Source organism: Camellia sinensis, chromosome 2 (assembly GCF_055761805.1).
Source record: "Camellia sinensis isolate YWXY chromosome 2, ASM5576180v1, whole genome shotgun sequence".
Taxonomy (NCBI): domain Eukaryota; kingdom Viridiplantae; phylum Streptophyta; class Magnoliopsida; order Ericales; family Theaceae; genus Camellia; species Camellia sinensis.
The window spans coordinates 108,879,196-108,951,284 of NC_138962.1; the positions used below are offsets into that span (position 1 = coordinate 108,879,196).

The 72,089-nt window shown below is 36.4% G+C and overlaps 2 protein-coding genes across 2 annotated transcripts; one reads left to right on the forward strand and one right to left on the reverse strand.

Moving 5' to 3' along the window:
• Positions 1 to 25,738: 25,738 nt before the first annotated feature.
• On the forward strand, positions 25,739 to 30,721 carry DRT102 (DNA-damage-repair/toleration protein DRT102). The gene is made up of 2 exons (XM_082915418.1): positions 25,739 to 26,773; positions 30,444 to 30,721. The coding sequence occupies exon 1, from the start codon at positions 25,839 to 25,841 to the stop codon at positions 26,745 to 26,747; it is 909 nt and encodes a 302-aa protein (XP_082771544.1). The 5' UTR covers positions 25,739 to 25,838; the 3' UTR covers positions 26,748 to 26,773; positions 30,444 to 30,721.
• A 2,658-nt stretch (positions 30,722 to 33,379) lies between these two features.
• On the reverse strand, positions 33,380 to 49,330 carry ZDS (zeta-carotene desaturase). Its single transcript, XM_028266339.2, has 14 exons — positions 48,847 to 49,330; positions 44,977 to 45,101; positions 44,233 to 44,367; positions 43,003 to 43,075; positions 42,797 to 42,870; positions 41,051 to 41,155; positions 40,675 to 40,919; positions 40,478 to 40,565; positions 39,685 to 39,727; positions 39,443 to 39,599; positions 39,164 to 39,292; positions 38,355 to 38,427; positions 34,136 to 34,300; positions 33,380 to 33,731 (listed from the first exon to the last, which is right to left on the reverse strand). The coding sequence occupies exons 1-14, from the start codon at positions 49,022 to 49,024 to the stop codon at positions 33,573 to 33,575; spliced, it is 1,749 nt and encodes a 582-aa protein (XP_028122140.2). The 5' UTR covers positions 49,025 to 49,330; the 3' UTR covers positions 33,380 to 33,572.
• Positions 49,331 to 72,089: the final 22,759 nt, after the last annotated feature.

Consider the following 72,089-nt stretch of genomic DNA (forward strand, 5'->3'; position numbering starts at 1 on the left):
TAGAGTATTTGCGACGGCAGAGATTACTGTCGCAAAAAAAAATAGAGTATTTGCAACGCCACCCACTGCCGTTGCAAAAAAAAAAAAAAAAAGAAATTTTTTGCGACTGTAATAGGTACCATTGCAAAAAAAAATAAAAAATAAAAAATATATATATATATATTGTGGCTTTGAAACGGCTTCATATATATATAGTCACAAAATGGTTTAAATAAATGTAACGGTATTTTTCTGTCACTAAATTTTTTTTTAAAAAAACGACGTCGTCTTACTCTTTTGATATAACATTTCTCTTTTCACCCATTTTTTCATCTTCCTGCCTCTTTGTCTCTGTCTCTGTCTCTCTTCTTTTTCTCTGTTTCACTCATCACTCTTCTCTGTCTGTCTGTCTCTCTCTTTCTCTCTGTGTCTCTTCTTTGTCTCTGTCTCTCTTCTCTTTCTTTCTCTCACTCATCACTCTTCTCTGTCTGTCTGTCTGTCTCTCTCTCTCTCTCTCTCTCTCTCTTCTCTTTATCTCTTTCGCTCTCTCGTTCATCTCTCTCTGTCTCTCTCTTTCGTTTATCTCTTTTCGCTCTTTTTCTTTCTCTCTCTCTTTGTCTGTCTCTTTTCTCCCATTTTTTCATCTTCCTCTATCTCTTCTCTTTCTCTCTCTCACTCATCACTCTTCTCTGTCTGTCTATTTGTTTATCTCTCTCTCTGTGTCTCTCACTTATCTATCTCTTCTCTCATTACTTTTCTCTATCTGTCTCTTTCACTCATCTCTCTTCTCTCTATCTCTGTCACTCATCTCTCTTCTCTATATCTCTCTCATCTCTCTTCTTCCTCTGTCTCTCTCGCTCATCTCTCTTCTCTCTATCTATCTCTGTCTCTTTCGTTCATCTCTCTTCTCTCTATCTCTCTCTCTGCCTTTCTCGTTCATCTCTCTTCTCTCTCTGTCTCTTTTTCTGTCTCTCACTCTCTATCTCTTTCTCCCTTTGTCTCTCTCTCTCTCTCTCACACTCACTCATCACTCTTCTTTGTCTATCTGCCTTTGTCTCTGTCTCTGTCTCTGTCTTTCTCTCTTTGTCTCTCGATCATCTCTCTTCTCTTTATCTCTCTCATCGCTCTTCTTTCTCTATCTCTCTCGCTCATCTCTCTCTCTGTCTCTCTCGCTCTCTTTTTCTATGTCTTTTTCTCGATCATCTCTTTTCGCTCTCTTTCTCTCTTTCTTTGTCTTTCTCTCGCTCATCTCTTGTTTCTCTCTCTTTTTCTGTCTGTCTCTGTCTCTATCTCTTTCTTTCTTTGTCTCTCTCTCTATCTTTTTTTCTCTCTGTCTCTCTCCCTCATTGTGTTCACCTTGGTCACTCTCTTTCTCCCCTCTTCTCTATTTACCGAGCTCACCACTATAAGAAAATGCACTTTTAGCGACCACTCTGTCTCTCTCTCGCTCATCACTCTGTCTGTATCTCTGTCTCTCTCTTTATCTGTCTCTCACTTATCTCTCTCTCACCACCCATCTCCCCTGCCACATTCACCACTACTGCAAGTGTCATTCCACTACCACCATTATTATCACTGTTGCCACTCCACCTCTGCGACTACCATTACTACCACCATCGCTACCACTTCACTACCACTACCATCACTGTTATCACTACTGCTACTACTACTGTTACCTCTCCTCCACCGCCACTCCATCTCCTTTACCACTATCACAACTTCACCACTAATCTTCTTCGCCATCACCACCGCCACCATTACCTCTTACCACCACCTTCACCACTACTGCCGCTCCCTATCCTCTACCACAAAAAATTAGCTCTTGATTTTTAGTAACAAAAAAAAAATAGGCCACGAAAAATTTTTTTTCATTGACCATAAAAAAATTAACTTTATTTTAACGAAAAATATTTTTCATTAAAATATTACCCTTACTTTTATCAAATAAAAAAAAATCATTAAAATAAAAATGAAACAAATCTCCTCCATTTTTTCACTGACTCAGCCGACCTGCCGCCCAAACTTATTTCCCCCTTTTTCCCTCCTTTTTTTTTTTTTTCAAACGGCGTCGGTTTGGCACGAAACTTGGCACACACGACCGCCTAGGCATGAGAGACTTGTGAGAGGAGACAGGACTCCAATCAGGTTCCCGGTTTGGGAGTTAGAGCCGGATTTCACTTTAGGCAAACTAGTTCCTTAAGAAACTTAAATTTGAGGTGTTGACGCCCCAAAATCACCAAATGGCGTCGGTTTTGCACGAAACTTGGCACACACGACCGCCTAGGCACGAGAGACTTGTGGGAGAATACGGGGCTCGAATCAGGTTCCCAGTTTGGGAGTTAGAGTCAGATTTTGGTCTAGGCAAACTAGTTCCTTAAGAAACTTGAATTCAAGGTGTTGACGTCCCAAAATCACCAAATGGCATCGGTTTGGCACGAAACTTGCCACACACGACCGCCTAGGCATGAGAAACTTATGGTAGAAGACGGGATTCCAATCGAGTTCCCGGTTTGGGAGTTAGAGCCGAATTTCACTCTGGGCAAACTAGTTCCTTAAGAAACTTGAATTCGAGGTGTTGACACCCCAAAATCACCAAACGGTGTCAGTTTTGCACGAAACTTGGCACACACGACCGCCTAGGCACAAGAAACTTGTGGGAGAAGGCAAAACTCCAATCGGATTCCCAGTTTGAGAGTTAGAGCCGAATTTCACTCTAGGCAAACTAATTCCTTAAGAATTTTGAATTCGAGGTGTTGACATCCCAAAATCACCAAACGGTGTCGGATTAGCACGAAACTTGGCACACACGACTGCCTAGGCACGAGAGACTTACGGGAGAAGACGAGGCTCGAATCGGGTTCCCGGTTTGGGAGTTAGAGCCGGATTTCTGTCTAGCTAAAATTATTTATTTAATTATCTTTGTAATTATATAGTAGTTAATTTTTTTATGTTTTTTTGTAATTAAAATATTAACACATAATTATATTGTCATTAATTATTTTTATTTTTTGTTTTCAGATTTTTTTCCAGTAGCAGTTTGCTTCTTGTGGAATGTAGGCGTGTGAAGATTGCGATTAACTTTTGTTTTTGTTATCCACGGAAGAATCATGACGAAAACTTTTGTTTTTGATTTACGTTATTTTGAGTTGTGAACAACATTATGTATTTAAACATTGTATATGTATTATGCAACATTATGTAATGGGATAATTTTGCTGATGTATTGTTATGAATGGAAGACTATTTTTAGTATGGATGAATTGTTATTTTTATATTATTATGTAATTATCAATTTATTTTTCAGTTATTTTTCATTTAATACAGGTAATTTTCATATTTTTAATAATTTTATTGCAGTTTTTTTTTTTTTTCTGAGACAGCACCACACCGTCTTAAAAAACATTAGAACCATATTGCTTTTGCGACATAAGCAATGCCGTCGCAAAAGATATTGGCAACAATTGAAAAAAACCTTTCGCGACGGTATTATTTGCCGTCACAAATAACCTTTTAGAGACGGCGTTGTCGTGCTGTCTCAAATAAAGTTTTAGCAACGGTAGGTTACCCGTCGCAATAAAACACTTTCGCGACGGGATTTTTGCCGTCGCAAATAACACTTTTAACGACGGCAACACAGTGTCGTCTCAAAAAATCTCAAATTTTTACATATTAATGGCGACGGCAGAATTCCGTCGCAAAAAAAAGATGACGGCATCATCCCGTCGCCAAAACCTTTTAGCAACGCCCTTTGTTGCAACCCCTCACTTGCTGCCGCTAAAAGTCATCTGCCGTCACAAAAAAGCTTTTAAGACGGCATTTTGAGTATTTGTGACGGCATTTTGCTGTCGCAAAAAGTCAAATTTTTTGTAGTGAAATGAAAATAAAAAATTGAATTAAAAATAAATATTAGAATTGAGAGATTGATTGGGAAAAATTCCTAAGGAAATGTGTAACGCCCCTCTCTCCCTAAAAAAACAAAAGCAGATATTCACAAAATATTCAACAAAAATGTGGAAGCTAATAAGATTTCAATCTTTCATTGATTTTCTTGAAACATTATAAAAGATGCCACATGTATTTATACATTTATAAACCCTAGATCCTAAATCTATAGCATATGACATACATAAATATATAAAACTAAAAGGAGTACAGATAAGTCCATACTCAAATAGCTACATATTTCTAAGATAATGCCAGTTACAACAAAAGAGGGTCAAGCCCAATACAGATAAAAGTCCTAAGTTTGTACAAAACAATATTTGCAAAAGATAAAACAAATAAAGCCCTCAACTCCAAGGTCCTCCCCAACTATTTCCTTAGCGGAAGCATATCATCAGTACGTGAAAATTGGTGTCCACATAGAGTGAGCTAAAAGCTTAGTAGAGATTTATTTAACATTCTGCATGATGTTTGACGATACCATATGGTGAATGCAAATGCATGCCATTTACCAAAATGCTATCTCATTTCCTTCCAAATAATGTGATGCAATTCTATTAATTCAATGGATAACTTTTACTTTCAAAAATAGAAAACAATGCAATGGATACACAACAATGGGAATCTCTAGATACTTGTCTACCAGTAGGCTATATAAGTACTACCAAAGCCATTTTACTGGTACTAACCGGAAGGATTGACACATAACCGCACGACTTTCTAGACTTTCACCAAGGACACACAGGCTAACATAATATAAACCACAACCACATTTCCTAACCAAACTCACCAAGGTATCCACTTTTTTCTTTTTTCATTTGTAAATATGAAAACAATGTTCAAATACAAGATGTAAGAGCGACGTAGTTTTAATCAACCTAGTCCTCATACAATTTCTACAACAATCAAAACTGTCCTCCACCGATAGTCCAAAACAGATATCTTTATTCAAAAGATAAATTTCAAAAAAACTGATATAATCTTATAATTCCAACATGGGAGTAACAATTCATGTTCAACTCCACTTTCAAAACCAACAGATATAGTCATAATATCATTTCAAAACCCAACAATTTCTTCATCCTTTGTTCAAATCATAAATAACCAAGAATTTCAAATGTTCTTAATAGATATTCTTTCGTGACTTTATACTTTAAGAGTAATTTGTCAAGATTTTCAATACCAAACCATTTCCATAACATTTCAAAGAAAACCCCTATTTTAAACCCCAAATCCAAACTCAATTTCAAACCAAAATCCACCCCTAAATCAAATCCACAATCCCAAAACATCATTCTATTCCTAGAACACATAACAAGGCTAAATACCTTACAAAATACTAAAGAAACCCTTACCTCAAAATAGGAGGAGAAGGGAGAACAAGTCGCAAAATCAACAAGAACGAACCACGAACTTTCTCCGATCAAAAGGACCACCTCCTCACAATCTACCTTTTTCCCAAAAGCACCACGATGGTGAGATTGGTAGATTTACTTGTATGGGAAGATTTATGCAAGAACTAGAGAGTGAAAGTAAAGAAATATAGTTTGGAGAACTTTTAAAAAGAGAGAGAGAGAGAAATCAAAAAGTAAAAGAAAAGATCTTTTTTCCCACAACTTCACTGCTTGAGAGTTAGACACAAAACACCACTCAAGCGAAAAAATCGAACTGCCAAAACATTTCCCCTACAAAACAAATTGCTCGAGTGAACAAAACTTCGCTCGAGCGCATAATGACCCCCTCTCAGAAGTTCAGACCATAAAAGACTATTCGAGCGAAGAGCACACCACTCTTAGAAGTTCAGACTGCAAACACATATACTAGGAGAAACAAAAGATTGCTTAAGTGAAGGAAAGACCATTCGAGCGAACTCAAGAACAAACAAACAGAATTTTCTTTTGAAAAATTACTTCCAACCTGTTACAAAATAACCTCACAACCAAATTCTAACTCCCAAGCAACAATGTAAGAACATAATGGACATAAACAAAAACAATGGACACCAGATTCCATATCAAAGGGTATAAAGGGTTGGATCTTAACCCGATCCACTATAAAATGAATCTACCGCTAGCTACATAAATAGGGTTTGAAGTCAGAAATTGATTGTTATACGGTTTTAACTACCCAATGTTTCATAACTACAAGTTTGAAATATTGATCAAGAGGATTGTCGCGTTCAACATATAGACATGAATCATCTCGAATAGTAGGAGTCGTTTGCTCTATACTATAATAGCAACATGACTCATCCCTTGTAGTATGACTCATCTCATACTTTGAACACAAACTCAAAGAATCGTTTGTATGAAAAGCATTCAATAATTATAGAACGAAGAACACTAAAGAGAAAAATAAAAATGTAATAAAAAAATTTTTCAAACATCCATACAAATTGTTCAAACCATTACAACAATTAAGAAAACATCCTATTTATTTGGCTAGGGTTTTATCAAAACCCTAGAATAATGGGGCCTAGCCACTTATGGAGAAGAAAGAAAAGGAAATGGAAGATGAAATTGCCATAAGTGCATGTAACACCCCGAATAATGCCATTAACAATAATTAATATTAAGCACCTTAAAATACCTTAAATCAAAATCAAGCTATTTGGTTATGCAGAATAATTAAAAATATAGTAAATAAGTTGTGTGCACATAAATTCCTTTGTCAAATAATCATTAACATATATAAAAATATTTAATTAAGGAAGGTTAATGTAAATTAGTGAATAGAATGTAATTGGAAATGGATACAATTGATTAGGAATGTGAAAAAAATACATGTGTCAAAAATTATAAGACTCAATAAAATTAGATCAATTTCAAAGCATTTGTATAAATTTTGATGGATTGAATTAAGCTAAGGAATAACTTCGGGATTGAAATTGAAACGTTTATACACCTTAGCAAGATTATTTGAAAAGCTTAATAGCATTAATTTAATGTGTAGAGTATTTGGGGTATTTTATAAGAAAATCAATCAGAATTAGCGAAATTATGTAAAATTAAATTAGCTTAATTGAGATTAATCTAATAATAAAAATCAAGAATTAATTCTAACTGAGTGGAGCTAGACATGATTACTTAATTGGAATTCATGTATATGGTGATTCGTTTAATAGGGGATTCATTTTGAATGAAATTGAAAGCCGAGATTATTTAAGAAACCATAAGTAACAAATTTAATTGAATCAGTTTAATATGTAGAGTTTTATGAGAGTTTAATTAAAAAATTTGATCTAGACTAATAAAATTAAGAATGATTAATTAAGCCTTAATTGAGATTAATTGGATTAGTCAAGTTATGTGGTAATTATGATTAATTAAGACTAAGTGATATTTAATTTAAACTAATATGTAATTAATGTATTAAGCTAATCCTAGTCAATTTATAATATAAGATGAGGTGATGGAGTGTAACGCCCTCAAATTTAATCCATTATATATCATTGACATGCATTATTTAAAGAAGACATTTTATTAATTCATTCATCAGAGTATTACTAAATAATCGAATAAAATGCCCTACAGGCTTACATCTTTCCAAACCAACACTTGGATACAAAAATACGAGTTCTAACTCAATACAAGAAAAGCCCTAGGCTTGAGTGTTTACATGTACTAACAAATAAAAGCAAACAACAGAAAAAAATAGTCTTCAGAATCCAAGTCCTTCCAAGCTAAGTCCTTGGAGGTAGCTTATCCCCTGAACCTGAAAATGATGTTCCCATAAAGGGTGAGCCACAACCCAGTAGAAATATACTAAACCACATATAAGTAATGAATAAAGCAATAGCATTCAACAGATGGTTAACCAGGATAATCAATTACTTCAATTTACAGTCTCGTGACACTATTGTCTAAGATACGTTTTACTTCCCAGTTTTATCAACATGGCTCAGAACCTGGCCAAACTTACAACAGTGAATTACATATATTGTATTCACATCCTTCCAATATCAACAAACAAATGAGACTCAAGCTCAAATAAATCAAAACACTTCATACTTCCAGATTGATACACATTTTAGTGCTGTATCAATAAAACACTTCTATATAAATAAGCACACATAAAAGTGATGCTAATGGAGTCCATCCCCTATCTCCTCCCAAACAAAATCCGGTTTAGAGGTCCATCCCCTATCTTCCCCTAAACCGTGGAGTACATCCCCTATCTCCTCCCACACACAAAACAATGTATGCAAATGCAATGCTCAATCAATACACGTATTTTCTATCAATGCAACAGTCAAAATTTATGACTTAACCAATGTGATTAGTTTCAGTTATTCCTAATCCACATGCAATGTCTACAACAATCACGACTATCCTCCACCGATAGCCCAAAACAGTTATTTCTAAACTGAAAATAACTATGTAAACAATTCAATAGACAAATGATATCAATTACCCAATTACGCCATTTAATCAATGAATTCCCCAATTCCATGAATTTAACCCTCTTTTCCCAATTCCATGAATTACTTATACAAATTAATTCAATAATACAACTAGGGTTTTTCCTAAAATTTACCAAAGTATCCCCAACATATTAAAATACCAAAACTTAGAACAAAACCTATAAAATGGAGTAGGAAATCCCTACCTCAGAGAAAACAACCCAAATGGTGAAGACAGAGATGAGTGCCCAAAGACCAAAATGCTCCAAATTGCCAAATGTTCAGATTAAATGAAAGCTCTCGACTCCCTCTATCTTTTTAATAAAGCAACTAGGGTTGAAACACTCTCTAAACAGATCAAACCTAAGAGAGAAGGTGAGTAGGGAAAGAGAGAGGTCGAACCTAGGGTTTGGAATCAAAAGAATATGAAAAAGACTGATCAAATCCCGCTGCTGTGTATTTAAACTGGACAGGCTCGCTCGAGCGAAGACTTGGTCGCTCGAGCGACCAGACATAGAGAATCTACGCTCGAGCCAAGGAAGCCTTGCTCGAGCCAACAACCCAAAAGCTCGCTCGAGCGAAAGAAAGCTCGATCGAGCGAAGAACTCAAACCCTCAGGTCTGAAACCAGACTCACGCTCGAGCGAAGGAACTATTGCTCGAGCGAAGAACAAACTAACTCGCTCGAGCGAAGAAAAGCTTGCTCGAGCCAAGAATGCAAAGCTACAGGTCCAACCCAGACGCAAACTCTCGCTCGAGCTACCAAACCCCGGCTCGAGCGAAGAACCAAAACAACATCTCGCTCGAGCGACAAACTCCTCGCTCGAGCGAATAACCAAAATTCTGGACAGCAACACTTGGTTTCTAAACCCAACCAACCTGAACAAGCCTGCCCAACACATCCTATAATTCCAAATGAGAAAATAAGGAACAACAACAACAACAATTATACAATGACAGAATCTACAGAACAGTTCGGATACAATAATCAAATGGGAAAAGACCGGGGTCGCTATATGGAGTGTTTTCTAGAACTATTGAGACTACAAAAGGTGTATGTGTGTTCATAAGTTTGCTGGAGGAAGGAGCTAAAGAAGAACACACACACACACACACACACACACACACACACACAGCTCAATTCCTTTGAAGAAGAATACCTCTTTTTGCTGGAAATTTGTAAGAAGATTCAAGGAATTCAACAATTGAAGAATCTAGGAAAGAAATTGAAGCTTGAATCTTGTAGATAAGTCACCTAAAAGCTGAAATTAAGAAGTAATTAAGTTCAATTTCACGTAATTAAAAAGAAATTAGCAAGAAGATGAAGAAAATTGAGTTATGTTTAAGATTATGGAAAAAAATTTAAAATTAATTATTTTGGATTTGATTTTTGTAGTCTTTCATGAATTTGAGTTTCATTTTTACATGCATGTGTTAATCCTACAAATTTTGAGTTTCAATTACATATGCATCATGGATTTCTAAAAGATTTGAAAGATTGATTTCATGTTTTGAAAAATGAAGAGTTAGGTTTTGGAAAATTATGAGTTTATGAACAAATGAGCTTAATCTTTAAATTAAAGGAGTTTTAATGTAAATGGTTTGAAATTGGGTTTGATATGAAGAAAATTAATTGAATAGAAAATTTGGACAAATCAAAAAATAAATCATGATTTGAGTTTAACAATCCAGAATTGGTTTGATTTTGATTTGAATTTCATATATGCAAATGTTTATTATACAATTTCAATTACAAGTTTTGACATGTAAATATTTTTCTAAGAGCTTATAGCTTTAATTTCATGTTTTGTAAGAAAATGAAGAAAAGTATTGAAATCACTATATTCATGAAGTTTTGGTTTTAATCTTGACAAATCAAAGAGGTTTTTGTATTAGAATTTGAAAATTAGTCATGATTCATGTTTATTAATAAAATTACATATTTAAATTGAGTCATGCATGAGTCTAAGTTTTGAAAATGTGTTTGGAAACTATTTTTACTGATTTTCGAAACCCAAGAATTTGTAGATCGCTCGAGCGGTCAAGTTACCGCTCAAGTGAACATTGAGGCCATCCGTAATCTATTTTTGCAGACCAAAGTACTGAGAACCAGTGGTCACCACTCGAGCGACCAAAGGTTCGCCCAAGTAAACTACTCTGTTTCGGCATATTTTGGAAAATTGTTTTAAGTTCATATTTTCGTTCTCAGCTTTTCACAAGCATCTTTTAGCATGAGTTAGGCCCCATTAAGGATTATTAAGATAGAAATTCACATCAGTCAATTGGTTACGAAATTTAATTAAGAGTTAATTACGACAAAAATCAGCGTAAGTTAATTCAGTTAAGTTGGTTTTAAAGGAAAGAATAAGTTCAATTGATTGTAATTCGTTATGAATGTTTGAATGTGAATTGTGTAGGTCGAATCCTTGAGAAAAAGACATCCAAACCAAGCCCACTATGAGCAATATCTCTATAAAAATATGTTCAAAATGTGTTTTGAAAATTGTTACAAGAATGATATTATGAAATATTATTTTATATGAATAAGTGAAGATCATTTTTGTTAAATTTATTCGTTAACATCCTTTAGTGAGGCCCTGCCTGGGGGATATAATACCATGGCCCTTCAATTATTGGATTTACAGAGATCTCTGATGTTAGACCCAAGTGGTCCATTCGTTAGACCATTAAGGTCCCTTCGACATACCTTCATGGTCCCTTTGCTTAGACCAAGATGGTCCCTTTAATTTAGGCCTTTTGGCCCCTTCGTTACTCTATTGGATGTTATCACGTATAATGCTTTGATAATGGACTTTGATACAACAAATGCTTTGTTTGAATTCAATATATGATTTGTTTGGAATTATAAGACATATTTTGAATTACGTTAGATTTCATTTATTAACCTCTTTATTTTAATATTACTCATTGGGCTTCTAGCTCACCTCCTTTCCCTATATGTATATAGGTTTTTAGCAAAAGGATCGAATTTAGAGTTTTGCGTATGTTAGCCTTTGTAAAGCTTTTGGGGTTATCACTTTGAGCTGAGGCTTTTGTTTCGCCTCCTTTGGAAAGGTTTTGAGAAACCAAAACCTATGTCCATTTTGTAAATGTGAATGTGTTTGATGTAATATATTTATTATGTGTATGTAGTATTTATGTAAATGTGTTGGTTATATCATATATGCATTGCTCAATAGACAATGTTATTATTTTTTTGCTTCTACTTCAGGTCCCAATATTAAATAATTTTTTTCTGATTTGGTTAAGAGGCTGTAGATAATATATGATTACTGGCCGGTCACTACTCTAACCTTTAGGGGCGGGTTGGGTCGTGACAGAGCACCTCCAACCTTGAAGTCCAAGCCTTCTCAAAACCCTAGCCTCTACTTCATTTTGTCCAAAACTTCCGAACCCTATTTTAGCCCTTTTGCTTCTCTTTTATACTTTTTAGCTTTCAAAACAAGTTCAAAACATCATGCACACATCCCAAGGCATGGCTGCACATGCGGAAAAATGTCTTCGCACATGTAGAAAAAGGTGCCGCACATGCGGAATGGTGCAAGCCCACTCGGTATTTTTTCTTGGGACTACACGTGCAAGAATGGGTGTCGCATGTGTGGTGAAAGCTTTTTTCTTTGGCTTGTTTCCCTCCTTTTTGCTCCTTTGGTCCAAATTAACCTAATTCAATAAATTGTGTTAAATGTGTCAAATTATCACCATAGTAGACTAAAAAGCATAGGTGAAAATGGGGCCTAAATGTGTACATTTCGGCAACTACCAATTATTTTATTAGACCAAGAGAATAGGTAGACCCTATTGTTAGAATAATACTTAAGAATTACAAATGACAAAAAAGAATTTTTAATGGATAACTACAAGAAAGCATGTAAAGGTATAATAAAAGCACATGACAAAACGAGAGAGATGACAAAATAGCTTTTGAAGCAGGTAACATAAAAAGAGGGAAATTTGTATAAAAATGACCAAAATATGTGCCATGTTACTGTTCATAAGTTAGGAGGCTCTTGTACTATATAGACTAGTGCAAGGTTGTGCACAAAAGTGGAAATGAATTAAAAAATAAATAAAGAAATAACTCAAAATTTAAAATTAATGATGAAGATTTATTCAAGATTTGATCCCACTATATCAAGCTTAAATGCAAGCCACTGATGAAAAATTCATGACAATTTTTGGGATGCCTATTTGTACTTTAGAGTTTTTCTTTTTAAAATTATGAGTTGAAAAATGTTATACAATAGTAAAGTAATTTCAATTTTATATAATTAGTATATGTTAGGTAAAAGTAAAATGTAATTAAATATAATCAATTAATATAATAAGATTGTTTGATGTAATTTATATGAGCTATTTATAATTTTATTTATTGAATTTAAGAGTTTGTGTCAGAGCGTTTCAATTTATTTATTTATTTATTTATTTTACAAGTTTGACGTGTTTATCGCCTTTGATAACACTAGTTATATTAAAAAGCAATAAATGCACTTGCAAATCATTAAAGACAGACTAGAAACAGTGAATTACAACTTATCCATATGTGTAAAATTGAACTATGAACAAAAACAAAAACCAAGAATTGCTTTTAGAGAAGTGTATACATAATCATGGGGACTTGATTAGAAGAAAAAAGAAGAATTTGTGAAAGTACCTAATGGAAGTTGCAAAGGATTGAACTAATTGGATGCCACACTTTGACAAGTTCATATTGATATATTCGAATTGTAATTTTGCCTGTTTTGATGCCGAAAAAGGTAACTAGGTTTTCAAGAAGGCTTAAAGTAAGTAGGGATTAACATGGTAGAAGTGGCGGCTCTCAACGTCTTTGCCTCCATTGTTGGTAAGGATCAAAAACCCAAAAGAGAAAGCTAGAATTGGAGAATTGGAAACATATAAACTCGGAGAGAGAGGCAGAGTTGGAAACCAATATAAACCCGATATATATATATATATATATATTTTTATAGAGATAGAAATATAAGTTCGGATTACATATTCAATATAAGTTCGGATCCTCTAGAGTTAATTTTGTTGAAGTGTTCCTGTTGTATTCAAAACGACATCGTTTTGTATAATCAAAACGACGTTGTTTTGGTTAAGAAATAATAAAAAAACAATGAAAACAAAAAACAAAATAACAGAAAACGTTCAAATCCTCGGGACTTATTTCCCTTGGAGTGTTCCCGCAATATTTAGAGCAGCGTCATTTAAACGACATTGTGAAATAGAGTTTTGCTTTTAGAAATTGTCCAGAATTCAAAATTGCCAAAATCAAATTTTGAATACACCAAACTATTTTTACCATTCCAAGGACTTCACATGTACAAAATCAGGACAAATGGAGGTTTGACGCACTATCGTGTGTACCTTCAATTTCACCGTGTTAAACTACGTGTATCATTTGTCTTTTCTGGTGACCGTGTATTGTTCTGATGACGGTAGAGAATATTATGTTGGAATATTTTGAAACAGAGAACATCTATTAGCTCAACGACATGTCAATTGCACGTTTGTGCCACGCAAACACCACATCATTGCTAACTTATCAACACATTATTGTCAATTCATCATTACATTCGTACCGCATCATCGTCGCGTCATTGACACATCATCATCAGAACAATCCAATAGTGCCATGTGATTGACATGTCATCAGTTCATGCCCACATTATAGTTAAAGCGAAAAATTTTAAAAATATAAAAAATATTCAAAATTTAAAATTAATATTACGATTTACTCAAGATTTAATTATAATAATTTTAATTTTTTAATAAAAAAATATATAAAAAATAAAAAGAATAATATAACAATTTATAATATTTTTTTCACTTTTTACTATAAATCCAACTCTTCAAATAAGCATAATGTTAGAAATCTCAAAAAATTTATCAAAATTTCTATCAAATGTTTCACATAAATATGTGACCCACATAGGTGTGAGACCCATACAATGTGGATCACATATGAGTCACACACCATATTTAATAAAACTTTTAGTATAATTTTTGGCCTCTCTAACATTTGAAAAAAGTTTTAGAGCTTTAATTCTTGAGCTCCAAAGCCAGCTCTAATGAGCTGACAGTGGACCCCACCCATTATGATATGATATTTTGATCTTGGTTTATTTGTTTATTTTTTTTCCTCTTTATTATGCCATTAGTGCTCAATTAAAGTACCAAAATTAGTGCCATGAATCATTACTGCTAACATTTTTGCTCAAACAATGTAAATAGAAAAATCCTATTGTGTGAGTGAATATCCGATCACACTGCCAACTCAGTATTCAGCTGGAGAGCACTGGCAGAATAGATGGCACCTGTCTGACCTGCAACAAAAAGAGAAGATTCTGGCGGTGGTTCGTCCACCCTGGGGCACTCTGACGATCAAGTCAGTATATCTGTCAAAGATAATTAATAGTGCTAAACTCACTGTTCAGAATATAAATTGCATACCTTAGACCCATCGGATGTGCCTTTCTTTTATAGTTAACTCAATCCTAGTCCCCATAGAAGCCTAGCTTCAATGGACTTCTACTCAGTGCTTATCCTGGACTCTCCAAGAGATAAAGATAAACTCCCCAAGAGTGTTATCCTTATCCACACTAAAGTCCTTTCTTTTTCTAGGACTCTTGTGCCTTATCTGTTTATCTCGGATTCTGATATCTTCGGAGATAACCTCGGCCTTGCCGAGATAACCTCGGCGTCATGACCAGGACACGTGGCACCTCGGCTGACACGTTGGCGTCACCTTGGCCACGTGTTGGTACTTAGAAAATATATTCACACAACTGCCCCCTAGGTTCTATTACCTCGGCATTCTGAGGTGATGGAACCTATACTAGAACTTCCTGTCAATACATTGGTTTAAAGTCTCTCAGCCGAGATCATCATATAGGCCAACATGTCTCTTTAAGGTTAAAAATTTCCAAGATCTCCTTCACGCGTATGAGCTGTCATACAAAATAACTCAACCATTTCAGCCACGCGTCTTCCTTTTACTGGATCGTACTCCGTACGCGCTTGTAAGTCGTCTCACGCCTACATGTGCCGTTTAACGAATCCGTATTTCTAGGGTTATCAATTCCCTTCGGCCGCCTTTTCGCGTGTTTGACAAAATCAGTATCCTCTCTCTTTCGTCTCTTTACTTTTCACTTTCGTGTCTGAAGCTTTTTTCTCTTTCTATCTTTTCCCTTCAAGATCCTCCATTGCTCAAGCTTCCAAAGCTCTGCAACTTGTTCTGTCCATTTCCTCCGGCGAGGTTCTTGCCAATCTGTTCCGCTACCGCCGTTCTTCTGACTTCGGCGATCGCAACATCGGCTTCTTTTCTCTGGTAAGTCACCATTTCTCCTGGTTTTAGTTCTTGTTGTGCTCCAAGAAATTTTGCTTTATCATTAGTCGCCATTGCTGTTTTACTCAAATATTTGATTCATGAATCATGCATCTGAGCGTATTTATTTCACCATTTTGTTCTTTGCCCATGTCTTGAATACTTGCACTGCTCACAACTTTTCTGCAATTTTGCCACTGTTCTTGACCTTGTACCCTTCGTACTTACAATGTTCTTAATAGTCCATCTTTGTTCTTGATTCTGAAGCGCATTCTTGCTTTTCTGTGTTCCAGATTTCACGCCTTCAATCTTCGTTTCCATAGATCTAGGTTTGGGATTTGCTTGTAGAACCCACGATTATTAGGAAAAACTGAAACTATTTCCACAAATTCTTACCCAGCACATACTTTAGGTTTTTGCCGAAGTCCTAATAACCCTTTCTTAAAGCTCCCTTTTTCTGAAGTCCAGCTCTTCTAATTCAGGCCGTCGTTATGGGTATGTGGAAGCATAGGGTAGATACCCCAAGCAAATTAGAGCACTTTAGGCAGGAGTTTGACATACCGGTCGACGTTCATCTAAGGTTGGCTGGAGAGGATGACTATATCATGCCCACAGCTGATTCCATGCCCCTTCCTGTTATAGCTTTCATCGAGTGCGGACTTCGACTCCCACTCAATATCCTTTTTCGTGAGATCATTCACTACTATAAGTTGAACCCAATACAGCTTGCCATAAACTCCTACCGAGTTATTAATGGCATCATAGCCTTAACCAAACAAGAAAACATTAGGGTTACCTTAGCCGATATCCAGTTTTGCTATACCATGTATGGCCTCAAAAAAGATATGGACTACGTTTACTACCTCAAGCCGAGATCTATAGAGTACAAAATCGTAGCCGACCTCCCAAACTCCAACAAGGGAGCTGGAGACGATTACTTCATTACCTCGGGGAATTGGGAGTTCGCTCCAGATGAGGACCTCCATCTTTACCCTCTTCCTCGAACAGTTTTTGTAGAGGGCAATGGTAAGAGCCTTGTGTCCATATTAACTTGTTTGTTTTAAAATCTTCAATACTCTATTTGTTTCTAATGTCTGCTTTTCTTGCAGCTCTTCTTCAGCCACCAAAGGGCTTCCGTCAGTCTTTCTTTCCCAGCAAAGGCTTGAGAAAACTGTTGGATTTGCCAGTTCTCAAACGGAAGGCCCCTCTTCTACACAATTTCATTCATACCTACAAGTCAGCTCTTCCCCGACGTCGCCAAGAAGAAGAAAAAAAGCATTTCTCCGTCTTCCGCTACAACTCCTCAATCTGCCTCCTCATCTCAGACAGATCAAGGATCAACTTCTGACCTAGCAGATCAGCCATCAACTTTGACTCCATATCTAATCCCAATATCCCAGCGCCGTTGACGACGCCGAACAGTTTTTGCTGCTGAAATGGGCCGCCAAAAAATAGTTGCTAAGGATCTTTTGGCCGATATTCCTGATTCAGTTGATGCCCAATCAGCGCCAACCCAGCCAAAGCCGAAGACAAAAAGGATCGAGAAGGCTCAGCCAAAGGCAAAGGTGACTCAAATTGACACTGAAGATACTTTGCCAATCTCGAAATTAGCTTCGAGCGAGAGAACTACATCTGCTGCCGAGAAGAGGCCAGCCGAGGCCCAACCATCTGAATCCCTAAAATCAAAGAAGCCGAGGTCATCCTCTACAACCACATCAGGATCTTGAAAGCAGGATTCCCCCTAGGCTCCCCAAATCACACTGGAGGATAAGCCAGTTAGGGCTAGCAACAGCGCTGATGACATTAATGTCGGCGTTGCCCTTAGTACTGCTCTGCTTTTTCCCTGCGATCTCGACCGAAACGCTGAGTTGAGTGAATATGAAAACTATGCTCTGATGCTCCAGCGCTCTGTCCAAGTGAGTGTCTTTATTTGGTCATTTTTTTTTTCTTTCTTGTACTTAGAAAATTTTCTAATAACTTTTGTCTTGTTCGCTTTCAGGCCATCCAGCATGCTTATTCATTCTCAATACAATCCTTTGAGAATCAGAAAGAACTGGCCGATAAGAAGAGAGAAGTTGCCAGTCTGCAAAAGGCCAACAAAAGCTTACAATCAAAAATGAAAAAGTTAGAAAACTAGGCCGAGGCTGCCATCAAGGCCCAAAATGTCGCCGAAGAAAAAGCAGAATCCGCCGTGGCCATCAAGAAGGTCCTTGAGGCCGAAAAGAATGAGGCCGAGGAGAAAACGGCCCAGACCCAAAAAGAATTGTAAGAGGCCTTGGCCACGAAGGACGCCGAGCTCAAGGCAGCCGATGAAAAGGGCTATAATGAGGGGGTGGCCGATGTCATGGCGGACTATGAAAAGCAAGTAAAGCAGGCATGCAACAAGGGTTTCATCCTTGGTTGGATATCTCTTCTAAAAAAGCTTGAAGTCCTTGAGGACTCACCCCTTAGGAATGCCGACGTTATTCCTTTTCCATTCCCTCCAACTCCAAGTCAATCCGACGACGAATCTGAGTCTGATGAGGAGACCTTGGTGAGGAAATCAAAGAAGGCTGCTGGGACCAAGTCCCCTTCTCTGAATGAGCAAGTCCTGGACTTGACTCAAGATGAGGAGGGTGAGGAGGTTCCCAAAGATGCTACAGCTAAGAAGGCATCAGCCGACGTGATTCTTGCCAATAAGAGCCTTGATGAAACCCTTCAAGAAATTGATGCCGAGCTTGTGGCAGAAAAGGCTGCCGAGGTGTCTTCCCAGCAGTCGTCCGAACTTCAGACCCAACCATCTATTGTTGCCGAAGAGTCTTGACTTTGATGTCTTTTTTCTTTTGTATTTTGTACTTTGTTTTTCTTTTTGAAGCAATGTAAACTCTTTGCATCGCCGATGCACCTTTAATTCAACTCTTTTGTTTTGAATACTTGCATGTTTGCCTTATATGCTTCCATACTTAGAATATTTTGCATATCTTTAATATACATTTCAATCCTTGTGCAACCTTCTCGGGGTGACATACCTCGGTTATACAAACTGATGATTTACCTCGGCAAGTACGCAAGTACCTTTCTTGGCATAACCTTGGTTCCACCTTGTAAAAAAATTTTCATTAAATTTCAACAAGTGTTTAACTTCCGTCTAACTTCGACTTGTAAACTTGTCAAGTTTCAACAAGTGTTAATCATAATCTCGGTTTAACTTCAACTTGTAAACTTTTTAAGTTTCAACAAGTGTTAAACATAATCTCGGTTTAACTTCAACTTGTAAACTTTTTAAGTTTCAACAAGTGTTAAACATAATCTCAGTTTAACTTCAACTTGTAAACTTTTGAAACTAACTTCAACTTGTAAAATTTTTAAGTTTCAACAAGTGTTAGAACCACTTTCCAACTCTCTGCCCCCTAATGTGAACTTAAGTTCCACTTGGGTTCTCATTACGCATGTATTCTAGAAACATCGGCAAGTATCTTATCAGTCATAAATGTAGAAGAATTCTGCTAAAATTTTATTCATTACGTCGACAAAAAATAAGGAAAATCGAATGATAGAAAAATTTCAGATTACAAGTATTCCAGGGTCTTGGCAACTCTTTGCCCTCATTATCTTCAAGCCGACATGCCCCATTGCCCAATATCGAAGTGATTCTGTAGGGTCCTTCCCAATTTGGGCCAAGCTTGCCGTCCCTAGGATCCTTCTTGTTGCCGACGACTTTTCTCAAGACTAGGTCGCCGACTTGGAACTCCCTTGGGTTAACCCTTTTATTGTAAGCCTTGGCAAGCTGCTGCTAGTATGCTGCTTGCTGAATTGTAGCTCTCTCCCTTCTTTCTTCCAGTAGATCCAAGTCTCGGGCTAAGAGTATATCATTTGTTCCGTTCTCTATTCCTAGGTTCTGATCCCTAGGATAACAACCTCCAGTGGAATGACAACTTCTGTGCCATAAGCCATGGCAAAGGGGGATTCCCTTGTTGATCTTCTCGGTGTAGTCTGATATGCCCAGAGTACACTTGGCAGTTCATCCACCCATTTTCCCTTTACTGCTTGCAACCTCTTCTTAATCCCATCCAAGATGACTTTGTTAGATGCTTCTGCTTGTCTATTGCTTTGAGGAAAACTCAGGGTAGAAAAGTAATTCTTGATTTTGAACTTTGTACAAAAGCTCTTGATTAGCTTACTGTCAAATTGTATTCTGTTGTCAGCAATTATTGCTCTCGGAATCCCAAATCTAGTGATGATGTTCCTCCATATGAAGTTCTTCATGTTCACATCTCAGATCTTGGCTAGGGGCTCAGCTTCTATCCACTTGGTGAAGTAATCTGTTGCTACCAACAGGTACTTCTTTTGTCCAATTGCTTGGAGCAGTTGCCCAACGAGATCCATACCCCATTGGACAAACGGCCAAGGACTGGATACTGGGTTCAGGTCTGCTGCTGGTTGGTGTATCAGAGGTGCAAACCTTTGGCACTTTTCATACTTTTTCACATAGGCTTCTGTATCTCTCTGCATGTAGGGCCACCAATACCCCTACGTAATGGCCCTATGGGCAAGTGATCTGCCCCCTGCGTGGCTTCCACAAACTCCTTCATGTATTTCATACAAAAAATCTTCAACTTGTGAAGGATGTACACACCTCAAAAGGGGTCCAGTGAAAGATCTTCTATAGAGATATCCTTCCGCTGTCAGACTAAATCTTGCCGACTTCAATCTGATCTTGTATGCCTCTTTGTGGTCATCTGGCAGCTTCCCTTCCTTTAAGAATACTACAATTGCATCCATCCAGCTTGGTCTCATATCCACATACATTGCTTCATGCTCCGCGATCGATGGTTCAATGCTCGGGCCCGACAGGTGTTCGACCATTATCGTCCTTGTTTTTCCAGGTTGTATTGCACTAGCCAGATTGGCCAATGCATCGGCGTGACTGTTATCATCTCGGCTAACCTGATGTAGTCGGCAATTCTGAAACAAGGCCACTAACCTGTTGACTTCCTTTGCGTAGGTTGACATCCTTTTATCTCGGGCTACAAACTCGCCCGTTGTCTGGTTGACTATGAGCTGAGAGTCACAGAAGATTATCACTTCATCTGCTTCTGCTGCTATCGCCAGCTTTAGTCCTACAATCAATGCTTCATGCTCTGCTACATTGTTTGAGGCCTTGAACCCCAATCGAATGGACTGTTCCAATATCTCTCCATCTAGAGATACCAGTACTACTCCTGCCCATGCTCCTTGTCGATTTGAGCTCCCATCGACAAACAGTTGAAAGGAGTCACCGATGTAAATGCTGCAGGGTCTGAGCTTTTCCTTTTTCCTTTGTTCTGTTGCATTCAGCTGGGCTTCTCCTTGCTTGCTTGAACATCGTTCACCTCGGCTCAATGGAGCCCGATGTATAATGGATTCTGATGTGAACTCAGCCACGAAGTCGGCCAAAACTTGGCCTTTGATTGCTGTCCTGGGTCTGTATTTCAAGTCATACTGTTCCAAGGCCACTGCCCATCTGGCTATTCTTCCTGTCAGGTCTCCTTGTTGCAGCAAGGACTTCAAGGGGTGTTCAGTTAGCACCACAATTTTATGGGCCTGGAAGTAATGTTTCAGTTTCTTTGAAGCCATTACTAAAGCCAGTGCCAATTTCTCTAAGGGTAGATACCTTGTTTCTGCATCGGCCAGGATTTTGCTTACATAGTAAACAGCCATTTGCTCCCCTTTTTCTTCTCGGATTACCACTGCGCTTACTGCGTGTTCTGAGACTGCTAAGTACAAAAACAACTCCTCCCCAGGTTCTAGATTTGAAAGAATTGGAGCTGTGGTCAAATACTTCTTCAAGTCGATTAGGGCGACCTCGCATTCTTCTGTCCATAAAAAATCTGTGGCTTTCTTCACTAAGTTGAAGAAAGGTTTGCACTTGTCTGAGCTTCTACTTATGAACCTATTCAGGGCTGCGGCCCTTCCAGTCAACATTTGTACCTGTTTTGCCGACGTTGGGCTCTTCAATTTCAGGATGGCCTTAATCTGATCTGGGCTGGCCTCAATGCCCCTTCTAGTCACCAGGTATCCTAAAAACTTACCAGATCTCACTCCAAATGCACACTTCGCTGCATTGAGTCGGAGCCGATATGTTTTAAGGATGTCAAAGACTGCCTTCAGGTCAGCTTGATGACCTTTAGGTTCCTTGGTCTTCACGACCATGTCATCGATGTAAACTTCCACCGTTCTGCCAATCAGGTGTTTGAATATCTTGGTTACCAATCTTTGGTAAGTTGCTCCTGCATTTTTCAACCCAAAAGGCATCACTCTGTAGCAGTACAGACCTTTTGGGGTGATAAACGCAGTCTTCTCCTCATCTGGGGGATACATGGTTATCTGGTGGTATCCTTTATAGGCGTCTAGGAAGCTCATCCTTCCATGTCCCGAAGTGGCATCTACCAACTGGTCAATCTTGGGTAGAGGAAAACCGTCTTTGGGACAGGCCTTGTTTAGCCTGGTAAAGTCCATGCAGACCCTCCATTTACCATTCTTTTTCTTCACCACCACTGTGTTTGATAGCTATGTCGGGTAATTTACCTTTCGAATGGCCCTGGCCTCTAGAAGTCTGTCTACTTCCTCTTCCATTACTTCAACGTGTATCAACGTCGGTCTTCTTGCTCGTTGGATTACAGGTCTTGCCTATCTATCAATATTCAGTTTATGGCAAGTGACCTCGGGGTCAATGCAAGGCATCTCGTAAGGCGTCCAAGTAAACATCTCAATATTTGCTCTTAAGAAAGCTTCCAACTCTCTTTCTTCTTCTTCAGCTAAGCCCAAGCCGAAAAGAAAGAAGCGTTCTTCATCTCCCTCTTGGACGAGGATTTTCTTCAGTGCTTCTTCACTCTTCTCGGCTGGCTCCTTGCTGACATCCTCTAAGACCTCCACGTCTTCGTCTTCGATCTCTGCTTTCTCTGGTTCTCTTATGCTGCAGGTGGATTTCATTGCTGCCATGGAGCAATTCTTTGCCTGCAACTGATCTCCTCTGACCTCCTCAATCCTATGCTTTGTTGGGAACCGCAATAGTTGATGCAATGTTGAGGGAACAGCTCTCGTTGCATGCAACCATGGCCTTCCCAGGATGATATTGTAAGGGGAAGGCGTGTCGATTACGATGAACTCTGTCTTTTATCTTCTTGGTGCCAGCCTGCACCTCCAAGCTCGTCGTTCCCAGTGGCCATGTTGGCGTTCCATTGAACCCAACCATTGGGCGATTGGATTGCTCCATATCGTCTGGGTGAAGGCCAAGCTCCTTGTAACATCTGACGTACATGATGTCACAAAAGCCGCCTTGGTCGATTAAGATGCGTTTCACTTGGCATTCCCCAACCTAGAGGGATACTACCAAGGCATCGTTATGTGGATACTGTACCATCTCAAGGTCGGCTTCAGTGAAGGACACTACTAGTCCTTGGCACTCCTCTACCCGATGTCTCTTCTCCCCGACTTTGTAGACATGCTGCAGGTGTTTTACCTTCTGGGTCTCCCCCCGAATCTCATTTTCGCTGATCTTCGAGTGAATTACATTAATTACCCAAGGTCCTCCTGCTTGAGGTTGCTGTGCTGGGGGAGGTGGAGCTGCTGTTGCCTGAGGCAATCTTGCCTGTTCTTCCTTTGTCCTAGCCTAATCGATAAGGTCTCTCAGATGGCCTTGTCTCTCACCAAGTCTTCTAAGTGTGTTTTCAGGGCTCTACAACCTTGAGTCATGTGCCCATCTTCATTGTGGTAAGCACAATATCTGCCAAGGTTTCTTCCCATAAACTCTCCTGGTGCCCTTGCCGGTGCTCTGAAATAGGGTTGGTTCCGAACTTTGTCCAGGACTTTGTGGATTGGGATTCGAAACACAGTCGTAACTGCTTGTGTAGCCCTTAATCCTATCTCTTGCTTGCTGGATCTATTGTTACCTCGGCCTCGCTTCGGCGAGCCGTTTCCTTTTTCTTGCTTTGTCTCCTTAGTCCCCGATGTATCTTCCTCGGCTCTGGCATACTTCTCGATTCTAGCCATGAGCTCTTCCATGCTTTTTGGCAATGTCTTTGCCAAAGATTTTCGTAGTGGACAGTCGTCTTTTAGGCCGTTCTTGAAAGATACGACCGCCACCTCTTGATTACACTCTGGTATTTGGTTGAACACCTTATAATACCTTTTTGCATAGACCCTAAGGCCTTCATCCTTACTGATCTTCAGGGCCATTAATGCATCCACCCTTAATGGCTGCAGCTTGTTTGTCACGAACCTGGCCACGAACATCTCGGCCAGGCCTTCCCAGGTCTTCACGCTTCCCTTCGGTAGTTTGTGAAACCAATCTGATGCAATCTCCCCGAACGATGAGGGGAACACTTTGCAGAGCAACGGCTCGTTCCCACTATACAATGCCATTGAGTTCAAGTATAATCTAACGTGGAAGTTGGGGTCTGACTTACCATCGTATATTTGGAACCTTGGCACACTGAATCTCTTAGGCGCCTCAAATTTGTCCAATTCTACCGACAATGGTGTTCTCGGCTTAACAGGTGAAGTTACTTCGGCATTGATATTATGTTGTTTCCTCTTGAGGTAATCTCTCAAGTCTTCCTTGCTTCGCCCAGGAGCTCGGCTATCTCCCGACTTCAGTCTTTTTGGTATATTACTCTCAGCTTCGTTGTGGGCCTTTTTCGACCTTTCTCCATGAGTTGTGTCGAAGCACAGCTCTTGCCTTTGAACATGTCGATGTTCTTTGGGGTTTGCTTCTTTAGTTCGATGTGTCCTTCGTGACTCTTCTTTCCTCGACTCTCCTCGCCTGACCTCCCTAGAAGGCTGGTGAGAGTGTTTTTCGCTTCTGGTGTGCTGAGGGGCTATTGGGATTGGCTTTTGCCCTCCCTTCTGGGCATTGGCCGCTGGAATCGGTGTGTCCTGTAGCGGGTATGGTGGCTGCATGACATTACTTTGCATCATAAAGTTGACGACTGATTGCAGGTCTGCCAACTTGTTTGCCATCTCTTTCACCTCTTTGTCCCTCCGCAGGCATCTATCCTTCCATACTTGGAGGTCGTTCTCGTTGTAGTATTCGCTTTGATCTGGTTTCTTTGGCACGTCGCCATCCTGGCCGACGTCTTTCTTGCCGTGATTCTGGTTCTGAGTCTCCTCATTGTGACCATCTTCTTCCACGTTTGGGTCAACGTGTTTTCTACAGACGGCGCTGGTCATCTATTCTCCTTTCTTTCCCACAGACGGCGCCAAATTGTGTGAGTGAATATCCGATCACACTGCCAACCCAGTATTCAACTAGAGAGCACTGGCAGAATAGATGGCACCTGTCTGACCTGCAACAAAAAGAGAAGATTCCGGTAGTGGTTCGTCCACTCGGGGACACTCCGACGATCAAGTCAGTATATCTCTCAAAGATAATCAATAGTGCTAAACTCACTGTTCAAAATATAAATTGTGTACCTTAGACTCATCGGGGGTGCCTTTCTTTTATAGTTAACTCAATCTTAGTCCCCATAGAAGCCTAGCTTCAATGGATTTCTGCTCAGTGCTTATCCTGGACTTTCCAAGAGATAAAGATAAACTCCCTAAGAATGTTATCCTTATCCACACTAAAGTCCTTCCTCTTTCTAGGACTCTTGTGCTTTGTCTGTATATCTCGGATTTTGATATCTTCAAAGATAACCTCGGCGTCATGACCAGGACACGTGGCACCTCGGCTGACAAGTCGGCGTCACCTTGGCTACGTGTTGGTACTCAGAAAATATATCCCCACACCTATAAACCTCAAATAAATTATCAAATTTTTTATAAAATCCACACATCAAATAAATTATTAAATTTTTTTATCAAACCTCTCATGTGAGTTAAGACCCATATGTAGCCATCAATGTACACACTAGTGTACTAATAAATAATGTAGCATCATTTGTATGATTTTAAATATTTATAACTTGTATAATAAATAAGATCAATAATAATATCATAATACTAATTGATATACTAATATATACACTAATTGATATATATATACATATAACGTGACCAAAAAAAAAACAAATTGATAATTTATCAGATCCTTATCATAACTCACATAAATACAGTCAAACACCTTCAAACTGCACCGCAACTCACACTCACACTGCCACTGCCACTGCCACTGCCACTGCCACCGTCGCCGACACCAATCCATATCTCCATGGCTGACGACAACAACCGCCGCCCCCTCAAAATCATAGCCGGAGCAGACTCCTTCGGCTGCACCCTCAAGGACGCCCTCGTTTCCCACCTCCGCTCTCTCAACATCGACGTCGAAGATCTCCCCACCGACAAATACTACTCTGTCGGCGAAGAAATCGGCCGCCGCGTCTCCGCCGCCTCCACCACCACCACCGAGACACGCGGCCTCGTCGCCTGCGGCACCGGCGTCGGCGTCTCCATCTTCGCCAACAAATTCCCCGGCGTCTACGCCTCCACCTGCCTCACCGCCGGCGACGCCCAGAACACCCGCTCCATCAACAACTGCAACGTCCTTGCCGTCTCCGGCATGTCCACCTCCCCCGAATCCGCCATTGAAATCCTCGACACCTGGCTCAACACCCCCTTCAGATCTCCATGCCCTGCCTCCGATTCCAAACCCTGGCCCCCTGAAATCGATTCCTTTCTCGACAACTCAATCCCCGAAATGTCAAAAATCGGACCCAATTTCCCAACAACCGAATCAGACACCTGTGCAATCTGTTGCCTGACTAAGACCCGAGAGTTCACTCCGATTGAGGTAATGCCTGGTGGGTCGATGAAGATACTCAGAGAGACACCTACCTCGGCGATTGTGAGGTTCAAGGCTGGGAGTGTAGAGCCGGCTCATCACCACACGTTTGGGCATGATTTGGTGGTGCTGAAGGGTAGCAAGAGGGTGTGGAATTTGAGCAAGAAGGAGAATTATGATATGGGTGTTGGTGATTTCTTGTTTACGCCGGCTGGGGATGTGCATCGAGTGAAGTATTTTGAGGATACTGAGTTTTTCATCAAGTGGGATGGACATTGGGATCTTTTGTTGGATGAGGATATTGATACTGCCAATGCTGCTATTCAGAAGGAGATTTAGTTGGGTGGGTTGATGTGAAAATGGAGGTATGTTTGATTTGATTTTCACTTGTCTTTGAATAATGCTGGTGATGCGTTTTTTTCTGTATCAGTAATTCTGCTATGGTTCAGGTGTTATAGACGTATGCTTTTGTGTTATGAATGTTGGATACTTGATCTGTTGTTGAGTAAGGGTTTGCTTAGCTTTGTATATAATATATGTTGTTATGAATGAAGCTCTGCTTTTTTAGTTGTTGATAGAAGTGGCATAATTCAACCTGATTTGCTGATCTATTGAAACCAAGTGGGCTGTGTCTTTTTGGAGAAATGTGTGTTTTAGGTATGTTCAGCTGATCAGTATTGGTTACTTGGTATGGTTTTAATAACAGTATGCTGAGCTTTGTATATCATATTGTTGTTGCCTTCTTACTAAGCTGATAGAAGTGGCAGAATTTAAACTGACCTGCTGACAGATCAAAACCATTTGGAATCAAAACCATTTGGAATGTGAATAACTAGTTGTGGGCAAGGTTTTAAATAACTGTTGCAGCTACTGTAATGGTAATGATAGCGTTGATTTGGTTGCGGGGTATAACGGTCGCAGTGTAACAATGGTGGCAACCGGAGCCGTGAATTTGTCAATTCTTTGCACAACTTTAGGAAAATATACTAATATGCACGTATTTATTTCATAATCATATTTAGTGAGGTTCAAAATAATTTTTGATGTGTTTTGTTTAGTTTTTAAATATAATCTAATATATTTACCAATTTTTATACTAGTTTGAAGTTGTTACGGCGATTTTTCCTATTATTAGATGTATTTATTTTTCTTTACTTTACTAATTATTCTTATGGATAACTTCCCATTTGTTAAGGGGGGAAAAAAAAGTATGTTTAATATTAAAAATGATAGTCTGTCATAATACAAAATGTCAACATACTAATGTAAAAGTAAACTAAACTCATTTAATAGGAACTCAAGTCTTGAGAATTTGAAGATTGGATATTCAAAAATATAAATTTAAGATTTTTTCATAATTTCTATGTGTTTTTTTTGTGTGATTTTAACAACTAGAAAAAGGAAAAATGATAAAAAAAATAGCCATATATGCAAAATCTATCAAAAATAGAAGCGTAACGGTTGTAGCGGTTACGGTAGTGAATTTATGTCACACCGCTATAGCTACTGTAAGGGGTGGTGGTAACCACTGAAACCATTACGTAACGGCCACTTTTTAAAGCCGTGGTTGTGGGGAACAATTTGTTTTATGTCAGTTTGTGCAGTCACACCAACACTTATTTTGAATCAAGGGTGTCTGAGAATATAGCACTGAGATCTTTGCTTATATATGCTTAGTAAAATTGGCAAATTCAATCTGACTTGCTGACTCTTGAAAACCAAATGGACTTTCTTTTGTCAGAACTATAGCACTGAGATCTTTGCCTATAGATGCTTAGTAAAATTGGCAAATTCAATATGACTTTGCTGACTCTTGAAAACCAAATGGACTTTCTTTTGTCAAAACTATAGCACTGAGATCTTTGCCTATAAATGCTTAGTAAAATTGGCAAATTCAATCTGACTTGCTGACTCTTGAAAACCAAATAGACTTTCTTTTGTTAAAACTAGTTGTGGAGAAAGCTCTCTCTCTCTCTCTCCTTCCCTCCCTCCGTGCACATGTGCTCACATAAACGCAAAAGCAGTCTTGTGCCTTGTGCATGCCACCTTATTTTGAATCAATGGTGTCCGGAGTAGATATAATTTTGATTACTGATTAGCTTAGCTGTATGGAGTTTAGGCATGTCTATTTCACCACCTTCACGTTTTGATTCAATGTAGAATCTCTCCAGGATTTGTCTCCAAGAAAAAAAGAAGCCACCTCTGAGGGGTGCTCCCTTGCCTAGATTAGTTTTCTAAATAAATGTGGTTATGCTCTAAATAGTTTCTTGTGCCAGTTACCAGTAAGTTTGGGAGAGATCAGTTTTCTTCAAGATGTTAGGGTCATTCTGTGTAAGTCAAAAATCATACAGAATGTACAATTTTTGAGTTACAGTGGACAGGTTAATTGTTGAAAGACATCTCAATATCTCATGTTTTTCACACGTTTTCTCACGTATGTGACAACCTATTTGGGTATAATTGGTGATGTGAAGTGGATCCATGTAGTTGAAACCCACCGTATATGTTTAGTTGGGTAAGATTGTTGATTCCAATTGAGAACTTGTTCTTGTGCTACATTATTTTGTCTCATGCATGATGCAGAATTGTGGCGAACAAAAAGAAAACAAATTGTGTATTACATGATGGCCCCCCTAAATTCAATTTATCACTTAAAAAAAATTTGCGAAGTCTACAATGTACTAGAGTTGCCTTACAAAATTTGATGACTCATATTATGTTGGGGGATTTGGTGATAGACCCCTCATCATCTAACTTGTCCTTCAAAAGGGCAAGAATTATATATATCATTTCAAAACCCTCTATTATTTTAAAACTTGTTTCTTTTATTATAATACCCTCATATATATATATATTAGATTTGTGTTCTTTTGCTCTCTCTCATCTCGTTCTCGATGATCTCTATCTCTACCGATGCTACCACCTCTCACCAAAGAATTCTTTCTCCACTGTCTTCATCACCACTGTCGCTTGTCATGTCCATGACCTTATATCTAAGATCATTTACAATCATTGTCGTCGGAAAATGACGACTCACGATAGTTTGTGAATCTCATATTTGAAATCTTTCACTCTCTCTTTTTCTGGTTCTGATGGTTTGTACTCTCTCTATGTGTGTGTATGTGTGTCACTCATCATTTATGCTCTCTTTCACTCTCTCTTTTCTTCTTCTCATGCTGCTATGTTTTTGAACTTTGTCTCCCTATCTCTTCTTCCTCTTCTCATGATGCTTTGTTCTTTGAAAAGTAAAATTTTACTCTGGTTCATGACACAACCCTCTCTTGTAAATCCATCATCGCAACATGTTTTTACTCTAAATCAGAGTAAATTTTACTATGATTCAAAGTAAAATTTTACTGTTATTAAACAAATTAGCAAACAAACTTTATTTTCATTAACCAGAGTAAAATTTTACTATTACAAAAAATAGAGTACATACTAAATGAACTGACCAGAATCGAATTTTACTTTTAGATCTATGAACAAACAAACAAAAAACTATCGTTTATAGAGATTTGATTCCTTTGTTATTTGATTGTTCGTTGAAACATGAGCTCTCTTTGGTAATCAACGACTTCGTGAATACAAATTTGGAGATCGTTGGAGAATGTGTAATACATATTCAGAGATTGACAACGAATCTGTGCTAGGGTTCCTGCAACTTGGAGAATAGATTTGAGATCGTCGAGTGTAATACAGATTGGAGATTGTTGACTTCGTTGTTGATACAAATTTTCAAATATGTGATATATATATATATATATATGCAAGGGCAATATTGTCTAGAGAAAAAAAAGAAAATTTTAGTCTATCCTTACGGGAAATTCTATATCCACACATCTACTTGCCTTAATGCATATCTTTTCTCAATGCACACACTTAATAATTGGATTATTAATTTTTGTTCTCATTCCATACACCAATTATTACATTCACACCCTTAACTCATATCTTATATACACACTACCTCGCCCCTCTTTCCACATACCTATTCAAAATTGAAGAGTTAACGGTCTGCCCTATTTCGGTTCACAGTGAAGAAAACTCCGTTGAAGAGATTGAAGACCTAAGACCCTCTATTGAACAACCTCCATTGACAATAACTCCATTGAAGACCCTCCTCCTCCATTTGACACTAGTTCTGAAACCTGTTGAAGGGAATTATTACTTTGTTTCGATTTTGTTAGGTAACTATTACTTTGTTTTGATTTTGTTATCGCATTTGGTATCATTTCGTTTTCTCTGTCGAGTGTATTGACAAATTAAAATAAACCCTCGTTTTTTCCTTCCGAAATTCATCTTTTAATTCGACACTTGGTTTCTGAAATAGATTGAGTTTTTCAACATTATAATTCCAAAATATATTGATTTGTTCGACACTGTAGTTTCGAATAAAATAGAATATTTCAGCATTGGTTTTTCGAATTAATCACAATAATAATAATAATAATAATAATAATAATAATAATAATAATAATAATAATAATAATAATAATAATAATCTACATGAAAAAACTAACATTTTCATTATTGCTTTTGTTTTCACCAGGCATATTTTTACTTGATTTTGAACTTCCATTGGTTTGTAACTCTTCTATAACAAAATCAAGAATAATTATGGAACTAATGAGAAAACGATAAATAATGGAGTATAAACTTAGAGAGTAAAGCAATATGAGAGTTGTTATGAAAGTATTGCTTTGCAAGCAATAGAGAAGTATAAAGTGTGTAACAAGTAAAGTTAGAAACAATTAAAGAAGTGACAAATAATGAAGAAATTAGGATTTAGTTTTTTTTTTTTTACTCAAAAGATGTAGACTGAGATTTTTTATTTTTGTTTTTAAAATATGTGTACAGAGAATATTTGGATATAATATTGTGGGCGTTGGTGGATGTCCATTATAGTCATTTTAATTTAGGATATAATTGTCATTAAAATAATATTTTATTAAGTGTGTAAACTGAGATAACTAGGTGTGTGAGAATAGAATTTTTCCTGTCCTTACTCAGCTATGCACCTCCTCTTTAGGAGATTTATGAAGCAAAATAACTTAGGTTGTTCTTCACTCAAAACAAAGGCCCAATAAGGGAGTTTTCACCAAAAACCCTATAACGTTCCCATAAACATTTACAATAATGTTATAATAATTATATTTTCTTACCATGTTTTGTTTACCATTTTATATGTCAATATTACAATAGTATCAAGCATGAGTGGTTAACATTAGGGATGTGAAATCGAACCGCAACTCACCCGAAACTCGCTTGCACCTTGGCTAAGCCGGACTAAGCCTAAGCCCAACCTGAGGTCCTGTGCCCTCTATTTTGAAGCACGGCCAGGCCCGTTTGGCCTGGTCCGCTGACCGCTCCAAGGCCCGCTCGAGGCCCAATGTCTTTTTTTGTCTATTTCGATGGAAATTTTTTTTGAAAAAAGTCAAGGGTTGCCCAAGCTCGAGGCCCAAGTACCCCTTGGGCCTGGACTTAGATTTTTCGCAAATGTGCCTACTTGGGCCAACCCAAAATTTGACTGGAGCCTGTGAGGGCTGACTTTGGGCCGGGCCGAGCCAAATTTACACCCTTAATTAACATAATAAATAAATTATGATAAAAAAATATAATCATCCTAACATTATTGAAAATTTTAATCTGGCCTAGGTTAAAAGCTTTATAGCAATCACATGTTTTTGTAATAAACAAATAATATAATTTATTTAATTGGTATGAAATCATATTAAAAAAAATAATTACTAACTATTAAATTTTTAGGGAAAGAATATAGTCTACTTGTTAGTTTTTATACTTTATTTAATGGAATCCGTAGTAAAACTTTATGGACCTAAGAATATTAACCTCCTCACTGTTTATATTTATATCTTTAGATTTTGACCTCCTCAACGATACAATTTGTACAAATAATATTTAATTGAGATAATTATCTTATAATTTTATTGGTCCAATTAGTCTCTATTGAGTAATATTTATTAATTATTTAATCAAATAAAATTCTAGCCGATCCATCAACGGCTCAACAAATTTTTCCTATGGCTTCTCTTTGGCAATCTAGCCACCCCACCGAAGAAATCTTGACTCCACCCCGATTAGTATGGGAAAATCATCTTCGAAGAAGAACAAACTTTTAATAATTTCGACAATCAATTTTCATTAGATGGAGGAGCACAAATCCAGTGGTCCAGGCTTCGAGGGCCTCCTGAGATCCTTTTCGGTAGGCCAGAAAGTCCCAAGGCTGGGGTTGTAAGAAGGTTTGCCAAGATTGTGCCGAAGTGGTAATGGGCAAGACTTGGGATGTGCCAAATAGAATGCTGATCAATGCATTATTGGGGGAGATTGGAGATACAAGCATCTCAAAGTTTCAAAATCAGGGTTGAAAGATATCGAGGGAGGTTGGAGATAAAAACATCTCAAAGTTTCAGAATCAGGGTCAAAAGAAATCAAGGTGGAGTTTCCAATGTAGAGGGACTCGTCGCTGTGTCCATGGCGGATGAGTGCCCCACGGGTAGCAGTGACCTAGGCTAATTTTTATTTTTAAAAATTTTAAAAAGTTTATAATTAATTTTTTCTGGATTTATTTGTTATTTTTTAAATTTAAAATTTAAAATTTTTATTTTTATTTTTATTTTTTAGTTTTTGGACCCCCTCCTAGACTAGAAAGAAAAGTAAAATTTTGACACAAATCTTAAAAAAAAATCACTGAAGACCCAAATAGAGACACCACTTAAATGACCCAAGATTCAAGATTCTAAATGACCCCAGATTCTAATTAAGGGCACATAGTGAAGCACAACATGGCATGCCCTAACAGTTCAAATTATTGCTTGAAGCTTACTTCTGAAGAGAAAAGTGAACCATATGGCATTTCCTACCAGTTCTAAAGAAACATGCATGGTATATAGCTGGTTCAGCTGGAGGTTGAGTTGTTGAGTGATAGAAATAAAAAAAACAACAAAAAGATAGGTACCCATGAATGCTTATGATTGGCATTTAATTGCATGATGCAACAACTGATGTTCTACAGTTACATGTAATTCCAGTTAAATTACATACATGGTGATGAATATACATACGTATTCCCGTCACAGCTGCCTTCTAACTCAGCAATTTGAGGCAATGCTTGCACGGTGGTCTATGAATGAAAATTGCAATGCATTAGACAAGACTCAACTCGTCAGTCAAAGAAGCAGCTTCAGTAAGGACTTGGGATTCAATCTTCTTCCGTAATGCCACCAATTCCTCCCCACCATCACATATATAGGCTGAGGCTTGTCTCCCAGATAGGGTAGCACCTTCCATGCTGTCTATGTAATCCTGCAGAGCAAGGCCGAGAGGAGCAAAATAAAATAAGAAGCTATATTCTACAAGAATCATCCTGGCTAGCAAATCATCCCTGTAGATCTTGCTAAACTAAAACTGAAACCTTTCCTTGTGAAAATACTACGGATATTTCACAAAAGACATGATTAGAACCATCACCAACATATGATCTACCATAACATTAACAAATACAGTGCTGTGTGGTTTCCTTGAGAAAATTTCATCACAAGCCCGAGCACAAATATGACTGATTACAAAGCATGATGAATAATTTTCGCTATAGATTAATCATTCAACATCCATCAATATCATTTTTGTTTATCAAATTATCATGCACAGGCTGGGTATGTAATAATCAATCATGGTAACCACAGAGAGAGAGAGAGAGCAACCATCACCTGCTTTGTATATGAACCAGCAAGGAAGAAATTTTTCACAGGGGTCTTCTGATCAGGTCTAAATGGATCTTTACCAGGCCCCTCACGATATAACGATTGCCCAATCTTGACTACAGATGACCAAGTAACGTCCAAACCTTGGGAAGATGGGAATAAAGCCAACACCTGATGTGAAAATGTACCATATTATAACAAGAAACATGACTTTGAAATATGTGCAACTATCCTTGGCTTAAATTGGTTTTCTGTAAATTTCATGATACCAAGATTGGCTTGTCTGTTGTCAATCAAAAACTTTCATGTTTGGTGTGGACATCTCATGCATTAGCATGCTATAAATTCACAAAATCAGCTGAATTTGTTTACGCCTTTACCATATTATTACTATTAGTAATAGTAGTAGTATAATTACTATAATACCCTTTATTTTACTTTACATGTTTTAACTGAAAAGAACCTCATTTTGTGCAAGAGCATGTGTGTTAGTCTATGAAGCACGGACACCTCTCCGAGGGCTCCATACCAGTGCCGGACACGCGGTGGACACGTGTTCGACACGCAGCAGAGAGTGTCCCATTTTTTTTTTTTTAATTTTTTTACATCCGGACACGTTCAGGACACGTTATAGACACGTTCGGACACGTACGGGGGTAATTTCACAATTTACTAAATTTTTTTGGGGTCGATTTGTAAATAAGGAAAAACATATCAAAATTTGCCCTAATCTACTTCGAATGTAGTTCAAATAAAAGAGAAACAACAGAGAAATGGTGAGAAAGAGAGGACCTGACTTCGTCGTTCGTCTTCTCTTCTCGTCGATCGTCGCTCCTCGTCGGTCGTTAGTCGTCTCTTGCCCTTCGTCGTTAAGGTACACCTCTTCTTCTTCGATCTTCGATCTCCCTCAATCGCTCTCTCTCTCTCTCTCTCAGCCTGTCTTCTTTTCTCAGTCGATCTCTGTCTCCTCTGTCTTCTCTCTCTCGCCCCCTTCTTTTATTTTGATTTTTTTTTCTTTTATTCTGATTTTAATTTAATTTTTTCTTTTCTTTTATTTTTTTCTTTTATTTTATTTTTTCTTTTCTTTTCTTTTATTTTTTCTTTTATATTTTGATTTTATTTTTTCTTTTCTATTACTTGAGTATATAATTTTAATAATGCATGTTTATTAATTTTATTATAGGAACCAATTTTTAATTCTGAAACAATGCTACGGGTGGTTAATAGTGTTATTTTATTAACTTTAATAGTGTTATTTTGTATATTTTATTACATGTTAATGATTTTTTTATAATTTTATGACATATAATAAATAAAATTAATTATATATATTGAACGTGTCCCCAGCGTATCGTGTCCCTTATTTTTTGAAAATTTGTGTTTTCGCGTGTCCGTGTCGTGTCGCTTGTCCGTGCTTCATAGGTGTTAGTGTTTCCAAGAAAGCAGTTTTTGTAGAATAGACATGGACAGGCAGCACAACATGGACATACTGTGCCTGGGACACGTTAAAATTTATATTTTAAAAATTCATTATACGCTAAATATATGAATAATTTATTCAAAAGTAATAAAAATAAAATTTAAAAAAAAAAAAAAAAAAAGCAAGATAACACTACTTAAAATTAAAAGGACATATATTTCATACCTTAAATATCAAAATATTATTCCCGTAATATCATACTAAAGAATGAAAACAATTGTAGAATATTGAAAAGCACATAATGTATTCATCTCACAAATATTTCAAAACATATTTAGAGTGCACAAGTGGCATTTCAAAGAATGTAGAACATCGTTTCTATGAACAGATTGTTTTAAAGTCCCGAAATTGTGACTTTTCAAATCACTTTTTACTTTCTCTTCTCTCTCTTACTTTTCCAAAATCACCATTGTTGAGCCTCTCACTCTAGACTCTACCTTCTCTCTAGGTTTTGATCTAGTAGGAGTGATTTACTCACCTTTGGCCTTTACAAAAAAGTTGTTGATCGTCGAGGGCTTCATTTTAATCTGAAAATCTCGGGTTTTGGAGCACGTTGGGTTTTGTCGTCTTCTCCTTTGGAACTCCGAATTTGAGGTAGGGATATCCTACTCCTCTCTATGGGTTTTGTCTTTAAATTTTGGTATTTTGAGATGTTGGGCTTGGTTTGGTAATTTTGTGAAAGTTTGGGACTTTTGTGTAATTTTACAAAAGTTGGGGTTTTATTCATAATAAACCTAGATGCATGTTTGGCATGAAAAGAATGGAATGATTGTTGAATCATTGATGAAAATGGGACCTAAGGGTTGAAATAGTAATTATGGAAAATGGCCTAATTACATTGTTTAATTAATTGGGATAATTAATTGGTGAGAAATGAGGAAATGAAATGTTGATTGAATATCCATTTGTGCATTTATTTTCTGTTTTAGAAATAACTGCTTTGGGCTATCGGTGGAGGATAGTCGAGATTGTTGTAGACAATGCATGATGATTAGGTAAACGGAAACTAATCAATGGAATGTGTCATGGAACTTGACGGTTGATAGAATACATTAATTGTGTGTATTGTGTGATTGTATATAGAACCAATGTGTTTATATACGTTATGTGTAGAGGAGGAGATAGGGGATGTACTCCGCGGTTTAGGGGAAGATAGGGGATGTACCTCTAAACCGGATAGGTATTGGGAGGAGATAGGGGATGAACTCCGTAGACACAGCTCATATGCTTGTCTAGAGAAGTGAAGATAGAGCTCATATGCTTATCTTTGTGAAGTGTGGATACAGCTTGTATGCTTATCTGTGGATATTGTTGTTATACATATCTGTTGAGAATGTGGATATAGTTTTTATACTTATCTGAATGTGAGATATAGTTTTTATACATATCTGTGGAAATGATGATAGAGCTAGCATGCTTATCTGTTGTTAAAGGGAAAATGAAAAGTAATTGAGACTTGTAAGTCGTTGACATAAATATGTTATTTATGTGATTGTATCAGTGTTGACCAACTATCAATTGCTAATGTTTTAGTCATTGTCTATGGTTGGTTTAGTGTATTTCTACTGGGCTGTGGCTCACCCTATATGGGAACATCATTTTCAGGTGCAGGAAGCATGCCACCTCCAAGGACATAGCTGGGAGGCTAGTGGCAGACATACTTTTGTCGCTTAACTTTTGATGTATTACATGTAACTTCAAGCCTAGGGCTTAATGTGTAAACGAGTTAGTACTCTTTTGTTGTAACCAAGTGTTAACTTGGAAAGCTGTAAGCCTGTAGGGCATTTTGTTATGATGTTAACATGTAATATTTATGTAATGGAGCTCTAATGAATAAAGGAATATGGTTGGTTTATATGTAAATGCATGTCTTATCTGATGGGTCTAATGTTACTTTCTGAGGGCGTTACAGTGGTGAAAATGAATAGGATTAGTGAGATATGTGATATTGCTATCTGGTTTGGACTTCTGGTGTAAATAACAATGGCTATTAAGGATAATAATTCTTATTGGAAGGGTCATGAACTATTGAATAAAACTCATTTATTCTCTGTATAGGCACTTCAAATCTGACACGTGTACTTTACTTGAGATCCATTAGTTCATTCAGATTTCACGTCCTGAAGTTTTGAAGACTTCACATGATTCAAGACTCTTGGTGGGTAAGGTTTTAGTAGCTTAAACTCCATGGAATTAGTTTTAGTTCATATGATGATATGTGTTGATTCTTGTTTTAGTTTACTGCTTATTCTTAGCCTGATATACATCTATGTTCTTTTGTATTTTTGTTCCCTTCTCTTTTTCACCGGAGGTACTAAGAGCTGGTGGTACTTCTATATTAGCCAAACAAGTGAAAGAGTGCTTTTGCTTGATCTTTCATTATATTAGAAATCAATGCATGTGTTATATAAGGACCTCGCAGATTGCACATATAAGTTGCTTTTATTTTATCCCAAAATACTTGCAAGAATATGTTTGTCACACCAGTTTAATTATTCCATGGCATCTCTACTATTTAACCTTTTCATAAATTTCCTGAAATCTTGGGTGTAATATGCTTGCATATCACTGTGTTACAATCAAACCAAGTTGCATTTCAGTAGGGGTTTGGTATTACTCTCTCTTTTTTTGTTTGCAGACAGAGGTGGGTTGGGTGGTGATGATCAGTGGTAACATGAAAGGTACTAGCACTTGGTTTCTTCCAAAAAAAAAGGTGGTAAGAGGTGTTCCTTAAATGACACTTACCTGTTTTGTAACTCTTTTTATGATTTCATCATTTGGTAATGGCATGTAGGGATCACCAGGTGTAAGCACGCATCTGAAAGCAAAAAATTAAGGGCAGAAAACTTTTAGTAAGAAAGAATATGAATATGACAACACAATTAACATAGAAGTGGAAAGAGAGAATTATTCTGGAATATATTCATGATGCAAGGTAGAGTAAGTCGTAACTTCAGATTAAATTTTTTACAAAGTCTGAATGAGTTTAATAGCATAGTACATAATCAGAATCAAATGATGATACCGGAAGTCTCAAGGTATGAAACCAAGTATATAAATCAGATTGAGATCAACATGCAGAATGCTGGAGAAGCCAAAAACACCTTCATTTATTAGAACACAGAGTGTTTAAAATATACATCCAGATCCATTTCCTAACAATAGTTTGCATTTCTATAAGCTCATTTTTCTGATTAAATGAGCCACAATTGCTCCAGGGAATAAATCAACTTCCAGAATTGATCACACGTACCATGTACTAGTTGCATGCAGTCCTAGCAAATGAAATCTTCATCATGAATGATCTAGTAACTTGGATAATATTGTCATGAGCAAGATAGGCCAATATATATTGTATATAAAGAGAGACAGAAATAGGATGGTCGCAAAGATTCTGGTTTTGAATTACAGACAAATAAAAGGCTATTCAACTATTTCATTCAGCAGATGTATCTTGTGGTTAATCGGCATTATCTTTCTCTACAGAAATAACAACAATTAATAATAATGACAACAGTACTATTATAAAACAAAACGAAGAGAATTTTTCTTACTGGAGCAATGAGCCTTGTCCCTCGAGGTAATAGTCTTCAGGTGATGAGAGTGCAAGGTCTGCAAAGCATGAGAAATCTGCATCTGGGGTATAAAGGAGATTATCCAACCCTGCAGCTTGCCTTAGTTGCCTAACATTTACAAAGTGGAAAATTTACTTAAAAATACAAGCAAACGGTAATTTGTTTTCCGTAGTCATGATAAGCAAAGTATATTTTATTCCTAGATCCCAAAGGAATCCACTTTCACAAACCAATAACTTCAATACATGAGAGGATCACCTTGAACGTTCTAAATCCTGTAACTCTGTGACCCAGCCGTTGTATCTGAGTTGCACTGTGACCACAGGCACACCAACTAGTTCATAAATATTATCAAAGAATTCCCACTCCCTCCATGTGGGTGGAACTAATCTTTTAATTCCAGGGACATCACATGCTGCCACCAAGTGGAGTAGTTTAGTATCTAGTAAGGACATAAATAGTGAGAATATAAACATATGGAAGGAAAGCCAACAACAAACCTGCAACATAAGCATCAGCTTTCACAATTTTCTTTTGAGTAGCCTGAAAGTTTAAAAGAAAAAAGTATTAAGCATCAATCATTTAAACAGATGACCAAAAACCAGAACGTCTGCTTACATATGAGTAAAGGTCAAATTGTTGAATCCAAGAAGTTAGATCAACATCCACTTACTATTCATTGTGGTTCCCTAATTCAATCATATTATTGATTTTTTTCCCATTTTAAAAACATTTGTTCGCTTCAAGCTCAAAATTATAGAAAGTTAATACTACATGGTTTGGATCATTTTTGAGGTAGACTAAGGAATTCTCACTAATTTCACAAAGCTACATTCAAGTAACTATGGTTTCCTTTCTTTCCCACTTATTGTGTATCAAATTATCAAAAAAAGAACCGCCTTTAAAACAAGTATATAAAGATGAATAAAAAATTAAATTATGAAGATTCCATAGTTCAAATCTTTCTGAGGATGAACTATTACTTTCAAAAAAATTTTAACCACAATAGTAACAGAAAAATTCATGAGATTTCTTAATGGCTTTGACATGGATTTATGTAGTTGAAATAAAAATGCATAATACTTCAAATTGTACAAGCATGTGTTAGAAAAACGTAGGAGACTGAACTGCAATCCAGAGTCATGTAAGATATCACAGGAATTCAACTGGTTGACTTGCAAAATCCAGACACTCGGTAACAATAAGCTTGATTCCACATATTCTGCTTAAATAAATATGGATTTAAAGGCAGTAAAATTTTAAAAGGAGGAAAATGGGAGTAATTAAGCTTACTTTTGACATGGCAATTCCCGTCACGTATGTCTCTCCATCAGTAGATCTGTCGTAAAGTATCTCTCTACATCCCCACCTGAGATGGAACCTGTTGTAGCAAAAAGTATTTTCCAGGTGAGAAATCAGCAATTCTTTGTGAAGACAAACAACCTTAAATGTTATCACATCATGGTCATGTTAAATTTACATAGTCACACCTCCCCCCTTTGTCTGTGATATACTTTTTGATTGGGCCACTTAAATAAATGTCGGGGGAACCTTTAAGCATGCGCAATAAGGAAGCTTCTGTTTTTGTGGCAAACAATCCAAATATAGTGAGCATACAACGGGCGCTGATATTATCACAATCAATAAACCCAAGAGCATAAGCAACAGGATCCCACATTCTCTGGATACTTGCACGTGTGCCACCTTTGGACAAGAACCAATCAGAGAAGCTTATCTGTGTAGTGAAAAAAATTTCATTAACAGGCAGTCAAGATAAGAAATGTTCTCCACATGAAAACTGATTTAGTTCCTTTGGAAACTAGGAGTGGCAACCAAATGCACTAGACAGTAAAAAATCATTCTTACACTATCCAGATTCCGTATGTCCCTCATTGCTCCATCTGGATCAACAAGAGCCCGCACAACAGGACTTAAGGCAAGAGCCAAAGCATTTCTTGCTTTGTCATAAGGCTGCAGTTGAACAATATGAAGTGGAAAGAACATTAATGGAGAGCAAAAGTAGGCATTGTTTGCTTCAACTATTTGAATAAATCCACGAGAAACTTTATTTTCCTTTTTTCCCTTTTGCTTTTCAATCCAAGCACAAAATTAATATCATGTTTGGTAGACTAAGTGTTAGTATGGGATAGCAGTCATCAAAGGATCTCTTTCAGGCTGATTATCATAACCTTTTCATGAAAAAAGATTAGTGAAGAAGTGGTGCATCCCAGTTGCAGACCATGATCAAAGTTAACAAATTTAAGAATAAAGTTGGAGTCCAAGAAGCAGATAGGCAAGAATTTGATTTATTTCTGTAAGTTATAAAGTTTGAAGGCATTTAGTCACGTTTTTATGTTCCCAAGGCAATTTGTTAAAACTAGTAGAAGGCCTATTTTGGTAACTTTAGTTGTAATTTTGTTTAGGCATTATAAGAATGTTAAAGTTTATGGCTTTAATTTCAGTTTTTAGAGTTCTATTCAGAGATTCCTGAAAGAAGAAATGGCCATTTAGGGCTTTCTCTTCGCCTGTTGCCACTGCTTCTTGTTTCTGTGCATTAATCTAGTCTTTTTCTTTCATTTTTCAGTATCAAGATGTGTGTTCAAGGTTTCTAAGGATTTTAATTACAAAGGAAAGCAAATATAGCCAATGCTCTTTTGGGGCTGTGAACATTACTAATGACCAGATTGGGTGCTGGTTGGTGCTGCTAGGGTTGAACTATTGATGATGGAAAATGATTGGGCTTGTCTTTCATACTGGTAGTTTGCTGGAGGCAAGAGTAGTTGAATTTCTGGATGAAGACTATTTAGAATGCCAGACAGAAGGCTTATAGAGGGTTGATAATGGTTAAAACTGATGTTTTTTTTTTTGGTTGTTGTTGCAGATAACCAAAGAAAAGAAAGAGAATTAGAAGAGAAGGGGGGAAGAGTCTAGGCATCGCACCATAAAATTTGAAAAAAAAAAAAAAATGGCACAAAATGTTGGAAATGTTTATAGAACTTGTTCTCTAAAGAATTGCAAGCTAATTCAATTAGTAAATCTTAACCATAGACTATTATTTAAAAACTTAAAAGACTCTTTCCATTAAAACCCATATTAACCTATAAACTTTTCCTTTCTTCCTCCCCACCCATAAATAAGTAAAGGCACACACCCACGCCCCAAACAGAACATAAACTCTACACACCTCCCTTTTGAGATGGCAAGAGACATGCTCAAGTTAATAGCTTGTGGTCATGAACAAAAGATGCATTATGACAATTTGACCCAAATCATGACCCATGGGCAACTACTACTCCTGAATCCTAAAATATTAAAAGCATATATACACAACTGAACAGAAGCTTATTAAATTAAGAAAGAAAATAAAATATGACTTAGGGTGACTCAAAGTTAATAACGCAAAGTCATCAATGGGCCCAGCTTCTAATGCAAACAATTTCCAATATCCCCTCTTCTTCAGATTTGTTCTTCAACATCTTATTATGAACTGCATGAAAAACATGGCTTGTCCAACGCTAAACATGGGGTTCTCGCATGGATGGGCTCTACACAAATAAATTGGAATAACATTCAAGATTCAGTTTAATAGGAAACTATAATAGTAGACATTACCTTGAGCTGATTTGTAGACAAAAAAGCACGAATTCCATGCAATGGTGCTCCAATTGGAAACCTAAAATCCAGTTCTGCAGCAGGAAACTAAGTCATATATGCAACACCAAAACCAATGATTAATGTAATTAATATACCACACAAGTTTGGCTATGGCCAAAACAAATGGTTTCAAATCAGTCTTTCAAGTAAGAATTACGTCATACCACCAATTTCACCCCCTTTGTTTACAAAAGTATGAGTATGATCCTTCACAAGCAGATTTTTATCAGCACCAACCTAGGTCAAAGTAGAGATCCAAGAAAAACAATCAGAGACCATTGTCTTGAGAAGATTATGTAACTAAACTACAATTTCATATAGTTAATTCTCAGAAAGCAAAAGGGTTTTTTCTAAAGAAAATTCATGGAGCCGGCTTAGTGCAAATGCATCAACAGTTATCAATCCACAAATCAACTACAATGAAATAACTTAAACATCCAACATTTCAAACATGCATAGGGAAGTTTGAGATTAATCACATAGAAAAAAGCAAAATCACCTAGTTACCACCATTATTATACGAAATCGCACCAACACAACTAATGGTGTAGAGCTTGATATAATCCACATATAGGGTCATAAGAGCCTTTTATCATATATTGGAAATAAATAAGGGGTCCAAGTTTTGCACACTCAGGTCCATTAGCAGAGTTAAGGAACTAACAAGTTAAGTACATGCCTGAGTTTATTCTGAGCAGTCCTGCCAATAGCAGATACACTAAACTGCATACAAAAGGGTCTATCTAAAGGCTATGTAGTCCAAACTCAAGCTATGAGACGAACTAACCAAATGCAGAGCCATATTCTTCCATTCTATATTCAAAAGCGAGCCCATAATTGTGTAGGCACATTGGGAGTGCATTGAAGGCATTAGTAGGTCATGAAGATGTATGAGCAATACATCATTGGCACAAGTACATCAGTACAGAAGCTTCTTGGCATCCTAAGCCAATTAATCCTCTAGATTTCAGCGTTAATTCACCCATCATTTCAATATCTTATTATATGTAAAGCAACTACAACAATGAATATTTCTTACCAACAGATAAGATTTAGTTCCTCGCTCATTATCATAAACAGATGTCATACAACAATCAAAAGCACAAAAAATCGAAACATTTTGTACCATAGCTAAATTATTAGGACATAGATATTTGATCCTACAAGCATCCCAAAAGGCACTGTTATATCAGTTATTACCACAAAAGATCAATGGATCAAATATTCTAGAATATGGATGGTCCTTGTTTCACATATCATGCTTTATGATCATGAAAATATTCTTTATTTGCAGCTTAAAAGCTATGGGGCATAAAGAATACAAGAAATGAAATTAACATTAAAATCTAAAATATCAATAAATAACTTTGTGAAAACAAGCATGTGGTCTTCACCTTTTTCATCAATCGAAAAAGATTATTGTAACAACCAAAGAAAACATGAAGTCCCATTTCAATGTGATTTCCACGTTTATCAACAAAAGAACCGACTTTTCCGCCAATGAAAGATCTTGATTCGTATATGTCCACCTGAAAAGTCAACGACGAATTTAAGTAAAATCTAGCCATTATCAGAAATTAAAAAAAAAAAAAAAAACTACCCAAACAGAATGAACTTCGCAGAAAACCAAAGAGGAAGTTCTTATGATTTGAAGGAACGTATTTATGTTTTATTATATCAAAATAGGAAGAAATCAATTTTCATTTCTATTGGTTGAACAAAAAGTCTTAATATCTGTAAAAAGCTCTAATTTCAAACAAATTGGAAGTTTTAGATTTTTGAATTTCAGTCTAAAATTGAAAAGCCTAAATGTGAAAATATTAAAAGATTTAAATTCACTTTGTTTTTATTTTACTCATTGGCCCCCAAATGATTTCCTTCATACTTAAGACAAGACCAATAACTTAATGTTTGCTTAAGCAATAGACACATGTAGTGTATGAAGTGTGCTAGAAAGATTAAAAAATATTAAGACACATTTGGATACGTGTCTGAAACATGTTGGTGTTTGACATGGACAAACAAAGAATGAAGAAAAAAAGAAATACAAGTATGGTCAAGGTAACGGAAACAAGTGTTAGTTAAACCCCAAATGTGAGCATTGGCAGAATTAGTGGGAAAGAAGAAGAATACTGAACCTCATGGCCCTGATCCAATAGCTCCACTGCAGTTGACATGCCTGCAAGACCAGCTCCAATGATAGCCACTTTTAGTTTTGGTCCCCTATAATGTTCAGGTTCTGATGGAAATAATCCTTTTGGAGCTGACAGATGAGAAATTCCAATGTTGATACCCAAAAATAGCACCACAAACTAATAACATTTAAATAAGATTAACAAGGATAGACCGGATAGTACAAGGAGAAAAAAAAAGAAAAAAGATTTGTTTAACTGCATAATCCTTACATGATGTTGTATATTTTCTTGGATACACTTCCATAATCAAGTTCTTCCCATCACACTAATAGATGAAAAAATAATAATAAAAAAAAAATACATCTACAACTATCTTGAGGAAAAAAATTGAAGATGAGTAATGAGGATTAACTTTTTTATTTGTTGCCCTAACTCAATCTTTTAGTTTACTCCATCCAATTCCTTAATTTCTATTCCCTTGCATGAAAATTAAAGGGTGGGAAAAAAAGTATTTAAAATTAAGGGCAAATTTCACTTTACCCCCATTTGGTTTGGCTCATTTGCAGATTGACCCCCTTGTCATTTGAAAACAAGAGCATAAGAGCATAAGGCCCAGTTGTCTATGGACCAAGGTGCACCATTAACTTCTGTTAATGGTACCTCTAAACTTACCCAAATACCCTCATCTTTTTCCTCTAAACCCATATATATATATATATATATATATCACTTCCAATAATAGAGATAGTAGAGAGAGAGAAAGGAAGAACAAGTCCCTCCACCACCACCTCATCATCTGTTTGCTCTCTTTCTCTCTTTGTCCCCCTTTCTCTGTTTTTAGTCCCAACATTCATTAATTCATCAAAAGCTTAAGGTAGTTTAGGTTTTCAATGTGACCAAGCCTAAGTTCCATAAAATTAGTATATGATTATTTTATGAGACACCTTTACTTTTATGAAGTATTTAAGGCCAATGCCTTCCATGACATGAACACTTTGTTCTTCCATTAATATCCTTAGTACTAAGCTAAGTAGGGGAGTGCCTACTTATGTAGTTGTGATTTTGGTTGAAGAAGAGAGTGTGCATGTGGGGCTGCAAGTTGGGGAGGGGCAAGGGTTGGGGTGGTTCGTGGTGATGGAAAAGCTTGGGATTTTGATTTTTGATTATTGGTGACAGTGGTGGTGGAAAAGCTTGTCTACTCTTATTATGTTGGTCTCAATAATTTTAGGTTTGATTTTGATTTTGATTTTTGAAGTCCAATTCAAGGTTTGGGATTGGTTTTGATTTTAAAAGTAGTGAAAAACAATAGACAGAGAGGGGGGAGAAGAAAGACAAATAGTAGAGCGAGGAAGAGAAAGAAGAATGACTTCCTTTCTTCTTTTTTTTTTTGTAAATTTGAAGATGTATAAGGGTATTTTTGTCTTAGAAAAATGGTTTATTCTCTACATTAGCATTGGCTCTCATAGCCTGTAAACTTAGATCGAAAAGTTGATTGTGCACTTTGGTCTGCAAACCACAAGAGCTTATGTGCTTATTTCCAAATGCCAGAGGGTATTCGCATATCAACCAAACCACAGGGGCTAAAGTGAAATGTGCCTTTTACTTAAACCATGAGAAAACATAATTCCAAGCCTCTACAATGGGCTAGACCGGCCAACCTAGAATTTAATTCCTAGGCCTTGCCCTGGAACAAACCTAGGACCATGGGCCTTTACTAGTCAACAAGCTAGGCTCAGGCAGGTCCATTCAAGAGGCCCTACCCATGATCTTAAAAATATGGGCTTGTGGGTTTTGAGACCCATATGGCCTAATTGGGGCTTGGCTTCAAATTTTTTTACTAGATTCAAAATTCATTAGAAAAATTAAGGAATTATAATACAAAATTTTGAAGTGCATCACAGCAATTAGAATTGCATATTGAATTATGAAAAGTAAAATTGAACTTTATGTATTGAAATGCAAAATTACATCCATTATGATTATGTTATTAAATTAAATATATATATATATATCTTTAATTTCGTGAAAATATAGTTACTCGTTTCATATAAAAAATGTATACATACACAAAAAGTACAAAAAAGGGTAATTACACTGACCCTTTCTGATATTTGGAAAAAATACAGCAAGCCCTACAATTTTGACAAAACTACATAGACTTCCCTTTTAACAAGGCTAAAGGGACCGAAACTAATGTAAATGGTATGAAGGTACAAAGATAAACAAGTAAAATATGCATTTCAATATAAAACATAAAAACATTATTTTCCTATCTATATGACTAACAAATTATGTGAAGTAAATCTCAAGGAAACCAATATAATTATGCCAAATTTGTGGGATTTACTGTATTTTCTTCAAACCTCAGGGGAGTATATATTACCCTCCCAAAAACGAAACAAAGAAAAAAATAGTATATCCATTTTTTATTGTTTAGTAGGGGTGCAACTCAAGCGAGTTTGGTCGGATTGGGAGGTTATCGAAGCCTAACCCAGCCTAAGTTGAGCTGAGACTTGGCCACACCCCCCCAAACCCGAATTGTAACCCGAGGTTCTCTGCCCAACCATGACTCGAGTTAAACCCGACTTGCCCGAGTTACCCGAATTGTAAATGAATTTCAATTTTTTTTTTTATAGTGAAATTATTAAATTATTAAAATTAGACTTTATTCACAATTTTTTTTTTTTTTTTATAAAGAAAATCATTAATAACATCAAAACAAATAATTTATATAATGTAAGAGAGATGCCACTATAGTAGTCTTTGCAATTGATGAGTGAGAATAAAAAAGGTAAGATTTTGTGTTACTTGTATATATAATATATATCCAATATGATTTAATAATCTAAATTACATTAATATCATGCAATGTTTAATAATTTATATGTATATTTAATATTTTTATATATCTATATATGTATAATTCGGACTTCGGGTTGCTCGAATTGTTTGATGTCTTTGCCCAAGCCCGTTCAAATTTAATTTAGGTTTCTGAATTTTTGTTCAAGTCCGTACCAAATTTAAAAATATCTTGTCCAAGCCCTAAAAACATTTGGACTGGACTCAGGTTGGTTGGGTTGAGCCCAACCAAGTTGCACCCCTAGTTTATAGGCCTAATACAATCCATCGGGGTTGAGCTTATGGACGACCCATGAGCTTTGGGCTTGTTGATGAGGCTAACATAATTCTACCCAACTTACCTAATATATTATATGGCTTACCCTCCACTTGGTTGTAGAGAAATCAAAGGAAAAGCAAAAGAAACAAATTGAGAATCTTATAAATTGTTTATTGTTTGGGTTTGTCAACAATCCAGCTAAACCAAATAGTTCTGTTGGAGTCATTTTGGTATAATACATCTTATCCCATCATCCATTTACATTTCTGTATGTGGAAGGAAGCTCACAATGCATGTACAGACAACTTGTTGGTTTCTTTTATTTTCTTCTGGTTTCTCAGAAGCTATGTAAAAGGATTAAGAAACAATCAGCCTCAAGGGAACACTGATCTCAACTTCACCTCCTTCCCAACAGCCTTACAAACCTTATCCAAGTCTACCACTCCTGTGGCAGAACCCAAACCACTTTTCTCTCTCAATTACAGTAAAAAGCAAAGAAATTAACTTCTAATTGGACCAACTAATTCAAATTCAATTCAAATTTGATTAATTAATAAGGCACAAATCAATTTACCACAACCATGACCAACCAACAAAGCCCTAAAATCAGATACCCAGATGCAAGAACAACATAATCAGCAATCACAAACATGACAACACAACAGTCACCATCCACAGACAATACAAAGTTACAAACATAGACACACACATGTATATATACTTATGATGGAAATGGGGAAAATTGATGGAAGTACCATTAACGCTCATATCAGAGACATTGGAGTCCAAAGAGCATCGAACATCAAAACTTCGAGACTTGAATTGGGTCCTGGGACGGTGACCGGAGAGCAAGAATCCGGAAACATCGGGTCGGAGAGTGGTTCGGGCTCCGGCAGCTGAAGTTGTCGGGAAACAAAGAGAAGAAGATGCCATTGAATTCTAGAAAACAAAGAATAGAATTGAAATTCTATTTGTTAAGAGAGTGTTGAGATGAGTAGTAACATCATCCAACAACGACTTGTAGAGAGAGAGAGGGTATCTGGAGGGGTGTAGATGCTGAGGTTGGGGGATTTGTCAGGGCATCAGCTTAGGATTTGGAGATTGAATTTTTTTTTTTTTTTTTAAGAAGGGATTTTTAACTTTGGAGGAGGTTGTTAGTGCGGTTGGGGTAGAGGATGTGAAGTGTTGCCGCCACCACTGCTTATAAATATGCTCCCCAACAAACAACTTTTACAAAAACTAGACGTGTTTGTTTATGCATTTTACAATTAAAAAAAAATATATATATATTATAATTTTATATTTTCTAACTTATAATTAAAAAATATTTTATATCCAAAGATATTATTAAAAAAAATAGTTATAATTAAAGAAAGAAATGAAATAATTAAGAATGTATATGGTATTGAAATTTCCCAAATTGTACATACACAATGCTTTTGCTTTGCTTTGTATTAGGATATTATCCGTGTTATGTACTGGTATAAATAAATAATCAATAATTAATTTTTAAATTAAAATAATAATATAAAATTTATTTAAAATATGTAATAAAAATCATTTATAATCAATTAAATTTTAGAGTGGTGCTACATCTTTTTAATTATACACTCCTAATTTTATCCGGTGCACTTTTTTAGAAAGTGGTCCCACACTTTGAAGAAAATTGATTGATTATTATTGGTTGTTACCTTATTAGAGGTGCAATTATAGGTGATAAAATGAGAGATGGGGCATTTCTCTAAATTTTATTTATTTTTATCAGAGTTACACATAAAGAGGAGATTTTTATTCTGATGTCATTAATTGTGTGTTCTAAATTCTTAATAAAAAAATTGCATATCATAATTTAATTGATAAAAATTAAAGAATAAATTCCAATTATATTTTATGATAAAATATAACTACATTTCGTTTTATAAGTTTCAGAATTTTAATTTAACATATGACAGTAGCAAATTGTATTTGTTAAACTAATTGTTTTCTTATTTTATAAAACATAAAAATTTGTCTTCTCAAAATTATAAACTATCGTATATCATAACTCTTACATAAAAATTGATTATGATTGACTTGTGATATTGGACTAAATATTAGAAATGACCTAAAAGCTACGCAACTCAATATTTATACCAATGTAACATTCATCTAATCATTAAAAATTGTCTCTATTGGTCCGTGTATGAACTAATTTGAGGGTTTTAATAAATATTAAAAATTAGCCTGAAAAATCTAGTTTGAATCAAATTTTTTTTGAACAATTCTTGGTTTAAGTTTATAATACATCATATTTTAATAACTTAATATCATAAAAAAATAATCTTAATATTTATTGTGCTTTTTATTAATCAATAAAAAAGGGTAAATTACACTGACACCCCCTGAGGTTTATGTTTATTACAGTTCTCCCCTCACATTTGGGAAATTACACTGACCTCCCTTGTCAGTGTAATTATTTGACGGTATTAACTTTTAAGTTAAAATGACATATTTTACCCTTAACCTTTACATATACTTTAATGGGTAAATTACATTAACACCCCCTGAGATTTCAATTTAATACGGATCCCTCCTGACGTTTAAAAAAAAAACTAATTTAATAAAAATAAATATAAAGAAATATATTTAATTTGTAAAAAATAATTTCTAACCATTCGAAAGACCAAAATTATATAAAAATGATAATTATTTTTTATTTCTTAAACAAATTAATTTTTAATTTTAAAAAAAAATTCTAAAAATCAAACCATACATAGCCTAAGAATTTTTTGATAAGTCATTTCTTACGTTGGTAACTTATTTAATTATTTGGTAATTTTACGACATTTTTACCATTTGAGGCCTGTTTGGTAACCATTTCGTTTTTAGTTTTCAATTTATATTTACAAAAATTTTAAAAATTGTCATAAAAACTTGTTTGATAATTTTTTTGGTTTATAAATGGTTGTCTCAGTTTGTAAATTTGAACGTAAATTCAAAAAATGAGTTTACGTTGATTTTTAAACAGAAATTTAAAATTTTAATTAACAAAAAAAAATTTCCAATAATTTTTTTTCCAATTAATTTTTTTTTTCAACTAATATTAACCAAGGGGGCAATTGGTAATGCTACTTTAAACATTGGGGAGGGAATTGTAATTTCTAAAATGTGAGGGGTGTCAATGTAATTTACTCAGCGAGGGCAAAATTGGCATTTAAAAAAATTAAATTGCTGACATTAGCAAAATCTGTTAGTTGAGTTAACAGTCAACTAACTGAGGGAGCAATCTATAATGAAACATTAAACAAGGGGGATGTAATTTTCAAAAGGTGAGGGGAGAACTGTAATAAACATAAACCTCAGGGATTGTCAATGTAATTTACCCTAAAAAAATTATAAATATTTAGAGAATTACATTTGAACAAATTTTAACTTAAATTTTTTACTTTAAAACTTTAAGAACTACACATTTTCTTTGACTCTATAACTAATATTTGAGATAGCAACTAAAATAAATTTCAATCATTATTATTGGGGGAGACATTTGTGATAAGAGTTTGAAGTACACAATTGTTTTTAAAAAAATCAATATTGAAAACATGTACCCAACTTTATGTTGTATTTTATCCATGGATTTGGATAGGAATTTAAAATTAGAAAGGAAAAGTTATGTGAAATATGAATAAAATATAATTACATTTTATTACACATTTTCATTGTTCCTTTCAAAATTTCTATCCAAAATCATGAATCAAATATATCGTCAATATTTGAAAAGAGTTTTGGATCCTTTATTGTATAGATATACACTAACTAAAAAAAACATATATAATATTTGGTGGGAGAAGTAAGTTCTAAAAATGGATCATCAATCACATTATAAGGGAATAAAAGTTAACCAATAATTTTTTTTTAATTATTTAAAAAATTAAACATCAAGAGATATAATCTATGAAAGATATGAATTGATTCCTATATTTTAGTGGTAAAAAAATCTAAATTTTAAAACTAATTTTGAGAGATTTATTTATAAATCACGTTTAGAGACTTATAGCTCTAAGTCCACAAAGTATTCTAGTGTTCCACCTAATTCCATACATTTGAACTTATATTCCAATATATCATTTTTCTCATATTAGAAGTATTATGTGAACTATTTTACCCTATAGACTTTTATTAATATATATATATATATATATAATCATTTATTTGATATATTTCATGTATGATATATATAAAATTTTGTATATAAATATAAAAGATTATTATTCGTAGTCTTTTTTTTTGCTTTAATAATATATAAAATGTTGTATATAAATATAAAAGATTATTATTCTTATTTTTTTTTTTGCTTTAGTGTAAGGGATTCACTTTATCAAAGATCTTCATTTACCATTGTGGGAGCCGAATAAATGGAAAAATCAGAAGGTGCGTACCATTGGAAGACTGATATTAATCGGTTGTATCCTACGAGAGTGGAGAGCCGAATATAATATATGCGCCGAATAAATGTAAGTCCTTAGGGCCGAATAAAAGAAAGGACAATGATTAAAAAGTAGGTCCTAGCCCCGAGGATCAAAAAGAACAGGTATAAATACAGGAACAACGGTTATAGAAAGGTATGTAAGAATCACTTCACTAAATTTGGTAAACAAGCTATCCTGAGTGTCTGAACTAACTTGTCCGTCGGAGTGCTAATTCCGGCACCCTCGACCGGAGTGTTTGTATCTTTTCAGGTGACTAGCTGAGGATCACTAGCGTCTCCCAGGATTTGAAGAGTATTTCCAAACCACTTCTCCATAATTGGCGCCGTCTGTGGGAATACTCAAATACATCCATGGCAGGCGTGACTAAAGATCCTCCGGTAGCCATTGACGAGACCGCACAGGGAGATGACCTCACTCCAGCAAATATGCTCGGAAAAGAAACCATCGCTGCAAGCCGTGCCTTGAACTTCGACTCACCAACGACCTCAGCGCAAGAGACAATGCAGGCGGTCATGGAACAAGCAAAGCAGAACGAACAAAGGCTGGAGAACATGATCGCTGAAAATGAACGTCACCGTCAAGATTTGGCCCTCTAAGTCGCAAAATCGAGAGAAACCATGCGCCAAGAGACCGAATGACCTCCGAGGGTCGGCAGACAACAACCCCGAGCCTGACCAAAGGATACCGATAGCGACTCCAACTCATTACCCACGGAGCTCAACAAGAAGGGACAATTTGAAACTTCCAGCTCCTCCGAAAAGAGTCTACATACAAGGAACAAGCGCAGGAGGAGCAGTTCAGACGAAGAGGACCAGCACGATCCTTTTGTCCGACGGATTGCAAGGGCGACCCTGCCCAAGAAGTTCAAAGCTCCATCATTCACTCTTTACGATGGAAAATCAGACCCCACTGATCATATCCGTCACTACAAGCAGGCCATGACATTGCCCGCAGACAACGAAGCCCTCATGTGCCGAATATTCCCCAGCAACCTGGGGCCATTAGCTGTTAGGTGGTATTACAAGCTGGAGCCGGCCTCGATCAAAAGCTTCCATCAATTATAAAAATCCTTCAGGGCCAGGTTCATCACCAACGAGATACAGCCGAAACAGACCGACTCTCTGTGGGCTATGCAGATTCAGTCAGGAGAAACGCTTAGAGCGTATTCGGCTGAAGGACAAATAGAGTATCCGAAGAGCCCGATTGAGAATGCCACTGATAATGAATCCTCGGGAAGTGATGATGAAGAGCTTGAGCAAGCTTATGAAAAGTTGTATAAGAAATCTCTTAAGTTATCCAAATTGAATGACAAACTCACTATGAAACTCACAGCATGTGAAAGTGAGAATGTCAAACTAAATGAGAAGATTTCCGAGGCTCGGATTGATGCCATCAAGATAGCCAATGATCGACAAGCTCTTTGTGCAAAACTCTTGACTTGTGAGACAGAGCGGAATGAGCTACAGAAGATCTATGCAACATATGAAGAAAAAATTGAAACTCTCGAGATGTCTCAAGTTGCTTTGGAAGAACTAATGATCAAGAAAGAGGAAGAACTCAAGTGTGCTATGGCTACCATTGGTCTTTGGAACAGAGGATCAAAGACTTTGGACAATATCATTGGGTCTCAACAAATTTGTTCTGACAAGAGTGGCATTGGCTTTGGTGATAACAAAGAGCAAAAACAGAGTGCATCTACATCTCATGATACAAGAACTCAAGGAAAGGGAGAACAAAAAATTCAACATAAAGATGGACTTCTCAAACTTCCTAGAGTTGGTAAGGTAAAAGAAAAGAAGGTACACCCTGTACACCATATTTTTATTTGTCATCATTGTGGTATGCATGGTCATATTCGCCCTTATTGTTATAAGTTGCATGGGAGAGTGTCTCAAAGAGATGGAAGAAATTCCAACATCTCGTGGGGTAAGAGACACTTCATTGGTTGTGATGAGGTTAAGGGTCATAATAAACCTTACTATTTTGATTTGCTTAAGACCAAACAGGGAGCGAGTTTGCATTTTCCTAAACCTAGGAATAGGAAGTTGGAAACCACGTCGAGACGGGTTCCTATTGCAAGGGAAATGAACCACAATGTCAAGACACCACCCAAGAATCGCCATTCTCACAACTTTGTTCATTCTATAGCGGTTTGGGTGAGAAAACTTGACTTGTGTTAATTTGGTTATTCATTTTAGTTTTTGGGTTTGTGTATGTTTTTTTTTTTTGTTGAGTCTTTTAGTGTGTGCGTGTTCGTTCTCTGACTTGCTTTGTTTAGGAAAAAAAAATGTGTGCATGTTCGTTTTATGTCTTGTTTTGTTTTGAAAAAAAAAAAAAAAACCTAAAAAGATTTTCTTAGTATGGTTTTGCAAGTTTGAAATTTTTGAGTGGTCCTTGGTGCATATTGGAATTGATGAGAATATCCATTACATGTTAATATATGCGTGCTTTATGTGGTCTACTCATTTCGGAGTGTGTGTTCTTTGATTAGTATGTCTCATTCTGTACACACTCTTGGATTAGCAAATATCGGAGTTTTCTGCCTTAGTGTTTTTTTTTCTATCGACTTCTGGCATTGTATCTTTTGTTTTTCTAGAGGAATTGACCTATACTAGCATATCATGGGTGATATTGAGTCTCTTAACTACCTTCCATCTTTTTGCATCTCCACGGCTTTCCCCTCTATTCTTTGTAGTCCAGGCATGAGGAAAAGGCTACCTCAGAGTCACCAACCAAGCCATCCTTATTATATCTATGCTTATCTGGTTCGGTTTCCATACTCTTGAGCGTGTCAGCCGCCAATGAGTGTGCAAAAGAAAGAAAAAATGTGCAAAAGAAAGAAAAGAAAAAGATGTGAAAAAAAGAAAAAAATAAAGGATTCATTGATTGAGGGGGAGCCTCCGCCTTTACTCACCAAATACCCTTTGATTCCTAGTAGTTTGACTTTCCTTTGTTGTGCTTAGATTCTCTTGTCGAAGGTCTAGCTTTCATATCACTACTAGGAATTGAATCTAGTGTTTGTCAAACTCCAAGAGTCACACACACACTTTTCTCATGGGATCTATGCTTTTCACATAATGCATCACTTTCTTTTATGAGGAATCTTCTAGAGGCTGTGCACATTGTGTTTTCAAGTAATTGTGCTTCTTGGATAATCTTGTGTGTTTTAAGGTACAAATCTGAGATTTCTTGCTTGCTCCACCATATTATTTTTGTTGTTTTTCTTCTTGATTCACTGTTTTTAGTGTTTGTGGTTGCTTTTAGTGAGGGGGAGTCAGGTTTTTCATTGCAAGAGTTTGTTAGCATGAACACTTTGATTTGCTTGGTAAGGGAGATTGGCTTTAGTTGTTTTGCAAATTGCTATGTACTGTTTGCTAATTATTTCCTTTTTGCATGCCCCTGATATTTACATCATCATATCATTGCTTGTGTGGTTTATGATCTTACTTTTGTTATTTGAGCTTCCTTTGTCAATTCGTGACAAAAAGGGGGAGAAAGTTATTTTTCATGTGTCTTAGGATTTCATGTATTCATGTCATGTGTTTTCATCTATCCATGCTACATGTTCTTAAAATCTCCAAGTCGCATCTATGCATGTTTTCCATCTCATACTTCTAGATAATCTTGCCATATGTTTATTGCTTTTTCATATACTCTTGTGGGACTAATAGTTGTTTTGGAGATTGTGGCATTAATAGTTGTTTTGCAGATCTTGATCTTGAGAAAGAAGTTTGTTTTTATTGGCTATAAGGGTTGGGATGTTTAGGATTTTATTTGTTAGGTGTGTTTTGTCACGGTATTGCCAAAAAGGGAGATTGTTAAGTTTTTATTCTTGGCAATCCCGTTTGACAAAACTCCTTTCAGTTGTACTTATTTTCGCACTTTTTATTTCAGTGAGGATATGAGTTGTTAGATGCGAATCCAACCCGAATTGTGCCTTGTAGAGAAGTTTTGTGATGTTAATTCTTTCAAGATTGCCACTTTGCTAATTATGACGGGGATCGAGCTGCTCGGTCAACTCGCGGGGGTCGAGGGGGCAGCGCCCTCAAAGCAAAATGCAAAAATGCATTCCAAGTTGCCTGTCCGCTCGAGCGGAGAATGCTGAGCTCCAGAAGTTTATTCGCCTGCAAAAATACTGGATGTTGTTTTTTCCCGCTTGAGCGGAACTTTTCGCGCTTTAGAGTAGGTCCGCTCAAGCAGCCAATCCGACACTCGAGCGGAGATCGCGAGACAGTTTTCTATAAATACGTGTTTCAGTCCAAATCTAGGATAACTTCTCCAAATCTTCTTTTTCGGTTCTAAGGTTTATATCTGGGGATATTTTGCTAGTTTTCTTTGATGTTTTGATTGAGTATTCAACTCATGGTTTAAAGAGTATACATCAAAGGATTATTTGTTTGTTCTACACAAAAGAGAGAGTTGTTCTTCGGTGGATTCTGAAGAATTCGAGCCTGAAGCTTTGGTGGATTCCGGAGTGGCTCATCATCAAGACAATTCCGAGGTGAAGACGGGGTTGGAAGAGGTACATAGAGGTTGGTTCAATTCAAGCATGGATTCGCTAGGTAATTGAGAGTATACCTGTGTAATTCCTTTATATCTTTTTAGTGGATTGTTTTGTGGCTGTTGCCCGTGATTTTTTTATCACAATTGGAGGTGTCCAATTGTGGTTTTTTCACGTAAAATCGTTGTGTCGATTTGTCTTGATTGTTTGATTGGGATTGTTATATACTGCTTAAAATTGATACATAATCACAAATCAACATCTAGGGGATTTCTAGATTTTTCAACAAAATCATAAGGTGTATGTACAATGCATGCCATTTTCCAAACATTTCTCATTTTCCATCTCAAAACAATACAATGCCAGATTATATATCAATTCATGAAAATAATCATTTTATACAGAAAACAAGGTAGTGGATATAACACACTGAGAATCTTTAGGTACGTGTCTGCAAGTAAACTATACAAGCACTACCAAAGCCATTTTACCGGTACTAACCGGAAGGATCGACACCTAACCGCATGGGTTTCTAGACTTTTACCAAGGACACACAGACCAACATAATAAAACCACACCCCCCAACCAAATTCATCACGATATTCACCAATTTTTCTCAAAAACTAATACATTTACAATGTTCAACGTATAATAACGCTCAATTCACATTAGGTGAGAAATTAGTTTCAACTCAGCCTAATCATCATGCAATATCTACAACAATCAAGACTATCCTTCACCGATAGCCCAAAACAGATATTTCTATTTTATAGATAAATTCAATTCAAAATATACAATGTCATCAATTGCAATGGGAGTGATAATACATATCCAACTCCACTATCATTATCAACATAATCTTTGTTCCAATTTCACAATATCAAACATCATTTCCCATTTTCTTTCATAATTTCCAAATATTCAAAATTAGGGCCCTTTTCTTACAAAAATCAATTTTATAAAAAGATTTCCATCATCTCAATACAAATCATCCATAGCCATCTTCTCACAATCATTTTCAAGAATCAATTTGAAAAATCCCTCTTTTGATTTTAACACCAAACCCTAGGTTTATATAAAGAGTTAAAAGAAATCACTACCTCAAAGCAGAAGACACGAAGAAAAGATGGATAGAACTTGATGGTGTCAAAAACACTAGATGCTTCGATTAAAATGAAGCCCTCGAAGTGCTTAACGTTTTTCTGTAAAGGACTAGGGTGAGAAAACTCACGGACTAAGAGTATATAGAGCTTGAGTTCAGGAACTAAAGAGAGAGAAAGTGAAGATCTAGGGTTTTGAAATATTTAGAGAGAGAGAGAGAGACAGAGATGAAAAAGTGATTGAAAATAGCTTACTCTCGGATTGATATATGCACAGACCGCTTGAGTGCAAGAGTAGTCGCTCGAGCGACAGACACAATAAGTGACACCGCTCGAGCGACCAAAACCACTGCTTGAGCGTACAATGACCCCTCTCAATAGTACAGACTTGTAAAAGATCACTCAAGAGCAAGAAAGACCGCTCAAGCGAAGATAACAAACTCTCAGTACTTTTGTAGACTGTAAAAGACCGCTCGAGAGCAGGAGTGGTCGCTCGAGCGTACAAGCAAAAAATATCAAACTAACTTTCAATTTGTTTCAAACGCAACCAAAACTTCCAATAGACAAACTTAACACACAACAAGGCGGAAATGAGATAGACAACGACTAAGTACAGGGGTTCTCAAATCCAAAAGCAACAAATAGGTCGAGTCTAAACTAGAATCGTTATATTTATGATAACTTGTCCTTATGGGCATAATAAATCAATGCTTGGACCGTTGAGCAAGAAAAATCCAATATTGAATTTTTCGCCTAAGCACCCGTTTAATTAAGATTCCATTCTCTTCAAAATTCTTTTTATTTTTATTTTTTTATATCTTCTCCATACCCCCTCACAAGTCTACGTCATGGAACTTACAAACTTCATGACAGTGGTTTGAACTATTCATCTTGTTAATATCGAAAAGAATAAGATATATGTAAAAAAAATTAGCTTGATTGGATATTGATAAACATATTAACTTATCATTTTTTTTCTTTTTTTTTAATTATAAAATTGACATTTAAGTTTAAAATTATATTTATCTTTCATTTCATAAAATAAACACAAGTTAGTGGATCTATCAATATACAATCAAACTTTATATATATATATATATATATTCTCTTTTTGAGTCCTACGAGATGAAACCGTTCATATCACTGTTGTAGGTACTATGGGCCCACAAAATGGAATCTCGAGAGATGTGGAGAGGATGAAGTTTTAAGAAGAGCTATTCCCAAATTGAAAAGAATAAAGCTTTGGACCCCCAGTGGGGGTACTGGGGGTCACCTCCCATTGGTCCAAAAAAAAAAACAGTTTTTTTTTTTTTTTTTTTTTGAGTTTTCAGCCAACCCCAGGCCGACACGTGGCACTGGGGGTCATCCCCAGTGCGGGAGTTTTTTTTATCTAGCTCTCTTAACAGATTTTACTAGTTTAAGGATGATTAAAAAAGTTCTATTTATTTAAGAACACTATTTATAGACAAAATTACCATTAGTAAACCTACGCCACCCTTACCACTTTCGCCACCGCCACTGCAAACTCTAACAACCACCGAATAACCACCAGCCGTTACCTCTGATCGTTAGTGATGATTTCTCGATGACCGCTACCGGTTGCCAGTATTTGTTTTAGTGACTTTTGGAAAAAGTTTTTCATAACCATTAGAGAGAGAAAAATTTATTTTAAAACAAAAAAAATATATTCTGAAGTTGTAATATTTGAAGCATTCTATTGGAATTTTTATAGATAAATTTACAATTAGGTACTCAAATTTTTGCATTGATTTTGATTTTTACAATTTTTAATCTGCAATTAAAATTTTTATAGGTCCAAAAAGTCAAATTTCATAGAGTGAAAATTCTGAGAATTAGGTACTCAAAAAAATTTCAGTCATTGTGGAAAAAAGCCAATGAAATCACAGTGGAATTCCACTCAGAAAAAATTCTCTAAGTGAAATTTTAATGTGATGGTAAAATTAATTGCGAAATATTAATTGCGCGAAATCATACAATTTTGATGAGAAAAAAAAAAGAAAAAGAAAAAAGAGAAACAAATAGAGATAGAGAGATAAATGCGAGATGACAAAATAAGAGAGAGAGAGAGATATGTCTCCTTAATTTTTTCTGGAAAAAAGTACAAAGATTTTATTGATAATATAATAAAGTTATGTTAGGAACCCTAAATGAATTACCAAATATTCTACCAAACCTCTCACATGGTGTGGGACTCACCCAAATCACATAGGTGTGAGTCCAACGCCCATGTGAAAAGTTTGGTAAATATTTAGTAATTCATTTGGGCTCTATAACATTGTCCAATATAATATACAGCGCCTATGCAAGATAAATTTAATGGGTATATATAGAGACTCCCCCAAATTATTTTGGATGTAGTTTTTTAATAGCTTTTGACTTTGATTTGTAATTTATATAGGAAACTTCTCTCAAGTAATTGTAGTCTCGAGTTATTGAAAAGAGAAATGTTAGAGATTTTAAAAAATTTATTAAAAATTCTATCAAATGTCTTACATAGGTATGGAATCCATATAAGACATTTGATAAAAATTTTAGTAGACTTTTTGGAATTTCTAAAATTACTCTATTGAAAAGCAACGGTGTGCTTATTTATTAATAAGAAACTACTTTCTACAGAGAATTTAAGGACTTTGTAGTTGCGTCTCAATTTAATTTTTTTTTTCATTTTGGAAAATAAAAAATTCTTATGAAACACTCTAAAGACAGTCAAAAAATTTCCTAGTTCTAATTCGTTAATATTTTGGAGGTTAATTTTGGGGGAAAAAAAATACTCCTATATTAATACTCAACACATCCAACAGTTGTTTTTATTTTTAAAATTATTTTAAAACTTAAAAATTTAATAACTTTTGATGTAAATTCATTTATGATAAAATTAATATTTTTGTGATTCTTTTGCTAAGATTTATGATGAATATGAAATTATTGAAGAAAAAAACTACACTAATTTCACTATTACTAAAATAGTGAAATTTCATTGATTTCAAGAGAGTGAAATTTTTAATGAGGGCTAAAATTTATAAACTTGAAGATCAATTCAAAAATTAGATGTCTAATTCCAAATTTAGGGCTAAAAAAGTCAAATTGAACGCTCCAAAATGACAAAAATAGAAATTAATCTATCCTAAGGTAATGAAATTTCACTATTCGAAGATAGTTAAATTCCAAGCTTCTCCAAGGTAGGAAAACATGATCGGCTAGTAACTTGTGTTACCCAGTCCTCAAGACATAACTACAATGTAAACGAGATTATTTACCAATAAAATATAATTATGCAATGATTTGCAAATCTAAAATCTTGTACAAATAGTTTTCATCGCTCGAGTTGTCAACTAATCATTTAAACCATTCTCTTATGGCTCAAGTCATCTATCAAGCTGTCATGACTTTTTGCCCTATTTTGACCAATTTTCTCTTGCTTTTCCCATTTTGACACCTACCAATGTATTTGGAACCTTAAGAGTAGTGAGTCATTGTTTAGGATCTACATGATACGTTAAAATCACACACGGCATTATTTGCTATTAATCGGCTATGTTCTTGTATGGTGTGGGATCTTTAGAAGGTAATATGTAAAGACTTAGTTTTGGCTTGAAGTGAGTAATCATATACTATGAGCATTCTTGAACTTGCTTTTTATTATATAATGAAAAATATTTTAAATATCTTGCTACTAATGGTGATTTGGAACATGTATTGGAACTCTCTTGTGAATGAAAATGCCATAGATATACGTCTTTTACTAATTGATTATGTTATGCAAATTTCTATATGCCATTTTTGGATTGTTCCAACTATGTGGGGACTTTTAGCAAGCTTATGGCTTGGGGGATTCCTTTGATTTCTCTTGTTATCTCAAGACATCTTTCTTTCATGGCTCTTGTTGCCACTTTGTGACTCATGTTGAGTCTAGTCAATACATCTATTTCCTGTTCTGTTGTGATGGGCTAAAGTACATAAATCTTATTATGAATCTCACATGTCTTCCTTTAATGAATATCTCTGTTACATATTTTATTATATAAAAATGTAAATGTGAGCTATGAACTATGATTCATAAACTTTGATATTTATAAAAGTTGTTTTACTATCCTTGTTTTGGTATTAACTCATTGAATTTTAGCGCACTCCATTGTTGATAACCATTGTAGGTGTTGAGGCATAAGGTTGAGACCTTTACTTGGTTTGTGTTTGACTAATGTTACACTTGGAGTACGATTGCTCCAATCTTGTTATATTTTGTACTCTTGCACTTGAGATGATAGTAGTTGTATATCGGGAATGTAATGGTCATTGTAATATATTTTAGGGCAATGGGCTTCATAGTCTTCTGTATTTTTTAAGAGTGTTGCTATTTACTACCCCTATCTGTAGACATCCTATTTTGACCGGCCTTAAAACTTGGGTGCTCTTTTCCGAACACTCGATGATGGAAGTTGGAATGTGCTATCTTACGAATTTCGCAATAGGAGAGCCATGTTCAAGATTTAATCCTAACCTTAAACCCGTTTTGGCCAAACTATTTTAGACCCTTTATAAATCTTTTTCAAAATGTTTTGTTTCGTTTTTTTTTTTTTTTTTTTGTGTGTGTGTAGATTCAAACATTTCTACAAATTTTGAGGCTCATTTTCAAAATTCAAGTGTTATATTTGCTTATTAAATTGAGCAAGAACAAAGTGGAAATGAGTGGAAAGAATGAGAATTTTTTGAAAAAAAAAACCTTGTTTTCCCCTTCTAAAATACTGTTTGGCCAAACGATTTTTTGTTTGGCCAGATGATTTGTTGTCTAGCCAACTTATTTGTCCGAGAAATAGAGCATTTTCGGAAAATTCGACATTTTCTGCAAATTTTATACAAATATCTTAGATATTGTGACTCTAAGATTCCTTTGCAAATATCTCAAGTATTTTCTTTGCCTCAAAACTCTATAATTATGGCCCTCCTTCTTCATTTCAAAGGGTTACAAAAATTGTTTATACCTACATATCATCTTCAACCTTCTTCTTCATTTTCTTCACTGTTATTCACTGCTACACCACCTAAAACTCCATTAAAGCTAAAATTAAGGTTGAGAAATATTTATAAGGGGTTACAAAATATTTCAAATGGCTAATAGTCTTGTTTGAGAGCCTCCTCCTACACTTCATCTTCAACCTCCATTTCTCATACACTAACCATCAAAGTTCCATCAAGGCTTGTCTCTAAGCTCCTTGCTAAGGATTCTTGGACTTACTCAAGAACTTTGAGGGTGTTAGGAAAGAGTTTGACAACCAAGAAGTTCACCTTCTTTCAAGAGGTTAAACTTTTGCAATTTTCTCATATTTTTCTTTTGTTCTTTATTTATAAGCATTATATCTCATTATTGTTGTGTTTTACTCATGTGATTGTTGTAAGTCCTCATAGATGTAGAGGGAGTAGAATTCAACCACCCATTCATTGAGTTGATAGTTTTTTCTTCATTTTTTTGCTTTCCTTAGCTTTAACTTCATTGTTGTTATGCATCTTGGAACCTTGTGAACGTGTTTGGAAATAATTATTAGCCATCCATTCACAAGTTTAATAAGTAGGGTAATTTTTCTAGTTATTGCAATCCTCTCTTTCACTTATCCTATCTCTCAAGTGCATTAATCCATGTGTTTCAACTCCGTACTCAATGTCAATGAGTACTAGGGGTTGTTTCATAGGATGGCTTGGGTGATCCATGGGATTTGATGTAGGAAGAGTTGTGCCCTTCGCTTTCCATTGAGTATTTTGGAAGTAAAACAAAAGATTTTTGGTTAAAGAAAGTTAAAATTTCCCTTCTCAATCATTTGTGAACATAGAAAGGGGTGCAACCATCCTTATTCTATGAATGGATAAGGAGTTTTTAATGAATTTAATGAATCCCTTGTTTTAATAAGCAAAGCTTCCACCAAGAAATGATTTGCATTAATCTATGCTCTCCACTTAATAGCATAGATTTGGGTATTAATTTTCCCTTATTCACAAGAGAAGATGTAGGTTCCTATCCATTTCTTCGGTTTGAAGTCATTCTTGATTTTGATCCATTTTTTCGTTGACTTGTTACAAAATATCTATTGTATATATCTGTTTATATCTTTGTTGAGGGTTAGGCCCCATTAGTCTCTTCCCTAAGTGATCCCTGTAAGTGGAGAAGGAAACATAAGTGAACACCCCTCAAAAGGTGTCTTGTGGCTTTTGTTTTAGAAATCCTACACAGACCTAAATCTCAGCAAGAAGATGAATTCAGTCGACCATATCCCTGTTCGGTTGTTATGTATAGCCGGCTAACTTCTCCAAGAACAGAGCAAGCAGTTTTTGGGAAGTGTTTCCCTGGGTGGTTCTAGAGCTGCGGATCAATTTCTTTTATCTATTTTATATTATTTGTTAGATTTAGCAGTAACTTGACTGAATTAATTCATTGTTGTAATTACTCCTCCAACCCCACTTATTTTTTTCTTTTATTATTATTATTATTATTATTATTCAATTGTTGTAATAATTTCCCTCATTCTCTCTCTCTCTCTCTCTCTCTCTCTCTCTCTCTCTCTCCTTCTTTCTCATTCAAATTGTTATAATAACTTATAACCCCATGTCTTTCTATTATTTTTATTTATACGCTTTTTGTTTAGATAGAATCATGTCTTATTTATCATATTCATGGTTTGCATTCATTTTTCATGCATTAGGATTTGGCCAATTTGCATCTATGGGTTTTTTTGAAAAATACTGGGCAGCTGGAAATTAGAGAGAGCTCAAATGCCTCGAATCTTGGTAGTGCCAAAATAATGTCGTTTTGGCTTCTTTTTTTTTCTTCCTCATTTCTTTTCTCTTTAAAACTGGTTTAACAGAAAGAGAGAGAAACAGAGAGGCGAGAGAAACAGAGCAGAAGGAAGAGAGGAGAAAAAAAGAAATAGGGGGAACAAAGGAACTAGGTTGCGAACCACTCGAACCACTATAACGTCAACTCACCGCCATGGATAGAGAGGCCACTCGAACCACCACAACCTAACCCACCGCCATGGACAGAGAGGTCGAAGCTAGATTTTCAGCTGTGGTGTAGACGCGCCCACGTGAGGCCTTCGTGCTACAGTTCGGACTCGATTTGTGTCACGGTTCTAAATCCGAACCAAAGAGTCCAAATCCGGCAAATCGTTTTGAGAAAACAGATTTTGAAAGAAGTGCCAAACATGGACTGCTTTGCCAAATACAGAGTCGCCACCTAAATATTTTTTATGGGGGAATTTAGGAAACCCTAACTCGGTGCCAAAGGCCACGTGTCCGTCATCACCAAAGTTGCCTCGGCTCGGGAGCTTGGGTACGATTGGGGAAGGTCAGCTATGAGCACCCCCTCTCGCCCGATCCGAAGATCGGCCTCTACTAACCATGATATCCAGTTTTGAAAACGTTATGTGTTCTTATTCCGGTTATTAGCCTAGAATTACTATGTTATGCGCACAGCAAACAAGTATAGACCAAATTGCCTAAATTGGAACAAAACATTACATGTTTGTTTTGAAAATGGTTTGCTACTCGCAAGTAGGCTAAAATGTAGGTTTTGCCACCCTCAAGTGGGCTTTAGAAAAGATGGTTTTTGCCACTATCTAGTGGGCTTAAAACTCACTGTTTTAATGCATTATTCCAATTTAGGTAATTCAACCTCCATCCACAGGAATTCAAGCAGTTATATCACATAAGCAGCTAGCCTCATGGTAATCATGCTGTCATGACAACACTCACACGCATGCAAGGATGCTAAAGCATAGAACTTACAGAGTACTCCAAGTCAAAACAGAAACTAGTTAGTAATCACATGCATGATCCTAGTTCATGTTAAAAATGGCTAGTGCAACACATGCAAAGATGCAATCTAGACAGGCTCGACTATTCTAAGATGGCATATGATGATGATACAACTAACACGTATTCAACTTGGAATTGAAGTACAATGCAGTTAGTATGATGCGCTGAGCCCGATACATGCAAGACAAATGTATGGATGCACGCATGCATAGCATAAGGTATGCTAAATTAAATGTGCCCTAATACTAACTATCGAAAGCAGGTAAGTAAAAGGGAGAAAGAAGTGGGGATTAGAAGACATGCACACACGCACCCACACTTATTACAAATTCGCCCTCGCTAGGAGGGACCAAAAGAATAATACAATTAATTAATTACGAGCTAACTAATTATTACAGTCCGTTAACTAGTTAAGCAAATTAACTAATCTAGGAAAACAGTAAACAGCCTTGGGAAGAGGGCCCTATGCAATGAATGCGCGGTTCCGCTCGGAAAGTCACAGCCATGCACAAGTTGCCTCCACTTTGACTGTTATCCTCCTCTGAAGAGTGCACAAGTCCCAGGGTTACTTCTCTGAATGCTTCGGAACATCACCGGCTAAGGGGATTTGCCACCGGCTATGGAGAATGACCACCGGCCTCTGATTGAGATATCGGCCACGGATGGATGGCCGGTCGGCATTGCATATGGCCGGTCGGCCAAATCTTCCTGCAGAATCTGTTTTGACAGCAGCAGAGGGCAAAACATGGCATGGCAATGCATTTCAAGTAATGTTTGCACCAACCACTCCTTATCATGTTTATGGCTCAAAGGAGCATGGTACTTGATTCTCGGACCACCAATCGCGCATTTCAATGCGTGATGGCCCAAAGAACCAAAGTGTGCAATTTCAATGTGGAATGAAATGCACATAAACAAACAATAAACTCAACCTCTATCATACTCAATTCAAGAGGCAAAGTATGCATGCCAATGTAATGCAACCTAGGCATGTGAGCTAAGTGTGCAACATGATCATACAAACAACAAAACCATGTGCAATGGGCCATGAACTAAACAAGTAAGCACGCAAGGCATATAACATCAACGTTAATGACACACATGCAACAACATGAAAGGCATAACACATGTAAATATGCAAAGCAACTCAACACAAGAAGCATGCCAAATGCAATGGCACTTAAACATACAACATGTTAATAGACAAAGTACCTAAACATACAAACATGTATAGCATGCAACAACATGCCAAAGGGATGGTCTTAAACTAATTTGGATAGCTCTCTACTAGGTCCAAAACAGTGGCCACAATGATGTAAGTGAGGCAACAAAATACATGGAATGCATGCACAATGCATTAACCAAGCTTAAGGCACAAAAATGCAACTCTACCAAAGCATGGCAAGGAAGAAATATGGCATACAATGGTGCATGTTCCAGATCTGAAATGGCATACCAAATGACTCCAAAATGACCCTAAAACATGAAAACACTACCATTTAAGCATGCAAGAAGCTTCAAAACTCAAAGCTAGGCATGGGCATTGCACTACAAGCATGCATAACAAGCGTTATTCGACCATGAGGCATGAAAATAGTGCTAAGGCAGTCCAAAGCATGCATGAAATCAGTTCAAGGCATGGCCAAAAAGTGCTAACATGAAGGGCCAAAACAACATGCAACATAGGCTAGTAAACATGGTTTACACTACATGTATATGAAGCACAAGAGAGGTCACCAAATCAGCCCAAAATAGTAACATGGTATGTTAAATAAGCCCCAAAAACCCATGGAAACAAGGTTCACACATGCTAGAATTGGGTGTTCCTTTGAAAGGCCAACAAGAGGGTTACTCTACACATGCAATAAGGACATTCAACAAGACCAAACCAACTCTAGAAATGGCTTATGGGGGTCCTAAAACCCACTGAAAAATGCTTGAAACAAGGCTTGGAAGCATACAAATAGGAGCCCCTTTGGAAGACCAAAAAGGGCAACAAACAAGGCAACAAGGGAGAGGGTCACCCCTCTCCTTCTTAGGACCTCAAACCACCATCCTCACCACTGAAATCCCTCAATATTTCAGTGGTGAGGAGGCCCAAACAAGGTGGTCCCGGAGCTCACCAAAATCACACAAAAATGGGGCCAAATAAGGCCTAAGAGGGGGTAAACGACCCCAAACACAAAAGTGGTCTTAAACAAACTTCAAAAGGAGCTCAAAATAAGACTTTTTTCAGTTTATGACAAAGCCAAAAATAGCTTGCAAGACAGGCTAAAAGTGTGTGCAAAAACGGGAAATAAAGAGGGTAAGAAGTTACCTTTGAAGACCAGCAAGAACCAGCAGCCTTTAGGTCTCAAAAACCAGTCCCTTGGCCTCTGAAAATGAGCTCCAAGAACCTCCAAGTGATGATGGAAGTGTGTGGCTATGAAGTGGTGTGCAATTGGCCAAGAACAAGACCCTTTTGGACCCTCTAACCCACCCAAATGTAGAGAGAGAGGGAGATATATAGAGAGAGTGATATATATATCTTATATATAAGATTTTATAACCCTCTAAAGGGGAGGAGAGGCCCTCTTTTTATAGAGAAACCAAGGAGGCAAAGCTTCTCTTAGAAGCTTTGAGCAAAAAGGCCAAGCTTCTCTTAGAAGCTTGGAGCAAAAGGGCCAAACTTCTTGGAGAAGCTAGGCAAAGGGGTCAAGAGGTTCAAGCTTCTTCAAGAAGCTAAAAAAAGGATCAAGCTTCTTGGAGAAGCTAAAAAGGGTCAAAAGGTTCAAGCTTCTTGGAGAAGCTAAAAAATGGTTAAGCTTCTTGGAGAAGCTAAAAAAGGGTCAAGCTTCTTGGAGAAACTAAAAAGGTTCAAGCTTCCTCAAGAAGCTAAAAAAAGGTTCAAAAGGGTCAAGCTCCCTCACGAAAAGGTCTCGGCCAGGAAAAGTGGCCGATTGATCAGAAACAGTGGCCGGCCGACCAAACACAATGCCGATCGACCATAAATAGTGCCGACCGGCCATCACCAATGGCCGGTGGCAAGGAAACAAGGTCGATGGCCTCAAGCCGTGGCCGGTGAGGTGTGGGGATGGCCTACAAGCTACTTCCCACCTTCAGAAGCAAAACCACAAGTGTTTGATGCAAAACCAAAAACAAAACAAACAAGTCGAGAGGTCTTGAGGTAAGGCGCGTAGCCGAAACCTCCGAGAACTCAAGACGAACACAAACAAGGGTAATCATCGAGTGTTCAAATGATGACGTCCAAGTCTTAAGGACGGTCAAAAATGGGGTGTCTACATGTGGCTGTGGGTTTGGTTTTGGTTTTGGTTTTGATTTTGGGATTTGATTTTGAATTTTGATTTGGGATTTGATTTTGGATTTTGATTTTGGATTTTGATTTTGATTCTGAGTTTGGATTTAGAAAAGAAGAGGATGAAGGAAAAAAATGGGGGAAAGGAAGAAGAGGAAAAAGAGAGGGGGAAGAAAAAAGAAAAAGAAAAAAAAATTGATTGTGACTATGAGTTTGGATTTAGAAAGAACAGAGAAACAAGAGGAAGGAAAAAGAGAGGGAGAAGAAAGAAGAGGAAGAAGAGAGGGGGATGGGGGAAAAAAGGTGCCAAAATGACATCGTTTGGCACATTCAAGCCATTCGGGCCACTTCACTTTCGAGCTGCCCAGCGTTGTTGGGTTTTTTTTATAAATTTTTATATGCCTTTGTAGGCTAACCCATGTCTTGAGATGATTCATGTATCAAATGTTAGTAGCCGAATCTATAGTTTCATTCTTGTATATGTATTGCATTAAATATCTGCATATAGGATCATGCATATGTATATAACATATTATTTTTTGGCTTGCCACGAAAGAGTACTAGGTGAGCATTTATAACTTTAGCATCCTGATTGTGTATGTTATTTTACTATATATAGCATTCTATCATACAGCTAAGTGCTTAAATGATATATCTATTTGAATGCCAGTGGATGAAGGTTGTGTTGCTTAGGTTGTAATGATGTTGATTGATATGTATATGAGCTCAGTTTTCTTTGAGTTGTACATTTATTCAAAAAACCTTTCAAAATGCATAAAATCAAAGCATACCAAAATAAGTGACATAATCTATAAATTGCTTGACTCACAATTTTAGCATTATTAAAATAATCAAAACATGAGCATATAATGTTTATGAAACTCATATCATGGTTTAGTAGAGGTCGATCTTTTGATCGGGTGAGTTGGGTACTCAATTCATGACCTTCTCCCCTCATATCTAAGGTTCCAAATCAAGACATCTTTGGTTATGATGAATAGTGGCCTTTGGCACGAGTCACGAGTTTCCTAGTTTTCCCAAAAGATTAGGCAGCGACTTTGCAATCTGGTGATAAAGTCAATTCTGGCATATTTTGCAATAAATAGATTTTCTATAAAAGTTGCTAGATTTGGACTTTCATTTTCGGTTTCACATTACACTAGTGAGACTAGATCAAGAGATTGGGAGTATGAACTGTTGGGTGCGCTTGGCAACCCCAAAGGTATCCCACACTATCTTTTCTTCTTGGAACCCCCACTTCATTTTTTTTACTCTAATTTTGTCTAAACATAAAATTTCATTTTACACTCATCCCTAATCTTCTAACCCTAATTTCCCAAACTCTAACCCTAACCCTAACCATAATCTCATCCTCATCTCCTCTGATAGTCACCACCACATTTGGCCGTTACCATCCCTCTTTTACCACCACCTCCAGCCAATCTTCTTTATTTTCTGATGCCACCTCTCCACTTCTTCCTCTCAAACCCTAACCTCACAACCCACCATCACTGACAAAGAGTGTGTGTGTGTGTGTGTGTGAGAGAGAGAGAGAGAGAGAGTTGTGAATAAGAATAAAAAGAAAAAGAGAGAGGCGAGAGATTGCAAGTCGCAACTAACGATGGAAGGCGAGTTGTAGAGGACGGTGGATGGGTGAGGTTTCATGATGTCTGCCGGTGATGATGACAAAGTAAGGCAGTGGAAGAGGAGGGTGGACAACAATTGTGAAGACAGAAAGAGAGATTTGGGCTACGATGATGGCGGCAAGAGGCTGTGATGATGGCGGCAAAAAGCTGTACAAGTGGCGGCAAAAGGCTAGAGGATGGACGATAACTGCGAGAACGGGCTGTGGAGGTTGAATGATAGCAATAGGTTGGTCGTTGGAGATAGGGATGGCGGAGGAGGGTATGGCCGGAGTTGGCAGTAATTGGGTTGGGAGGGTGGATTAGGGAGAGGGTATAGTTAGAATTAAGGTGGGGGTTCAAAGAGAAAGTGGAGAGGACTCATTTAGCTAGGTGAAGGTTCAAAGAAGTAGGGGGAGGGAAAAATAAAAAGTTAAGGGTAAATAACAACACTCTTTTTTAATTCTGAAAACTAAATTACAGGCATTTTGGTAAATAAACTATGCATTATGAATCCTTGTCCTTATTGGAGCAAAATTTATAGGTTTGCCATTTTAACAATAAAATCTTGTAGAGATGGTTTTTAGCCAAAAACTACTTTAAAAAATACCTCCAAATGAATTTTGAAATAAAGTGATACCATTATATTTTGACTAATTTTGTTTACAGACAATCAATTCTCTCAGTACACATTATTTAACCATTAAATTTATATAACAATAATATTCTCAAGTAAAATTACTATTAAGGACAATATGGGTATGTATATACTCATTTCAACAATTCAAATATGAAAACACAAACATCTTTATACACACCATCACCAAATCTCTTTTCTGTTATTTTTCAAACTCAAAATATTATTGTTTTGGGAGATTTAGGGTTTTAAAATATTGAAATCAATTGATTTTAAAGATATACATACTATGGATGACATTGATTTGGAACAAAACAACAATGAAAATGTCAGTTTACTTTGTTATTTATCTTGTTCGTATTGATTTGGAACAAAAGACCATTGTTCATCTTTACAACAATGGCTTATTCATTCCATGTGCATGCAAAGTTGAACATTTACAAAATGTTCAATTATTTATATTTGAACAGAATCATTTTGTTCATAGTATTAAAGTTTAACAAGTATTAAACATTTATATATAAAAAAAATTGAACATTTTGGTGTAGTTCGA

What these genes read in the sequence shown, in the direction of transcription:
- DRT102 (XM_082915418.1), top strand. Translation starts at nt 25,839, where the DNA reads ATGGCTGACGACAACAACCGCCGCCCCCTCAAAATCATAGCCGGAGCA.
- ZDS (XM_028266339.2), bottom strand. Translation starts at nt 49,024, where the DNA reads ATGGCATCTTCTTCTCTTTGTTTCCCGACAACTTCAGCTGCCGGAGCC. An exon ending in CAAAGGGGGTGAAATTGGTG is followed by an intron (nt 42,871 to 43,002) that starts GTATGACGTAAT and finishes TTCCTGCTGCAG; the next exon opens with AACTGGATTTTAGGTTTCCA. An exon ending in TGTCTACAAATCAGCTCAAG is followed by an intron (nt 41,156 to 42,796) that starts GTAATGTCTACT and finishes GTTCAACTGCAG; the next exon opens with CCTTATGACAAAGCAAGAAA.